Genomic DNA, 65,822 nt, shown 5'->3' with positions numbered 1-65,822 from the left:
GGGGGGACAGAGGCGCCCTGTCTGACACCCCTCTCACCGCTAATCAGATAAATAAAGATTAGTGCACTCCTTAATGCCCATGTGAGAAAAATAAGAATATTCCCAAGTATACTTCCCAAGTATACTTACAGGATACCAGTTATACATACTGACTGGTATCCTGTAAGTATACAAGTATACTAGCAGTTATGAAACAGTGCCGTCCACAAGAGGCCCAGAATGGTATTTCTTAATTGGGTTAACTGGCTAATTGACTCCCTGATAAAACGTGATATATTTTTTGTAAAAACATAATGAGTTTATTAGTTTTGTACGCAGTATTGGTATTGGACGATTTTGTTTTTCATCACCGTGTCATAGAGAAAACAGACTGCAAGGATCTGAAATTTTTTCCATTCATTCATTCATTCATTCATTCATTCATTCATTCGTTTGTTCATTCGTTCATTTGTATAATCATGTTTTCACTGGAGTTTGGAATGATCTTTAAAGGTTCTGCACAGCTACACGTGTAAGGGAATCGTTAGCAGATCACAGCCCTTCATGTAGACGCTTCCAGTGCATCTGAATGCCATCTTTCATCCTGTAATGCCTTCAATCTCATTCCAGGTGAGACCTGGCTCGGTTGGTTAAGCAGACAAACTTGTCTGCAAAAGTGCGCAGGTTTGAAATGTACAAGTGAACGAAGCATTTAAAAAAAAAAAAAAAAAAAAATTATAATGCAAGTCCAGTTCAGATGAGTGTCTGCCAAAGAAATTAAGAAGGCCCAAAACGATTAATTTTCATAAAGCCCAGGGTGTACAGCAGTTTAAAGGTAAGCGCATAAACCTTTATATCTTAATGACGCTCAGGGAGAAGTTATAGCCTAGTGTCTTCGCTTAGAAAATAAAATTTAAAAAAATTATGGAATTTTTTTTTCTTTCTCTGAGATCTTGCATGAGACCGTCGAGGGCGAGTGAGGGAGCAGGCGGTGGGGGGGGGGGGGGGGGGCGGTGGGCGGGGGAGGGAGGGGGGAGGGCGGGGGTGGAGGGGGCGTGGTGGGGGGGGGCGTAGGGGGGTGTCTGCGTTTCGGGCCGGGGCCCATCTGGAGCGCATGTGCTGGGCCTCACGTGCAGGAGGGGTGCTTCAGTTCGACTTTCGGCACCCCGCTCAACTGAGGGGCGCCCCGCTCCCCGAAACCTCCCCCGCTCCGGGGTCTCAGCACAACAGCCCGGCTCCTGCTGGGAGGACACCCCGCCATTTTTTATTTTAGTATTTTTGTTTTGAGTGATGACACACAGAGGCACAAACAGAGTGTTTTGTTCTTAAAGCTTGCATTGCATATTGTTTTTTATTTTCCTTTCGTTACATTCAACTGTAAAAACCTTTTTCTGTAAGACACAAGTCGGCTCAACTCAGATACGGGCCTGTGCTTCGTTTGTGGTCGAACGCCACTCAAACAGGGAACCCAGTTCCATCCGGAAACCCAGCGGCATTCCCAGCGGCATTCCCACAACATTCCCACAACATTCCCAGAGTGTGTCCCTGTGCAGAAGTGAGAAAATGGAGAGATTAGCGTCTCCAGCGACTTTCTCGGGGCGGACCTCTAGATGGGAAATTTTGGGATTTGGGAGGCTTTTGGTAACACTCACCCCTAATAGAAACCAGCAGACTGCCCCTGATCCCGGCTCGTCCCGCCCCAGACTCGGGCTGCAGGGGGGGGGCCCTGTTATTACTCCCGATTGGATTATTCCACCTGAGCTCGTACGGGTCAGGAACAATCCGGCCTAAACTCTGCTCTGACTGCTGCACTGTGTGGATGATCCACAGAACACACACGAGCCTATCAGAGCCCTCCTTCTCTCTCTCTCTCTCTCTCTCTCTCTCTCTCCTCTCTCTCTCTCTCTATCTCTCTCACTGTGTCTGCCCTTTTCTGCATTTTCATGGTGGTTCTTAATGCGACATTTGGTTTCTTTTGTTGTTTTTGCGTTTATTATTAATTCATGTTGCTTTGTTGATATGTTTCGGTTCAGCAAATTATCTATGCTCTTTGACGGCAATTTTCTCTCATTCTCTATGTTTCCCTCTCTTTCTCTCTCTCTCTCCTGCTCTCTTTCTGTCTCTCCCCCCCCCCCCCTCTCTTTCATAGTCTATTTCCCAGCCACTTTGCAGAGGTCACGTTGTAATATTGTAATGTGTGAATATAGCGGATTTTATCGTGCGAAGTTTCGGTGTCACTGGGTTTACTAATCAGGATTGTGGTGATAGGAGTTTTATAAGGGTTTAAAGGATTTTAAAGGATTTTAAAGGGTTTAAAAGGGGTTTTAAAGGGTTTTTCTATATTTATCTGAGTTGATTTCTGACCTGCTCCAAACCGCTGGGTTCAGAGATGAGTATCAGTGACCAGAGGGGAACTGACAGTGTTCAGCGTGGCCGAGTCAGGGGGATGGGGTGGGGTGGAGGTGCAGGGTGGGGGGGAGGTGCAGGGGGTGGGGGTGGAGGTGCAGGGGGGTGGGGGGAGGTGCAGGGGGTGGGGGGGAGATGCAGGGTGGGGGTGGAGGTGCAGGGGTGGGGGTGGAGGTGCAGGGTGGAGGTGGGAGGTGCAGGGGGATGGTGGGCGGAGCGCAGGGGGTGGGGGTGGAGGTGCAGGGGGATGGGGGTGGAGGTGCAGGGGATGGGGGGGCTGCAGGGTGGGGTGGAGGTGCAGGGGATGGTGGGGCGGAGGCGCATGGGGGGTGGAGGTGAGGGTGGGGTGGAGGTGCAGGGGGATGGGGGTGGAGTCAGGGGGATGGGGGGCGGAGCTGCAGGGGGATGGGGGGTGGGGGATTTTGAGAGGAGCGCACGCAGTGACTTTGCGGTACGCGTGTGAGGCGTAGAGACGGGCTGGGGCGGGTGTGTCACCAGCTCGGTCCCCTTTATGAGCGCAGTTAGGGTTTTATTAACCTCGTAAAGAGCCCCACTCTGAAGGCCTGTCTTTGGGCTTTAAAACAAACGGCAGGAGCGACGGCTCATTAATCAGACCGTCTGCAGGAGTATCGATCAGCCCTCTCTCCCCGGATCCTGAACCCGGATCCTTATCCCTCTCTCCCCGGATCCTGAACCCGGATCCTTATCCCTCTCTCCCTCTCCCCCTGGATCCTTTATCCCTCTCTCCCTCTCTCCCTCTCTCCCTCTCTCCCCGGATCCTGAACCCAGATCCTTTATCCCTCTCTCCCTCTCTCCCCGGATCCTGAACCCGGGTCTTTATCTCTCTCTTCCTCTCTCCCCGGATCCTTTACCCCTCTCTCCCGCTCTCCCCGGATCCTGAACCCGGGTCTTTACCCCTCTCTGTGCTGTACCGGCAAACTCCTAAAACTGGGTTTGGTAAAACCAGGGTTTGCAGTACAGTACATCGATCGCCACACCACTGCACATACCGTACGTTAATTAAATCATTACCCCCCCGCCCCCGCAGTGAGAAAGAGCAGCAAATACAGACCTGCCGTAGCCCGGTCAGGTAGCCACGAGCATGCTGGGATAGTCTCCGTCCCCGCGGGAGGACCCGTCAGCGCGCGCGGTGTGACGGCGTCCGCGCGTCCGGCTGCGGAGAGCTAGCTAGCCTCCGTTAGCGACGAAGGGGCGCTGTGCAGTTAAAGCTCCGCCTCCCCGGGCCTCAGAGCCACTGCGGGGATTTGTAAAGAAGCCACTGTGTGTGTTTTCGCTCTTTTTCCTTTTTTTTCCCTCCCCCACTGAAAGAGCCCAAGCCCGTTAATTGCCGCCCTTCTGCCAATCAGCCGGTAATTACCGCCATCCTGCCTGCCGCTCTTCAATTGGATAATCGGCTAATTTTAGCGCCGCCGCGGCTGAAACAGCTGGAGAGCCCTGCCCTGTGTCAAACCCGGAGAAGAGTGTGTGTGTGTGTGAGTGTGTGTGTGTAGGGGGGGGCTGTTTGTGTGTGTGTGTGTGTGAGTGTGAGTGTGTGTGTGGGGGTGTGCCCGTGTGTGTGTGTGGAGGGGTGGGCATGTGTGTGTGTGGGATGTGGTGTGTGTTATGTGGACTGTCTGTGTACGGGTTTGTGTGTGTGTGTGTGTATGTGTGTTTGACACTCCGTGCGTGTGTGTGTGTGTAGGCATATGTGTGTGCAGGTGAAGATGAAAGCATCCTCCAGCTTTTGTTTTTCTCATTGGAGCAGAACATCTCTTATAAAGCTCTGCACAGGTCCCCTGTGATACCCTTTCCTGGCAGAGAGCGAGCTCCGCCCCCTAACCCTAACCCCGCCCACTGTGCCCGGCTCCCTCTGATTGATTAACGTTGATTAAAGTTCTGAGGCGCCAGGCCCCCAACGCCGCTGCCGTCGCCTTCCCCGGGCGCAGATTGGTTTGAAAAAGGTTACCCGCGACATGATTGCTTTAAAATTACATTCAGCGCAAGCACATTTCAATTTTATGATCATCAGTGTCGTAATTATCATCATCATAACCGCCATCATCGTCATGGCCACCACCACAAACATATAATTGCTTCTTATTATTTAAAACCATGTGGGAAATGTGACATAAGGAAACTTCATGTGTCATAATCCTGCTAAAAGGTGTACAGAGAGTTGACACACCGACAAACGCGTGGTGTGATGTGTACTGTACTATATAGTTTGTTATTATAATTTTATAATGATTTTTAAGGGCAGATTGGTCCTGGGTTAAAATCCGGCCTGGGTCTTTCTGTGTGGAGTTTGCATGTCCTCCCTGTGTCCGCGTGGGTTTCCTCCCACAGTCCAAAGACATGCAGGTTAGGCTAACTGGAGTCTCTAAATTGCCCATAGGTATGAGTGTGTGAGTGAATGGTGTGTGTGCCCTGCGATAGACTGACGGCCTGTCCAGGGTATATTCCTGCATCTCGCCCCAATGCATGCTGGGATAGGCTCCATACACCCCCCGTTACCCTGACCAGGATAAGACCCTTATTTTTCTGTTTTGAAAAGCGCACACACCTGCACACATGTACACACACACACACACATACACGCTCGCTCACTCACTCACTCACTCACACACACACACGCACGCGCACGCATGAATGAAGCACCCTAGCGTGACACGGTGTGCTCAGAGGGCGGGGCTGAGGGGGACGGTTCGGGCAGAAGTCTCCGTGTCTAACCCCTGACAGCCACTTAAGGAATTAGCCGTCGGTACACAAATCACCGCTGACTAATTAAGTAAATTGTTGTTAATGGCGAGCGCGCGCGGATGTGGCCCCTGCCTAATTGCCGGCGGTTTGAGAGCGCGTATAAATCGCTCTGCTCGGCTGGTGGTGGTGGCCACAATTAATTAAACCTGGGAAAGGGGGGGGGAGAGGGGGTGCTATTAATGAAAGGGATAACTTATTTCTCCAACATTATTCATTTGCGTCTTCATCAATGCCGCTACACCCCCCCCTCCCCCAACCCCAACCCCAACACCTATTACTTACTGGTTTCTGGCTTAACCACCCAGAGCACTAACACCCCCCAACCCCCCACCCCCCCACTCTGCAACCCTCAGAGCAACACTCCAGCACCCAGCAGCCTGGTTCCTAACTGGTATAATTGCTGATTGCTTTTTTTTGCCTGGGTGGTGGGGGTGGGGGTGGGGGTGGGGGGGGGGGGGTGGAGGTGGCACGTGATTCGCCAGCTGCCGCCGCGGAGGAGGCGGTAATGAAAAGGCTGATAGGATCTTCACACGTCAATACCGACAACAACGAGGAATCGGAACGGCGTTCAATTAAACCCTAATTACCCGCGGCTGAGCACGGGGAGGAAACCGAGCACTAACAGGCCTGCTCTGCTCGGTGTGCGGTTTGGACAGCCAGACTCCAAGGCGGGTGTACGGAACTGAAGAGACACCCGGCTGTCCTCGTACCTGCTCCTGGAGGACCGCACCTTCTCACCTTTAAACCAGCGACCAACTCAGAACAAAGACACCAGGTGGGGTGAGTTGACCATTTCACCATTTACTTTAGGGTTGATTGATGGACGGACTGACTGCCTGGTATCAATGAAAGCCAGCCGACTCTACAGCTTTCCTGAACCAGAGCTGGGAATTAACCTACAGAACCAGGCCCCAGGTAAATCACACCTGTCCACGTACGGAGGACACAATTTCAATTTCAAACCAGCTTTGCTTTTTTGTTGGCACAGCATCACTGCTTATGGCAGCCACAGTGGCCAAGGCGTCAAAGCTTTCAACAACCTCACATTTGTCTGTTTTTATGTGCTGTCACACATGCATACAGGGGTGTGGAGGATCATGGGAGATGTAGTGCCCTTTGGGCATGAGGCATACTCAGAAACTAATTTGCGTGGAATGCAGTTCACAGAAACAAACTCTTTTTGATTGAACGCAGAAATTTGTTTCCACTTGTGCTGAGTGTTTAAGTTTCCTGTGGTTAAAAAAAAGGGGGGGGGGGGGAATACTTGTTTTTGTTTCTGTCAGAAGGGGGATGGTTTAAGAACTCACAGTCGGCTTGACTGCAGTGAGAAATGAGCCGCAGCATGGGGTGGGCTCGGATTCTCCAAATAACAAAACGATTCCCAGCATGGTTAAAATCAGCAGAGAGAAGGTATCCGATGGCCACCTGAAAACCTGACTGAGCCGCACTTCCTGTTCTTTACTCTCGGCGGGCGTGTCCTACCCCACACGGAAACAGGGGACTATGTCACAAGGCCCCCATTATGACATCACAGAGCGGAACCCATAAAATACACCATTCTATAGGAGACCATAGATATGATTCACTCGATGCTCCTCCTCGTAAGACGGTCCTTGAAGTTTTTAGGGTACACAATGATGGCTCGCCGGAGATCTGTGAAAAGTGATTTATGTCTCTCGTGGTGCGGCTGAATATGCCAGCGTTTCAGTATCTTAATATCGCGGCGCTGTGAAAACCTTAGCGTTCCGATAGACAAAGCCATTCAATTGTCCTTTTTTTACGAATATCCTTCCATGACTACCGGCAAGAACCTTTTAAACTTGCAGAAACAGAGAGAGAGAGAGGAGAGAGGGAGAGAGAGAGAGAGAGAGAGAGAGATTTCTGTTGGTGTGGCGTGTGGTCAGAAATCCTCAGATTCTTCGCTGATGCAGTCTGTTTTGGGCGGGAGATGAAAAGCAGAGCTGAGCGGTGGAGAGACGCTGAGCTGGAACAGCGTGAGAGTGAGAGGCCGAGCGGTCTGAACTCCGCATGTTCTCGGCCCTTAAAAAGGAATAAAGATCGCTCCACAAAGCCACTCTGATACCTGCCTGTATGTTCCTAGAGGCCTCATGACTCTTAGTTCAGATCAGAGGCACTCGCGATGCTAAGAGGCACTTCCATCAGACCACGGCACGCAGGTTAGGCTCCCACAGACATGAGTCACAGGAAGACTCTTCATGTGCAGCTTAACATGCGAACTCGCAGGTGTCGGATCGACCAACAGGGGTCACTAGAGAGTGACCAGGCTTAACATACAATCTTGCAGGTATCTGATTGACCAGCAGGGGTTGCTAGAGAGTGACAAGATATGGGGACCACTATGACTAAACCCTCCGTATCCCTGGGCAACCCCACCACTGATTATACATCGCCTTGTAGTGCTACCTCACTTGGCAGTGGCACATTCGAGATGCACTAGAACTATAATGGTGCATTAATCGGATTACCCACCCAGCAGCTACTGAAAAAGTGCCCTGAAGAAATATTTATGACTCCAAAATACAGGGAAGGCGAAAGCCAAACACATTCCACAAAAAAAAAAAAAAAAAACTTTCCCAAAGTTACTTCTTTCGCAGTTGGAAACATTTCATGGAGAAATAATCTTGGAAGCTCAGATTCAGTTTGACCTTCAAGGCTAAAGATACGGGTTCCTTTCTTTTTTATTGTTGCAGTTTTATTTATTTACCAAGGCGGTATTGCTTCTTGACAGCAGATGTTAAAAAAAACTCTGAAGTTTCCTGGACATTCAGAATGTGATTTTCATTGTTATTTATTTGTGGGGTGCCCTCTAATCTCAGTCAGTCAAACGTGGCACTGCATTTCCTCCCCAGAAAACATACTGCAGCGTTCTTCCACGAATTACAAAAATACCCTGCTAAGATATTGATGTTAATGAGTAGATTTTCCAGTTTCAAATGTATATCGCCAATGCATTTATATGCTGTTACAGAATAGTTGTTTACAATCATCAGTATTTATTAAGGTTAAATAAAGAAATCATACAACTGGAGAGCAGATCTTGGATTCATTGATTAACTGAGGTAACCTTCAAGAATATCATGACATTGGTTTACCCACACACTGGTCCATTTCTTGTTTTTCTAAGATCATACCAGCAACATTTAACAGTTACAAATCATATCTACTAACTCTAAATAACTGTTAGGCTTACCGTAGGAACTCTAAGGAGTTGACTAGCCTGAAAACTTTTTAATTGTGTATACCACTACATAGCATATGCCACACAACAAAACCTTGAAAAAGGTGATTGTACTGCTTTGCTACTTGCTAACAGTAACACCCCCTCCCCCCCCCCCCACAACCCCCCCTCCACCCTTGTCCCTGAACATCCATAGACAAGCAAACGTCTGTCAGAGGTGCATGTCAATTCTGGAGCAAGGACATTTCTTTTAATTAATTTGATGCTGTAGTAAGTTTGATGTGGGTGTGATGACGAGCTCATATGAACGCTTTTGTGCTGTTGAGTTCAGTCTTGACCATTTCATCCAATTGCCGGTGAACTCATTTTCTAAAGGCTTAGCTTTTAACTAAATTGATGGGCTTTTAGGGCAAGTTGGAACTATCTACTTCTTTTCTTTTTTTGTCTGTGTATAAATAATAGGCCTGATTACTCAGTTTGTGCTGCTCATTTGCTGAGAAAAGAGTCCATCTGTGAGAAAAGCTCTTTTATCTTTTAATAGGTGATATAATCCCCTGATCCTGCTACAGTGGCACTTGGCTCTGGTTAAAGATTTAATAACAGATGTGGGAGATTGGCAGATTTCTCACCTCTTCCCGGTGTTAGTGCGTTCTGTCAGTCTCTTATTTTAAATTAGCAGGAAAAATATGTATCAAAACCCACACCTGGGTCAACATTTATTTAAAATACCTTAACTCTTCAGATGCTGGTGAAATGTGAAAACCCTGCGGCATAATCCTTTAGAAAGGTAGAAATATAATTTTACTAGCCGAAAACATGTAATTGTATGAAGGAAAATTTTTTAAAATACTAAGTCTGTAATCTGCAGGCTGGCTGGCTGAGCTGCTGCTTCGTGAGGACTTTTCTCCTGAACACTGGTTGAACTGGTTTTGTGAGGACTTTTCTCCTGATTGCTTGTTGAACTGGTTTTGTGAGGACTTTTCTCCTGAACACTGGTTGAACTGGTTTTGTGAGGACTTTTCTCCTGATTGCTTGTTGAACTGGTTTTGTGAGGCCTTTCCTCCTGAACACTGGTTGAACTGGTTTTGTGAGGCCTTTCCTCCTGAACACTGGTTGAACTGGTTTTGTGAGGCCTTTCCTCCTGAACACTGGTTGAACTGGTTTTGTGAGGACTTTTCTCCTGAACACTGGTTGAACTGGTTTTGTGAGGACTTTTCTCCTGATTGCTTGTTGAACTGGTTTTGTGAGGCCTTTTCTCCTGAACACTGGTTGAACTGGTTTTGTGAGGACTTTTCTCCTGATTGCTTGTTGAACTTGTTTTGTGAGGCCTTTCCTCCTGAACACTGGTTGAACTGGTTTTGTGAGGACTTTTCTCCTGATTGCTTGTTGAACTGGTTTTGTGAGGCCTTTCCTCCTGAACACTGGTTGAACTGGTTTTGTGAGGCCTTTCCTCCTGAACACTGGTTGAACTGGTTTTGTGAGGCCTTTCCTCCTGAACACTGGTTGAACTGGTTTTGTGAGGACTTTTCTCCTGAACACTGGTTGAACTGGTTTTGTGAGGACTTTTCTCCTGAACACTGGTTGAACTGGTTTTGTGAGGCCTTTTCTCCTGAACACTGGTTGAACTGGTTTTGTGAGGCCTTTTCTCCTGAACACTGGTTGAACTGGTTTTGTGAGGCCTTTTCTCCTGAACACTGGTTGAACTGGTTTTGTGAGGCCTTTTCTCCTGAACACTGGTTGAACTGGTTTTGTGAGGCCTTTCCTCCTGAACACTGGTTGAACTGGTTTTGTGAGGACTTTTCTCCTGATTGCTTGTTGAACTGGTTTTGTGAGGCCTTTTCTCCTGAACACTGGTTGAACTGGTTTTGTGAGGACTTTTCTCCTGATTGCTTGTTGAACTGGTTTTGTGAGGCCTTTCCTCCTGAACACTGGTTGAACTGGTTTTGTGAGGACTTTTCTCCTGATTGCTTGTTGAACTGGTTTTGTGAGGCCTTTCCTCCTGAACACTGGTTGAACTGGTTTTGTGAGGCCTTTCCTCCTGAACACTGGTTGAACTGGTTTTGTGAGGACTTTCTCCTGAACACTGGTTGAACTGGTTTTGGAGGACTTTTCTCCTGAACACTGGTTGAACTGGTTTTGTGAGGCCTTTTCTCCTGAACACTGGTTGAACTGGTTTTGTGAGGCCTTTTCTCCTGAACACTGGTTGAACTGGTTTTGTGAGGCCTTTTCTCCTGAACACTGGTTGAACTGGTTTTGTGAGGCCTTTTCTCCTGAACACTGGTTGAACTGGTTTTGTGAGGCCTTTTCTCCTGAACACTGGTTGAACTGGTTTTGTGAGGCCTTTTCTCCTGATTGCTTGTTGAACTGGTTTTGTGAGGCCTTTTCTCCTGAACACTGGTTGAACTGGTTTTGTGAGGCCTTTCCTCCTGAACACTGGTTGAACTGGTTTTGTGAGGACTTTTCTCCTGATTGCTAGTTGAACTGGTTTTGTGAGGCCTTTTCTCCTGAACACTGGTTGAACTGGTTTTGTGAGGACTTTTCTCCTGATTGCTTGTTGAACTGGTTTTGTGAGGCCTTTCCTCCTGAACACTGGTTGAACTGGTTTTGTGAGGACTTTTCTCCTGATTGCTTGTTGAACTGGTTTTGTGAGGCCTTTCCTCCTGAACACTGGTTGAACTGGTTTTGTGAGGCCTTTCCTCCTGAACACTGGTTGAACTGGTTTTGTGAGGACTTTTCTCCTGAACACTGGTTGAACTGGTTTTGTGAGGACTTTTCTCCTGAACACTGGTTGAACTGGTTTTGTGAGGCCTTTTCTCCTGAACACTGGTTGAACTGGTTTTGTGAGGCCTTTTCTCCTGAACACTGGTTGAACTGGTTTTGTGAGGCCTTTTCTCCTGAACACTGGTTGAACTGGTTTTGTGAGGCCTTTTCTCCTGAACACTGGTTGAACTGGTTTTGTGAGGCCTTTCCTCCTGAACACTGGTTGAACTGGTTTTGTGAGGACTTTTCTCCTGATTGCTTGTTGAACTGGTTTTGTGAGGCCTTTTCTCCTGAACACTGGTTGAACTGGTTTTGTGAGGACTTTTCTCCTGATTGCTTGTTGAACTGGTTTTGTGAGGCCTTTCCTCCTGAACACTGGTTGAACTGGTTTTGTGAGGACTTTTCTCCTGATTGCTTGTTGAACTGGTTTTGTGAGGCCTTTCCTCCTGAACACTGGTTGAACTGGTTTTGTGAGGCCTTTCCTCCTGAACACTGGTTGAACTGGTTTTGTGAGGACTTTCCTCCTGAACACTGGTTGTTGTCAGTGTCAAAAAGGGCGAGCTTATTTTGACCCAGGTGTGATCACTACGTGCGGAAAAGAGCAAAGACTAGCGGAGGTGACAGTGTGAGAGAGCTGCAGTGGCGGGGGGGGGGGGGGGGGAGGGGTGTGTGAACCGAAAACAGCCCCCCTGCAGTGTTCCTGGAACAGGACACGGTGCGCCTGCCAAAGTCAGCGGCGGTACTGCTGGAGCTGTGATCGCCGGACGGAACACGGTCAGTGGTGCGCACGTCGCCGAGGCAACAACAGGAAGGCGCGGCCAATTCTTCCTTTCTTCCTCTTTTTTTTCACCCTTTATTATTTTTCGGTATCCACGGCAACATTGGCTGCAAAAAATAAAAAATTGAAAATAAAATACAAAAAAATGTAAAAAAAAGAAGAAAAAAAAACGAAGCACAATGACTTCCCCCTGGAGGTTGGATACTACACCAGAGAAAAGTAGCCAAACAATCACCGGCTCTGACAGGTCTTCCAGACTTCAACAATCCCGTCATTTTGTTAATTGGCGCTGAGCAATCTCATAATCAAAACAGGCCTGGGTTAGCCCCTGGGAAGTGGGGGGGGGGGGAGGGGTGAAGTGGGAGGGGGAGTTTAACTTTCCCACTGAAATCCGATTGGGTAATTGTTTGTTTTTCTTCCCTTGCGCCTGTCTTTTATATCTTCTCATCACTGCCGTGTTTCTTACTCTACTGCACCCACAGGATGAGCCGGATGAACAGGCACAAGAAGTTTGAGAAGGTTGGATAAGGCCGGCTGTCCAGGAACAAAACGGGAATCAGATCAGTGCACAGAGAGCAGTCTTCACATTCCCATAATTATCCCATTCCATATCCATCACATTCCCATAAGTATCCCATTCCATATCCATCACATTCCCATATGTATCCCATTCCATATCCATCACATTCCCATAATTATCCCATTCCATATCCATCACATTCCCATATTTATTCCCATTCCCAAATTTATCCCATTCCTGTATTTATTCCCATTCCCAAATTTATCCCATTCCCATATTTACCCCATTCCCTTATTTACCGCCATTCGTTGGCACCATTGGTCGCTGGTTCTGTGAGAGGCTAGCAGGGTCACACGGCTCCTGCTGACTTTGGAGCCGCGAAGTCTTCCTGTACTGAGAACAGAGATGCATGCTAGTGTGGAATGCAGCACATGTGGTGGCCATTGTGAAGCATGTACTGTAACAGGAAGCAGTAACAGGAAGCAGGAATTCATTTTTTTTTTTGGGGGGGGGGGGGCTGAGCACAATGTTCCCCCCCCAAAAACACACATACACAATGTCCCGACTCTCATCTATTACGATACTGCAATTGATCAAAATGACTAAAAACTAATATTACCACACAGTTACAATGAGAATAAAAAACCTGCTGAAGCCAAGCCTAACCTTTCAAGCCTTAGTACAGTCAGATGTCACCCCAACACCCTTGTGCTCCAACATCAATGGGTTCCCTTACATCTGCACAGAACTGATCAGTGTCAAAAAAAAAAAAACTTCTCTCAACAAGAGCCGTACTACAATAATGCAACGTTTTAGGACATTTAGAAGGAAAGTAATTCTTCATCGCGGGGATTTCGTGCGTCGTTTGGAAGTTCTGCGAGATGTTCGCTGTAACCGCCAAACCATGAAGGGCAAGAGAGGCTCCTGTCAGTTACTGCTCAAATATACTGCGCCACGATTTATTAGAAAGCCATTGACTCTTGCACACTCTTCATTGCCTTTTTTCAGAGAGCCAAAGACATGATTTGCATTCGCCGGGAAGACGTTGATAATGTGGATTTAATGAGAGCCTCCTACAGTTCTTAATCTCGCACCAGGCACTTAACGCAGCTTTTTTCCCCCGCTCTTTGTTTTAGCAGTTTAACTGTTCGCTGCCCCCTGCGGAATCGCCAGGGAGACCCTGTTCTGCACGGAGGCGGAGCCTGTTCTGTCCCGCTGGGCTGGTGGAGTTTTAGAAGTTCCTTCCATTGGCCGAAGGGAATGTAAACCAGATTTCATTTTCAAACTGGGGGGGGAGTGGGGGGAGTGGGGGGGGGGGGGTGAGAAGTGGGGGTGTAGGTTGGGGGGTTTAAGGGGGGGGCATATTTGTCCTGGTGAAGGGTCAGCAAAGATCTGTGTGCAGGCCAAAAAGTAACTGCAAACCTGCTAAAAGAAAAGAAATAAAACCAATCAATACCAAAATTGAAAGAAAGTAAAAATGGGCGGGTGCTAGGCCACTGTCTGTGTGCATGTGTGCGTCTTCTTTTCTTTCTGTGTGTGTGTGTGTGAGTTTGTGTGTCTGTGCATGTGTGTGTGCACGTGTGTGTGTGTGTGTGTGTGTGTGTGTCCCACCAGACTCTGTCATCAAAACTTAATTGTTTGCACATGTGGAGAATTTTGAAGCGTTTAGAATCAAGTCTTGTTTTAAGACCAAGAAGAAGAACACAAAAAAAATCTTTACAGATGGGAGTTTCAGACAGACAGCCCCCCTCCCCTCCCCAACCCAAAAAAATGAACCCCGTTCCTCTTTTCCTCCCGACTTCTGGAGGGGGTCAGAGGTCACGGCGAGAAGCCCGTTGCGATTGGACACAGGCTTATTGTTTTAAGCGAAGGGAAGAACACTGAAGCCTGCCTGCAACCTGAGCTTCGGGGATCAAAGACCTCGATAAGTTAGCCGAAATTCCTGGGGCCTCTCACTCAGCCTCTTAACTTCCAGAGAACGCCCCCCCTCACCCCCCCCCCCCCCCCCCCCCCCACTCCATCCAGTGCCAACCGTTTGCCCTTCATCGATCTACACCCCCTCCCACACCCCCTCTGTTTTTTTGGAACAGACAGACAGAAAAATTTTCCTAACTGAGGGAACCATGCACAATTTCAGTAATGTATTAGCAAAGTGGGGGGGGGGGGGGGGGAGTGCTTTTAATCTTGGGTAACCCTATACAGGCCAAATGGAGAGCACTTGCAGACTGACAAATTTAAAGGGAACATTTAAACTTCACGAACTTAAACAGAATGTTGCTAACAAGTAATTAGGAGGCCCAACGGTTTAAATGCACTGGTCTGGATGGCTCTCTGCTGTTTGGTAAATGAAAGGAATCACACGGTAAATCTGTGAGCCGATGTCTCCGCACTGGCTCTTGATTTTTCTGCGTAGCCCCAGAGTAGAGGCAATTACACACAGCACAAGTCACTATCAGTACATTCCGGATAAAATGGTTCATCGGTTATATTAAGAAGGAAAGCCTGACGTTATTTGACTGGTTATATCTGGCTTCATCTGTAAAGGGGCGTTGGCGTGACGACAGGCCTGTTTATAAACGCTCAGCTCAGCTGAAAGCGTCTGAATCGTCCTCCCCAGCGTCTGACTGGCCCCGTGTCTTCTTCCTGTTGTGCTGTTAAGCTGCAAGGTTACTACAACCTCTGTGTACTCCCTGTTCAACAAGACAGCCGCCCCCCCCCCCCCATCCCATCCCCGCCCGCCCCCAAAGTGTCTGTGAATGACAACATGAAGCTGAAAGCCTCCAGTGAATTTCACCTGCAGAACAAGAGCTGCTGCTGCATTGTTCAAGTTTATTTCCACCTACAAGTGTATATATATATATATATTTAACTGTTTATTTATTTTACTTATTTTTAAAAACCTGCAGAAGGCATGGGTTATTTCCTGAGAGGCAGTGGGCCATTTTCAGCTCTGTAATCTGTGGCGGTTTCTGTTCCTCCACCCCTCCGAAGCGCTGTTAAAACTCACATCGCTTTTTTATTTGTTAGATTTTTCAGGATCTGAAGGACGGCGGAAGCTGGGGCATTTTGGGAGCCCCCAGCCACGTGTCCCGGCCAATCAGCGGTGAGAAAATGTGGGCATGGAAGACTGGAAAGGCCCGTCGCTGTGTGTACCTGTGCAGCTGGGAAAAGGTGGCAGATCACACACACACACACACACACACACACGCACGTGCACACACACACACATGCACACACATACATACACACATACATGCACACTCACACACGCACACCCTCTCTATCTCTCTCTCACACACTCTCTCAGTCTCACACACTCTCTCTCTCTGTCCCTAACACGCACAGAGTCTCTCTTTCTCTCTCTCTCTGTCTCTCTCCTCCCTCTTTCTTACTCCGATTCCTCCCAGTATCTGCTGTGCACATAACCAGCCTGCCTCCTACTGAACGACGCTCTCAGATCCTCAAGCTATTGGAATTTGAGTGGATAAAAAAAACCAAGTGAGTCATAAGAAAGCACAGTGAAAAAAGGACAGAAAAGAGAAAAAAATCTGTATGTGTGTATATATGTATGTCTGTGTGTGTGTGTGTGCAGATGCATGCGTGTATCTAACTCTGTGTGTGTGTGTGTGCGTGTGTCTAAGTGTGTGTGTGTGTGTGCGTGTGCGTACGTGTGTGTGTGTGTGTATGTGTGTGTGCGTACGTGTGTGTGTGTGCATGTGTCTAAGTGTGTGTGTGTGTGTGTGTGTGTGAAACAGGGGATTGCAGCCATGTTGTTCTTCCCTGATATGGATCAGCTGAGGACAGATTCAATTAGGAGATAGGCTCTGTTTTCGCCTAACGAGGGCTTTCCTGGGTCCCACACTGACCCCCTGTCAGCGGGCTCCCCCCTGTAGCAGAACCGCTGCTTATAAAAATAAACCCGGGGAAGGTTCATGGTAGGCCGTACCTTTTAGCCTGAGGGCTTTTGCAGTATTTAGGATGTGCTCGGTACATCCTGCTAGCGCCTGTTAGCAAACGAGCATCGCTTTTTCCCAGGAAATGTTCTCTCTCTCTTTTTTTTTTTTTTTTTTTTTGCAATAACAGCCTTTGCTCCTCTTTGTAAAACTTTTCTTGGCTTCGAGAAAGACATTCGCTAATCTAGTTAGAGCCCTATAAAATTGTTTTAAGGCAGAGTTACAAACAAAGTTACAAATCTCTGCCGGGGCACTAAGACAAAAATGGAATCAGGCTCTTTTTTTGGGGTGAGAGCAGAGCCCACCCCCCCACCCCCCCCACCCCCCACCCCCCTCCCGGTAAAACCTGTTCGCACCCACTGTCCTTCTTCTCAGGCCCTGATTCGCTGGCAGGAAGCAACTCTGAGACGTGTTTTTATTTCTTTTGCTCTCCATAAGGAAGAGGCTAATGGTGCTTTGCCCTTTCAGGTGGGCCTGAAGGTGAACAGATTACCCAAAGCAATTAAAGAGCGAGGTCCTGGCAGCCGTCCCGAACTCTGCAGCGAGCCGAGGGGGGGGGGGGGGGAGTAAATCAGCGTTGAGGTGCTGGTCCTGCCTCTTCCTGTTTCAGGTGAGGAGTAAATCAGCATGGAGGCACTGGTCCCGCCTCTTCCTGTTTCAGGTGAGGAGTAAATCAGCGTGGAGGCACTGGTCCCGCCTCTTCCTGTTTCAGGAGCACACCTGTGTACCTTCAGCACAGAGAATGTCATGCCTCCACAGGAGCACTGTCTCACATTTACAAGTGCACTCTTTAAAAAAAAAAAAAAAAAAAAAAACACATCTCAAAATTATGGTAATGTTTAATTGGCCAGGATGGTGGCGGGGTGTGTGTGTGTCTGTGTCTGTGTCTGTGTGTGTTACTGGAGATTGGAGTATTTGGAGATTGAGTCTGTGCTTTGCTTCTGTCAAAATGAGTCACTGCAGAAGTCTGACTCGTCTGTCTTGCTGTGACAAGCCCCTTGTGAGTCTCACATGGCACATTCAAATGTGATTTGAGCGCATCAAGGCAGTACATTAAAGAAAACTTTTTAAAAATGAATTCTTAAAATTCTGGAGACTCAACACTGGTGATATGAAGCTATAAAGGCATCAGACAATGTTGCACTGAAGACTTGAGTTCCGGAGTTCTGAAGCAGTGGAATACAATGTTGCACTGAAGACTTGAGTTCCGGAGTTCTGAAGCAGTGAAATGCATTGTTGTTAATGCCAATCAGAGTAGACTGGGGAGACGGAGGGGAATTCTTTGAGCTCAGCTCATTTAGTGGCTGTAATGTGTTCTATTATGTGGAAGCAAAACAAAGTAAATTTGATTTGTTAAAGGGAAGAAGAGGCTTCCTGTGTATAACCGCAGGCCTGTGTCTCTCACTTTTCACAGATGCCTTGGTTTGCATGTCTTTTATAATAATAATAATAATAATAATAATAATAATAAACATTCTTACATTCTGTTACAGTTCTGCAGTGTAATACAGCACTGGAACCTGTAGTTGAGAAGCAGTGAGGACAGAAGGAACGCAGGAGTTGAGTATCTGGTGAGTCTACAGAATCTCTGTTTCCAGCCAGCTCCCTCACAGAGCACTTTCCACCTCAATTTAATCCAACAGCAGGCCCTTTAACCTGAGCGGGTTCCCCACAGACCCCTGCCCAGGTAGCTTTACCTGCCCAGGTAGTGCAGCTCACAGGGAGGAGGAGCAGACGTAGCATCTGCGGTCATACCTGCACTTTACGCTCTCTACCTGCTCCAGGTGAGGGGCGTCGCCTGGCCTCTGAGTGACAGGCTGAGGGCCAGTCATTCTGCAGGAACCCCTCCCCCTCCAGTCTTCCTCTCCTCCTCCTCCTCCTCCTCCATCTCTCCCTCTCCCCTCCATCCTCTCCTCCCTCTCCTGTTGGTTTCTCCCTCTTCTCTTCTGTCAGGAAGGCTCTTGTTTTTTTCACACTGAGGCCACAGGATCAGGGGATTATCTGTCATTATTAAGAAATGCCCGAACCTGCAGCTCCCCGTCCGGGGCTGTGGAAAGGAGAGCGCCAGGTTTCTGCCCCCACCCCGCCCCCTCCCCCCCTCACCCTGCCCCCCCCCCCAAACGTGTGAGAGAGTAAATTACGGGAAACTAATGCAACGTCTCTGCTCTCCAATTTTACACTTCAGATGATGGGATGAGGTGCGATTCAGAGAGAGAGGGGGTGCTGTGTGTGAGAGAGAGAAAGAGAGAGAGAGAGAGAGAGAGTGAGAGAGAGGGTGCTGTGTGTGAGAGAGAGAGAGAGAGAGAGTGAGAGAGGGGGGGTGCTGTGTGTTGCAGGAGGCAGTGGGTGAAATAGTTCATTGTAATGTGAATATAGTTTATGAAATAGTAGTCTGTGTGCACTCACATCAGGTTCAAACACCTGAGAAAATGAACATACAAAATATTTTTTTGTAAATAGTCCACCTGTGCTCAGGTGTTCCCACCTGCCCAGGTATTCTATGGTTTTATTTTGGGGGGACCCTCCTCTTTCCTCTCCGCCCTCCGGAATTACAGCGGGAGGTGCGGCCTCGAAACCCCCGAAACGCAGCGCCCCAATTTCCTAACGAGAGGAACACGCTCGGGAACCGTGCCCTCAATTCATCGCGAAATTGGTCCAAGTTTTTCCCGCCTGTATAAACAAGGCCAGGTTTTGGGTAGTGAGTGAGGGAACAGGGAGGAGGGGCGTGGTCCCGCATCAAAGCCTTCGAACCCTGGAGAGTGTTTCAGTTGAGCGTGTGGAAAAGATTACTTATTTATTTGAATACTGCTTTTTTTTCATTCGTCATGAACAATTGTAGCTCCAACAAACCTGCTGTTTTTTTTTATTTTTTATTTTTTATTCTCTTTGCTCTTCAAAGGGAGCTTTGTGTTTTTGTACTTTTGCTGTGGTTACTTTTTGATTTCAATGTGTTTTTAAATATAGACATTCGATGTAAAATCTGAAAGCTGAGTTTTAACATTCAATGGATGGAAGCAACACACGACAAAACATTGAAACACAGGGTTGCGCAACACACACAACACACACACACTACGACAATGCACACAACAACAACCGGATGTGACACACACACACCACCGGCATGAAACACACACACAATGCATATGTACACACACACACACACCACCACACGAACCATATGCACAACAAACGTGGACACACACGCACACACACACACCAGGCATATGTACACACACACACACACACACACACATTCTTCCCTGCCTCCTCTGACACACCTTCATTTCCACGTGTTCTGCTGTCCTAAATTCTCTGCTGAAGTGCCCTGTGCTTTAAAGCAGGACACAGCACATTGCCACTGAGTCCTGGGAAAGCCTGCTTGTGTCTGAATGCGTGGCCCCCACCTGGAGAGGCCCCCACCGGGGTGAAACACGCTCGTGAAACTCTGCGAGTCTTCTGTTAAAATCTGAAAACACTCCTGCAGATCCCTGAGAATTCTCAACCAAACTTCTCGACCAATCAAAACTCACGAAAGCATTTTGCCCTCCATTTTGATTCTACTTCCTTTAGACAGCGATCTGTAGGGTTATATATATTTGTTTGTTTTTACGGCTGTGGAAAGTGGGTTAAAGTACGTCAGACAAATGTGTGAGCCAGGTCTGTTACGGAGGCAGATAAATATGTCTGGACGTCACTCCCAAATAGAGATGGCGTGGTGCTGTTGGCACGGGAGAGGGGGCGGGCGGTGTCGGGGGGCTGTTGTACGGGGTGAGGGTGCGGGGGTGGGGGGGGGGGCGGGTGGTGGGTGACTTGTGGGGAGTGGGGCTGTCGACCCAGGCCTGGTTGTGGGGCTGTTGTACGGGAGGTGGGGGGCAGGTAGGGGTGTGGGGACTGTGGGACGGCTGTCCCAGGCCTGGTTGTGGGACAGGACGGGATTGGGGGTGGGGGGGGGGGTTGAGTAGGGCTGTTGTACAGGGGGGTTGGGGGTGTTGGGGTGGACGGTGGGGATGTGACTGGTCCCAGGCCAACGGTTGGGGGTGGGGTGAGGGGCTGTTGTACAGGGGGGGGGGGTGGGGATGGGGGTGTCCAGCGGTGGGGTGTGGGGGGGGACGGTGGGTGTGGCTGACGTGTGGGCTGTACGCGTCCAGGCCTGGTTATTTTTACACAGGCCATAAATCAGAGGGAGCTGAAGGGTGCGGCGGGCCTGCCGGTGACCTTGCTCACGCGCTGGCTGGGGCGAGCCGTCCGTCCTCGCCGACGCTCTAAAAGAGAGAGAGGGACTGGTGCTGTAACACGGGCACGGGCTGGGGGTCCCCAAAATCCAGCCCCTGGACCGACCCCCAGAACGCTAATGCGGGGGTTGATTATGAGACGATGGTTGTGGGCTGACACCCGTGGTAGAGCCTCTGAGCATCTTAAAGCCTCGTCCTGTCCTCACTGTGAGCTTAGTGCCCACGCATCAGCGACAACAACCAAACACAGAGTTAGCACGCAGGAGCACGCTGTGTCACCCTCTAAGCTGTGAGGTCACAGATACGTGATTAGAACGTTTGTGAATGCTGATGTCACAGTCACTACTGGTCACTGGCAAGCAGTGCAGTTCTAGAACACTGGCTCGGAATTAAAAAAAAAAAAAAAAAAAACATTCCAAAAAAAAAGAACCTTACGTTTCAAAGGGTTAAAGGTGAAGGAGGAGGTGATGTGATTCTATCCTATGCCTGGCCAGTGAAACACCTGCCTGTAGTGCCAAGCTTTGTTCCATCCTTGATCATGCTGGTAAATCCTTCTTCTTGGGCCAGTAAAATCACACTTATTTAATATGAATACGTGATTTAGATTTGCTAAGGATTTATCACTAGCTTAGGTTCTGAGACTGGAAGATGGACTGGCATATACACCTCCTCGGTCATCTTTGGAACGGCTCTGGTCAATATCAGGCTCCCTCTGCGTCTTTGTGCTCTCCTCAGTCCTTAATTAAAGTGTGTCAGACATGGCTGGACATCATTTTTCGGCTGTTAAATGGTGCTCAGGTTACCTGTGACAGACCACACCGGCCAGTGCTGCTCACTGGGACAGATTTAATGCAGTAAGAAAAGGACGGGACACAGGGGTGTAAAAAAAGAAAGACAAAAGCACCCCCCGTGTACCCCTTTTTTCACCCCCCCGTCCTCCTCCTCATGTCCACCACCTGCTCCCCCCCCACCCCCCCTCCATGCCCCACACACACCCCTGCGGCCCCCCCTGGATGAGTGACTCTACAGACCCTGTGAGTTGCTTTCCCAGACGACGATTTAAAATAACAATCGCATGCGTATCAGGTTTCTGTCCACTGGAATTCATGCAGTATGAGGTAATGGGATTGCCACTGGTGTGTTCCAGACCAAGTGTGTGTGTGTGTGTGTGTGAGTGTGTGTGTGTGTGTGTGTGTGTGTGTGTGTGTGCGTGTGTGTGTGTCTGTGCATGCATGTGTGAATGTGTGTGTGTGTGCGTGTGTGTATATGTGTGTGTGTGTGCGTGTGTGTGTGTGTAGGTGTGTGTGTCTGTGTGTGTGTCTGTGCATGCGTGTGTGTATGTGTGTGTGTGTGTATGAGTGTGTGTGTGTGTGTGTGTGTTTGTGTGTGTGTGTGTGCGTGTGTGTATGGGTGTGTGTGTGTGTGTGTGTGTGTGTGTCTGTGCATGCGTGTGTGTATGTGTGTGTGTGTGTGTGTGTGAATGTGTGTGTGTGTGTGTGTGTGTGTGTGTGTAGTGGGCAGACAGGTAGCCTCTGGGCTGGTATTCCAGGCTCAGACAGCTCCTTACCTGTCTCCTCTCTCTCGGTGTGTGGGGGCGGACAGACAGTTATTATTAAAAATCATTTTCAGAGGAGTTCTTTCCTTTTTTTCTGACAAGAAATGTGCAAAAAAAACTGCTCAGTGGAACAGAACCTCTCACAAGTTCAAACTAATTATTTATGAGGTCATTCCGCAGGCATTTCTCTCCCTTTAAACACGCGTAAGTATACTGAGCCAAACGTCTTTTTAAAGGTACAATGAAACTCTGTCCCAGTTTCCATCTCCGACACGGTAAATCACCACACTTACTCCCCATGACAAACTTCAAATGCACATAAACGACAAAAAATTATATTAGTGAACAGAGTGACAGCATAAAACACACACACACACACGCACACTCGTACATGGCCACACACACACACACACACACATAAATTTCCCAGCTCATAAACACTAATAATAGGATGCATAAAGTTTCACACTGTCGCCCAGGCAGATCCCAGGGTGGTGGAGGGGGGGGGGGCAGGGTCCTTTATAACAAGTTCTTGGGGGGGAGGGGGCAGTTCTTACCAGGGGGACTGTGTGGGGTGTCATTGCAGTGCCTAATTTTGACCCACCACACAAATAATCCAGGAGGGAGAACTAGAAACACCCCCCCCCTCCCCTGTCAGCTGAGTAGAAGTTGTCTGGAGGAAGGTGGCCCCTCCCCCAATGCCTGGGCATGAGCACAAACCACGACCAAAATTATTTTTCTTAAAAGACCAAAGAATAACAACCGTTCCCCCTCACAATAGAGTGAAGAGCTGGCTGGGCACCCCCAATTCATTCATCTACTGCTGTACCCCCCCTTATCCATTTCTCCCATTTCTCCATCCTCCCCCTCATCCCTCAAATTCCCCCACACCCCTTCCTCGCCTCCCTCCCCCCCCCCCCGCCCCCCACCATCCTCCCTCCTCAACCCACCAACCGCTCCACTAAACGCACGCTCAGCCGGGCTGTAATCTCACAGAAACACGTTCGCCTCTGCACTGACAGCCCCCCCCCCCCACCCCATCCCAAAAAAAATCAACCGCTTGCTGGCGCCCCTCTCCCCCCTCCCTCCTCCCTCTCCCCTCCCCTCCACACTTTTGTCAGGTCCCATCCATCCGGTGACAGCTACCTTTCAATCGGGTAATGGGGGGGGGGGGGGAGGCATTGAGCAGACCCCATTCACGGCAGGCCTAATGAAAAGCTGAACTTGTAGGCTGGGCTCTAATGGGCTGATAGACAAGGCCTCCCCATTCTATTATGGAGAGAAGCTCTTATCAGCCCGACACAGAGTGCTACTTCTGCTCCATTCTTCAACAGACTCTCTCTCTCTCTCTCCCTCTCTATCACACCCTCTCTCTATCACACTCTCAAAACTCATCCTCTCTCTCTCTTCTCTCTCTCTCCTCTCTCTATCACACCCTCCAAACTCATCCTCTCTCTCTCTCTTCTCTCTATCCCACTCTCAAAACACATACCCTCTCTCTCTCTCCCTCCCTCTCCTCTCTGTCACACCCTCTCTCTATCCCACTCTCAAAACACATACCCTCTCTCTCACCCTCTCTCTCTCTATTTCTCTCTCTTCCTCTTTTCTCTTCACCCATATCTCTACTCCTGTATTTCATTCATCACATTTATTTTCTCTTTTCGGGGGGGCACTACAAAGACTTCAATGGCGGTTTGGGTGCGTGGCGGGACGGGTGCGTGTCACGCAGTTTTACTGGCCCCTCCCCTTTATAAGGTATTTAAGGAGAGCTCTCCTCACGCTGCTGAACCTCTCCACACAGCAGGCGTGTAAGAAAGCTCCGTGCAGGCCCTTAATCCCCATGCGACGGCTCGCTGGCCAATCTCACGCAGCCGCGGCCGCGCGGTATAATTGGGAGCTGGGCTCTGTAAGCAGGGGGTTTGCGGGTTCAATTCCCAGGCTGAGTGCCGCGGCTGTACCCCCGAGCAGAATGCGCTTAACTTGAATTCCTTCCATGAAATATCCAGCTGCTTGTAATAAAGCATCTCGGGCCATGAGTATCTGCCAAATCCCTAAATGCGCCTAATATCTTTCTAAGGATGCTGATAAGGGTTTTTCTTAAAAAGCTTTTATTGAAACGGAGAAATGAATGCCCAGGTGTTTTCCCCTCGTTTTTTTCTCTTTGGCAGACTGAAGACATGGACCTTTTTTTCTCTCTCTCTCTTTTACACAGTGAATTATTTACAGTGTTAAGCCGCCTGAACACCATCCGCTCAGGACACTTCCACACGTCGCAGAGTGACGGATGGTCATGATTAATGCTCCCTCTGGACCTTAACGCTTAACTTCCCCACTTAGGCTGTTGAGAGAGGCTGTTCTCTCTCTCAGATCCACTGTTCTCTCTCTCTCTCAGACTGTTCTCTCTCTCAGATCTGACGTTCTCTCTCTCTCAGATAGACTGTTCTCTCTCTCAGATAGGCTGTTCTCTCTCTCAGATCCACTGTTCTCTCTCTCTCTCAGACTGTTCTCTCTCTCAGATCCACTGTTCTCTCTCTCTCTCAGACTGTTCTCTCTCTCAGATCCACTGTTCTCTCTCTCTCTCAGACTGTTCTCTCTCTCAGATCTGACGTTCTCTCTCTCTCAGATAGACTGTTCTCTCTCTCTCTCAGACTGTTCTCTCTCTCAGATCTGACGTTCTCTCTCTCTCTCAGACTGTTCTCTCTCAGATCCACTGTTCTCTCTCTCTCAGATAGACTGTTCTCTCTCTCAGATCTGCTGTTCTCTCTCTCAGATAGACTGTTCTCTCTCTCAGATAGTTTGTTCTCTCTCTCAGATCCACTGTTCTCTCTCTCTCTCTCAGATAGACTGTTCTCTCTCTCAGATCTGCTGTTCTCTCTTTCCCTGAAAGGCCTCTAAAGTTTTTTTTCTGCTCCATTTTTTTTTTTTTTTCCTGCAAATTAGAAAGAATCCTGAAAGAGAATCCCTCTCTCCGCGTTCCTCCAGGGCGACCCAACGCTGCGTTTGTCTACATCTGGTCACCATGGCAACATGGAAATACGGTGGTCGGTTCAACTTTGCTTAAATCCACCCCCCACCCCCCCCCACCACCACCAACCCCCCACCCCCCTCCCACTCTTTTTCTCCTGACTTCACCGCCAGTGATTCCATGTGCGCAGATGAATTCATATAAACAGAAATGTATTCCATATTCAGAAAGGCATTCATTCCTCTTCGCTCTCTGCTCTCCTCGACTTCTCCTCGCTGATCCTTCTCTCCCGGACTTTATTTTATTGTTTTTTGGGAGTTGGAAAAAGTTTGTGAGCCACTTCTTTGCTACGCCCATCAGAGCTTGAGTTCAAGCTGCAGGCCCCTCTAAGGGTGAGAGGATTTACATCCAGAACCAGACTTGATTTCAGCCCTCGTGTCGTCATAGCAACGTGTGGTACACACACAGAGGGGTGTATGAGAAGGCATCAAAAAAGCACAAGTGCAATCAAAGACCAAAATGATCTCAGATTGCATATCCATAAAAAAGAAAATCCTTAATCAAAAAAAAAAAACCTAATCAATCATCACAGAAGAAATGTTTCAATTATGTTCATGGTGTTTAAAAAAAAAAAAACTTTATTAGTCACTGATCCATGAAACACTGACAGTACGTGACTAATGGTGCTAGCTTTCTATCCACGTCAAATTCAGAAACAACAAAAATGGAGATACAAGGGGTGTTTTTTTTTTGACACCAATGATATGCGCGCGTTAATCTAGAAATCCCATCCAGCCGCGCGCTACTGGAACAAAACGCTCCGGATTAATTGACTTCCCCCCTCTTAATACGACAGCGTTCCCGTAATGAGATGCCCCTCTCCCCCCTCCCCCGCCGACGTTCCGACGGGTGAGTACCCCTTAATTACCCAGGGTTCCATCTTCAGCGCTCAAATAGGCGCTTAACACCAGCCTAAAAAACCCTGGTCCCCCCCCCCCAGTCCCAGAGAGCAGCCATTCATGTGCGAAGAGTTCATTACTTCCTAATACTTCGGCTAATGGTGGATCCCCACTGGCAGGGGAGGGGGAGGGGGGGGGATTTCAGCTACACTTTCTTTAACGGCCACTTCATTATTTCAACCTTTTTCATGGAAAAGTGAAGTTAGCGGGACGAGATAAGTCCTTGTTTCCGGGACGAATGGGGATGCAGAGTCTAGCACCCCCAGTATTTTTTTGTGTGTGTGTGGAGTTGTCGGGGGGGCGGGGATAGGAGGGGGGCAGAAGCTGGTGGGTCACCCCAAACGCTCCTTCCCCAGTGGGGCCGAATGCTGATTTTGTGGCTCTCTGAGTGACCGCCTGTTTTGGAAGTAGATGCCTTGGCATTCTCAGCCGTGGGATTAGCTACGGATGACTCCATCCCGCGGTCCCCCACACACCCGTCCCACACATCCCGCGCGCCCCCCCAACTCCCCACGCCCCCCCCCCCCACGTATCACGTCTCAATCCCTCACTCCCAGCTGTCATGTGGGAGAGGGGGAGAGGGCCAGAGTGACTGAGCAAGTAAAGATCTCCTAATGCAGTGCACATACACACACGCATGTACACACTCACACACACCATACACCATACACACACACACACACACACACACCATACACCATACACACACACACACACACACACATACACCATACACACACACACACACACACACACACACTCTGACCCACGCATGGGGTGCTGCAGGTGGGGGTGAGGGGGGAGTTGAGGTGGTGCAGGCGAGGATGTGGGGGGGGGGTGATGTTGACAGGGGGGTGGGGGGGCAGGGGGGGCGCAGACCCAGACTGATACTGGCTATCGCAGTCTGTCAGCACCAGAGCCGTTACTGGTTGAGTGACAACCTGTGGTGTTATCAGACTGGACTGCTGAAGGTGGGGGAGGGGGAGGTAACCCCTTAAAATAGCCTGGTTGTAGCCAAAATGACCCTAATTCCATCTAATTCCATTTTAATGCTGGAGTGTTCTCTCTCTCTCCCTCCCTCCTTCTCTCCCTCCCTCTTTAAATGCTGGTAAATTTGGTTGTTTTTTTAAAAAATTTATTCTGGAGAATTTTCAGAAAAACATGTTACTTACCAAGAAATGTAATTATATTGAATAAGAATAAGAATTGGTCTTCAATATTTGTGAAAATTGATGTTTCTTTCAAAATTACGAGTACTCTGTGTCTACGGGGCTGTGAATATTTTTGAATAATTATTTGATGCAGGTCTTGTTAAAATGAGACGCTCCATTTTACCCTCAGGAGCTCTGCGTCTTTGCGTTCGTCGATGGCGGGTTTTCGTCCTTGTTTGTGGAAGACGGTCGTTAAAGAGAAAAGACGTTCACGTGCCAATTAAATGACACAGTTGGATACGAACAAACCCAATTATGTTTAGATTATGTATAAGTAATGCTTCAGAAGACTGGCATCCAGGACGTGAGTGACGGGGGCGAACGTTGACATTTCTGCGACAGTTCATCGCTGTGCATGTCCTGTTTTTATTGGTGGAGGTAGACACAGTTTATCAGCCTCTGGTTACTCACCAGTAGTCTTTCCATCGAGGCTTACGCCCCTCTCATTAGCTAAAATTTAATATTCTACCCGATGATTTCACGGATATTCCATGAAATGTCAGATTTTCGTGTAAGGCCTCAATTCAGTATCCAGCGCTCCTGAGCATGAGTGTGTGTGTGTGTGTGTGTGTGTGTGAGAGTGAGTGTGTGTGTGTGTGTGTGAGAGTGAATGTGTGCCTGTATGTGTGTATATGTGTGTGTGAGTGCGTGTGTGCGTGTGTGTGTGTGTGTGTGAGAGTGAGAGAGTGAGTGTGTGCCTGTATGTGTGTATGTGTGTGTGTGGTGGTGTGTGTTGTTGTTGTGAGTGTGTGTGTGTGTGAGAGGGAGTGTGAGTGTGTGTGTGAGTGCTGTGTGTGAATGTGGTGTGGTGGTGTGTGGTGTGTTTGTGTGTGTGTGTGTGAGAGGGAGTGTGTGTGTGTGTGTGTGTGCGTGTGTGTGTGTGAGAGTGAGTGTGTGTGTGTGTGTGCGGGGGATCTCGGTCATTAGTAGCGATCCCTAATTGTTTATTTACACAGCAGTGTTCAGCCCCCATGGTCCGTCTGTCATCCTGCGGTCAGCTCTGTGTGTTCAGTACTCCGTCGTCGCTGCTCGTGGCTCCTGATCCGCTGAACCCGGCCGCGATTCAGCCGCCATCTTGATTGCAGCTCCGCCCCCCGCCAGATCACCATCACGATTATTACTGAAATATGCGCTCGATCGGAAGGTAAATAAGTCCAGTCGAGATGCTAATGCCTCCACCTGCTGAACACACAGGACTCAGTCGAACCCTGGGGATGAGTGCGCAGTTTGGGGTTAACAGAGAAAGGAGATTTGTTTCCCTTACCCCCCGCCCCCTCCCCCAAAACTAACCGCCACCCAGCCACTCGTCTCCAGTTGCAGTTCTATGGGACGGTGCCCAGATAATTCCCAAAACAGTGAGTGAGGGATCAACAGTGGGATTTAGAGTAAAGTATCCAGCATGCACTGCAACTCTTCTACGTTTGAACACGGCTCTCAGTTTACGGAGTTAAAACCGTGACGGGCAGGGAGTGGAACCATTCGCCGCGAGGCCTGGCGGGTAACAGAGGCTCGATTCGCACCTCTTTTAAGATAAAAAGGCGTTTAATGTGCCTGGTTATACGGGACCCAGACTGCGACAGGAAGCACAGCGGAGCACAGGGGAGCACAGGGGAGCACAGGGGAGCACAGGGGAGCACAGGGAAGCACATGGGAGCACAGGGGAGCACAAGGGAGCACAGGGGAGCACATGGGAGCACAGGGGAGCACATGGGAGCACAGGGGAGCACATGGGAGCACAGGGGAGCACAGGGGAGCACAGGGAAGCACATGGGAGCACAGGGGAGCACAGGGAGCACAGGGGAGCACATGGGAGCACAGGGGGGCACAGGGGAGCACAGGGAAGCACATGGGAGCACAGGGGAGCACAGGACAGCATGGAGCACAGGGAGCACATGGGAGCACAGGGGAGCACATGGGAGCACATCGGAGCACAGGGGAGCACAGGGAAGCACATGGGAGCACATCGGAGCACAGGGGAGCACAGCGGACGCTCGCGGTGTTATTCGCTGTGCGAGGCGCTCACTGCGAGGGAAACCTCTGAAATCCGGTGTGTTTACTCGTGATCTACTAAAGGGATCCGTGCGGAGGATCACGCGATGAACTCCTCAGAGGCGGCGCCGGGTGCTGAGGAGGGGAACGTGCCGAAACCAAGCTGGTCGGGCTGTAAACACCGAGCGATTAATCGTTAAAAACCCAGACGAGAGAGAGAGAGAGCGGGCGAATAATCAGACGCATTAAAAACCAGCTGCTGGGTATTTTGCCGAGCATGGTGCCCACGTTGTTCTAGTCCTCATAAATCGCTCTTCTGTTTTCCCCGTCCAGTTGTTCCAGTACTCCCAGACCAGGTCTCCATACGTACCTGGACGGGGGGTCTCAGTAACTCCAGTCCTGGAGGGGCGCGTGTCTGCAGGTTTAACTCCAGTCCTGGAGGGCCGCAGCGTCTGCAGGTTTAACTCCAGTCCTGGAGGGCCGCAGCGTCTGCAGGTTTAACTCCAGTCCAGGAGGGCTGCAGTTTGAGATCCCTGGCCTAGAGTGTTGCCTCCAGCCTCCAGATACCTCTGGGACAAAATACTGCATCATTCCTGGCCTGTCACCTTACTCAAATGTGTGTCTTAGCCAGAGATCAGGGCCAATGATTGTCTTCGCAAGACCCACCGAACACTTTACTCAAATGGGCCATTCCCCAGTCAATACCGCACAGTAATAAAACTATTAAAATAATGGATCAATTACTCTGTGACAGAACTAATCAATTGAATGCATTATTAAGGAATGCTATTGACTGGTGGCGTAAGCAGAGAGACTGAAATGATGGATAAAAGTGGTCCTGGATAATTGAATAGATCCCGGAGTGGATCGATTTCTCCACTCAGTGCAGGGGCTTGTGTACCCCTTATTGTAACTGGACGAGAAGGGGGGCTGGGTGTCTACTGCTGCAGCAGTCATCTGATTGGCTGTTGTCCTGGATACAGACTGGCCCAACAGGAAGTTCCAGGATTTTACGGGGGAAACAAGAAGTGTCCGCAAGGCCCAGCCACCGATCCCTTGCACAGCACACGCTAGCATGCTAGCACGCTAGCACGTCAGCGCCAATCAACAGTGAGAGGCAAGGAGAGAGAGAAAGAGAGGGGGAGAGAGAGAGAGAGAGAACGGGAGAGATACAGACATGGGGTTACGGCGAGAACTGATGAAGCCTCAGAAAAAGTTAGCGCACACCGCAACCATAGTTCAAGAAGTTTTTTCATATGGCAAAAAAAATTAAGACTGCGAATTTTTATTTGAAGTAAAATAAAAGTAGATATGAGCATCCTCACCTGCCTCCCGCCCCCCTCTGTCCCACCACTCTGCCCCCCCCCCCTACTCTGGGTTCTTCATCTTGTTAAAGAAAAGAACAAAAAGGCTGGGAGTCTCACCGGGGGGAATTAGGCACAGAATAGACTTCACCTCTTCTTCACATCGCTCCTGCCCTGCCTCAGAGGACAACTGACCTTTGGAGAGAGAGAGAGAGAGGGAGAGACGAGGAGAGAGAGAGAGAGGGAGAGACAGAGAGGAGGGAGGGAGAGGGAGAGAGAGAGGGAAGGGAGAGATGGAGAGGGAAAGGGAGAGAGAGAGGGTGAGAGATAGAGGGAGAGAGAGGGTGAGAGGGAAAGGGAGAGAGGGGGAAAGGGAAGAGGGTGAGAGGTAGAGAGGGAGAGAGAGAGAGAAGGTGAGAGGGAGAGAGAGAGAGAAGGAGAGAGGGAGAGAGAGAATAATCATAATAAAAGAAGTGATTCCTCAAGAGAAAATAATGTGACCGGGGGCCAGTAATGAGATCGGCCCCTACTCCCGGTCGCCATGGTAACCGCCGTCAGTGGCAACCGCGCGATATATATATGAATGAGGGAAATACCATCCATTGTGACCCATGTGAGGGGGGGGGGAGGGGGGGGCAGGGGAGAGACAGAGCCAGAGAGAGAGAGAGAGAACTCTCCCATTTTTAACCAGATAGATGAATAAGTGCCATCATGGCTGTCAATATCAGCGCAGCTATGGGAAAGCTGAAAAAAAAGGGGGGAGGCAGAGAGAACGTGTGAGAGAGAGAGAGAGAATGCATTACCATTCTCTACATGCGGGAGAAGACAGGCGATTCATCTGTTTGTTTTTACCATTAAGTGCCACTAAAAAGCAGGAGGTAGGACAGGGAAGAGAGAGACTGTCAGGGTTTACATAGGGTGGTCCAGGAATCAGGGAGTCTCTCAGTGTTTTAATTGGACGGTCAGGAAAGCAGGGAGTCTCTCAGTGTTTTAATTGGACGGTCAGGAAAGCAGGGAGTCTCTCAGTGTTTTAATTGGACGGTCAGGAAAGCAGGGAGTCTCTCAGTGTTTTAATTGGACGGTCAGGAAAGCAGGGAGTCTCTCAGTGTTTTAATTGGACGTCAGGAAAGCAGGGAGCCTCTCAGTGTTTTAATTGGACGGTCAGGAAAGCAGGGAGCCTCTCAGTGTTTTAATTGGACGGTCAGGAAAGCAGGGAGCCTCTCAGTGTTTTAATTGGACAGTCAGGAAAGCAGGGAGCCTCTCAGTGTTTTAATTGGACGGTCAGGAAAGCAGGGAGTCTCTCAGTGTTTTAATTGGACGGTCAGGAAAGCAGGGAGTCTCTCAGTGTTTTAATTGGACGTCGGAAAGCAAGGAGCTCTCAGTGTTTTAATTGGACGGTCAGGAAAGCAGGGAGTCTCTCAGTGTTTTAATTGGACGGTCAGGAAAGCAGGGAGTCTCTCAGTGTTTTAATTGGACGGTCAGGAAAGCAGGGAGTCTCTCAGTGTTTTAATTGGACGATCAGGAAAGCAGGGAGTCTCTCAGTGTTTTAATGGCGCAGAAGCAGGAGTCATCTCACGTGTTTTAATTCAGCACAGAAGCCACTCGTTTTGACGGAAACGAGTCCTCTCAGGTGTTTTAATTAGTCAGGAAATACGATCTCTCATGTTTTAATGACGGTGGAAGCAGGGAGTCTCTCAGTGTTTTAATTGGACGGTCAGGAAAGCAGGGAGTCTCTCAGTGTTTTAATTGGACGGTCAGGAAAGCAGGGAGTCTCTCAGTGTTTTAATTGGACGGAGCAGCGGAGGAGGGATGCTGACCTCCACAGCGGGCTCTCTTCCCCCCAGGTGCAGCAGCAGGTATCTGATCTCAGTCGAGCTCTTTAAAAGCCATTCAGCCACTCAAAGCCCAACTCTTTCACACACTCAAACGATCAGGTGCTCAGACTGAAGTTTAGTTCAGACTGACAAATTATCAACATCTCTATACTGGTTTAGGGAGTGAGTGTGTGTGTCTATGTGTGTGTGCGTGCATTTGTGTGTGTGTGTGTGTTGTGTGGTGCGCGCATTTAGGTGTATGTGTGAGCATGGCATTTGGGTGTGTGTGTGGGTGTGATATGCGTGTGTGTGTGGTATGTCTGTGTGTGTGTGTATGTGTGGTGTGTTGTATGTGCGGTGTATTGTGTGTGTGGTGTGTGTGTATGTGTGCGTTTGCGTGTTGGTGTGTGTGTGTGTGTGTGTGTGTGTGTGTGTGCGTATATGCGTGCGTGTGTGTGTGTGTGTGTGTGTGTATGTGTGTGATATGTTTCCTCTCGTTTCCCTCAGTTCCTTCCTCACAGGAAGTGCTGGTGGCCTGGTCTCCGGCTGGCCCCGTAGGTCCTGTGACAGAGCGATAGCGGGTCTGAGTGGACAATGCAGGAGAGCGCGCGCTCCGCCTCACAGTAGCGCCAGGCATGCTGGGAAACCTTCTCAACCCGGCCCAGCTGTTTCACCACCGCCGGACGACCTCTGACCCCCCATCTCCCCGCGTCTGCGCCGTCCAGCAAAACATCCCCCCGCCCCCCCCCCCCCGAGGAGAGGGGCTGACGGGCCGATTCCTGACTTCCGGAACGCCGCGGAGGCTGGGATAACAGTCCCGGAGCGTTCCTCCCGGAGCGTTCCTCCCGGAGCGTTGCCATGGCGAATGTCAGCACATATGCAGCTGTTGGGGGAAAAAACATAAATAAATAAATAAATAAATAAATGAACAAGATGTTTGAAATTTTAAAAAATCGATTTATTACCAAACAGCCTACTGTATGTTTTGAATGCTGGAGCTGTAGGAACACTGGCCAGGCAAAAAGATCCTCAGTCTACTGGCCTGCGGGCCTGGATGTGATATTTAATCCACTGGGCTGGTCATGCCCTCCGGTTCCTGGCTGTGTGTTGTACACGGCACGTATTAAACAAAGACAGATCTACCCCCGGGGGGGTGGGGGGAGATAAGGGGAGGGGGGGGGGGGGGTGGTAATTTGCATGAGCTCGCAACATCGCCTATGCGCAATTACTGTACTTACGTTAATGCCACCAGATTCACTTTTAATTAATCTCGCTTCCTTGAGAGGATTGAGATTTTAATTTTCCATGAAGCATCATGACATGGTTTTCACCTCCCCCCCCCCTCGCCCCACCCACCCTAATCCTGACCCCCCCCCCCCCCCCATCGCCACCAAAAGGGGAACCTCTAATACACCACATACACCACTTACAGGTGCGCTGAAAAAAAAAACATAATTAGCAAATACAGAAAAAAATGTATGTATGGATTAATCGGTCTTTTGTGATGGATATTGCGATGAAAACTGCGAAGAGTTAAGGAGCCTTGCGATCATTTACCCCAGCGAGCCCGAGACTGAGGCTGGACCAGCCGAAAGCTTACTGTCGCATCCCGGCATCCCTCTCCTGGGGAGTCCACCGGGCACGTCGGCCATATTCACCTCAGGGAACCCCCTCGCTCTCCGTGCGTTTAAAAAAAACGTCCTGAGGAAAAATACGTCCTGAGGGAACGCACAGATTGGTGTAGGAGCAAACTCGGCTGAGTCAATGATCCGTAATTAATTGTGATTGTTTGTGCGTTTCCCTGGGCCTGATGCTCTCACGGACCCACAGAGACCTTTTAAACAGCGCCATTAGGCCCGGATCAGTCTGCTAGGCCCGGATCCGTCTGCTAGGCCCGGATCCGTCTGCTAGGCCCGGATCAGTCTGCTAGGCCCGGATCAGTCTGCTAGGCCTGGATCCGTCTGCTAGGCCCGGATCCGTCTGCTAGGCAAACGTGTGACGCTGCTGTCCTTCCTCACCCGGCCTCCCCATCGTCCGGAGGATATCACCGACTCAGTGAGTAAACGCACGTGCAGTGACCGGCGCCTTACTACAGCGTAGCCTGATATACTGTCTGACATGAAAGTCTGAAGTTGTAACTTATCTGTGAAACCACATGTATGTGGTAACTAACGTGCTACAGGTAACAGGTGCAGGTTTTTATTTATTTGTTCTTTTGATTTGTCTGAATGTCAGTGGAAAAAATGCTCCATGCTGTAAGTTTTTTTTTTTCTGTGTGACCTCCTGACCGGCCTCAACCCTCCCATGAGCCACAGTTTGGGGACCGCCCATCTCTCTGACCTCTGACCTCCCCATGAGATCCAGCACAGGTACCCCAACACTGAGGTAATGGAGAGAGAGAGAGAGAGAGAGAGAGTGAAAGGGTGGGAGAGGGAGAGAGAGAAAGAAAGAGAGATGGAGGGAGAGAGAGACAAAGAGAGAGCAGGACGTAGGGAGGGAGAGGAGGGAAAATGAGGCTGAGGGAGAGGGGGGAGAGAGAGACAGAGAGAAAGGGGGGAGAAAGAGAGAGTGGGAAATGAGAGAGAGGGATAAAGAGGGAGAGAGACGGCGGTGTGAGACTGCTGTTATCAGCTCGGCCCCTCTGCTCGCCATGGTAACCGTGATACAGGGCCCCCACCCCATTGTGCTTCTCCCGCAGGAAGCAGGGCCGCCCCACACTCCCAGCATTCACTGGGTTTCCTGTGTCATGTTGCCTATTTCCTGTGTTTATTTTCTTTTCTTTTTTTTCCACAAACTTTGCCGTTTTACCTCAAAACCAGCAGATTCCAGCATCTCTCTCTTTAAAAAAAAAAAGAAATGAGGTACCCAATGGAACAGAAGACTTTGGCATCTCAAGGGTGACAACAAGACTTTTCTTTTTGTTAAAAGGAAGAATTAAATTTAAGAAAGAAATCCCCTCTTGGCAATTAGCTTTTATTTATTATTATTTTTTTAAATCTCCAAAACTAGCAGCTCTGGGAAACAGGCTATGGGAGATTGATAGTGAACATGAATGATGCATGAAGTCTATTTTGTTCTAATCAATACTGAATCCCATTACCGTCTGTTAAAGTTACATCCACATACACACACACATACACACGTATACACATGCACACGTACACACAAGCACACACACACACACACACACACACACAACCTGTATATGGCTGTATGCTGCAATGGGCACAACATCTCGAAACTTTGTCACAGAAAAAAAAAAACCTGCACACAGAATTGTCCTGGAGTCAGCTCAGGACAGGAGCTGCCTTTACTGATGCATCAGGGGATTTATTTCATGAAGAGCAAAGAGAAACACATCAAACACACCTCACTCTGCGACCTTTGACCCCCTCGCTCCACCATGTGATCCCGCAAATCACCTTGCCGACGGCCGCAGGGCGGGGGGGGGTTCCAGGACCGGCGAGGTTTTCGGTCCAGCCGCGTCCTCACCGGGACGGAGGTGGCAGTGCGGCGGACAGACGACCTTCTGCAAGCTAAACGACCTTTAGCAACCGACCGCATGAAGGTCTTTATCTGTCTCACCGAGCTCCCTGGGGATGCTGTGCCTTCTGTCCTCTCTTCCCCTTCTCTCTCTCTCCTTCTCTCCCTCCCTCTCGTTCTCTCTCTCTCCCCCTCACCCCCCGCTCTCTCTCCTCTCTCTCTCGCAAATTCAAATCCCCCTGGCTCGTTTTGGCGGGAAATACGACTGCAAAAACGAATGCGTTGATGCCGCTGCTCTAGATCTCCAGGGATGACCTGTGGCTGGGAGAAACACGTCAGACACTCACCTCGGCGTTCTGGAACTGAAAGCTTCCCCACTGTAATTAATCACCCCCACCCCCTGCCCCCCCACCGCCCTTGTGACTGTAACCGCGGCGGGGCTGTGAAGCCACTTTTACGAGGGGGGGGGGTTCACTTAGCCATGCTCGGAGATCAAAGCCCGCCGCCAAGCTGCAGAAGGCCCTAAACCAGCAGAAGGCGAAGCAGCCGCCTGACACGGGGGGGGTGAGGGGGTGAGAGGGGAGCGGGGGTGAGGGGTGAGAGGTGGGGAGGTGGGGGGTGGGGGGTGAGAGGATGATTTAGAGAGCGGGTCTGGACGCTGTTTCCGACACTCTGTTTACACACCGCGACGCGGTGGTCGTGCCACCACCCCCCCAAACCCCCACCCTCCGCCACCACCCCTAGGGTAGCTGGACTCAGGGGGGCGAGGCCGGGGGGGGGGGGTCTGGGCGAACATGTCGGAGCAGAGAACAGTTTCCTCGGCAGTGTTCAGGTTCTCCAGGAAGGCAGGCCGGACCTGTAATGAGACGGTTTAAACTCTTTTACGGCACTGGGGGAGGGGGGGGGGATGGGGGAAGGGGGTGGGCGGGAGGTGGGGGGCGGGGGAGGGAGGGGGGGGGATGGGGGATGGGGGGGGAGCAGGTAGGGGTGTGGCGGTGAGGGGGGGGATGGGGGGGGTTGGCGGAGAGAGGGGCGACGGGGGACAGGTGGGGGTGTGGCGGTGAGGGAGGGGCGAGTTCTGGCGATGAGTAATGGCCGCTCCGCGCGGCTCGCCGTGGCGACACTCAAAAGAAAATGATGTCCCCGACGCGCCATAAATCCCCCGGGTCCTTGTGTTCCGTGACGTCTGACAGTTTTATTCTCCCCAACTTCGAGGGACATTAAGCCCTGGGATGAGATGAGTCGAGCGGAGGAACGAACAGGACCCCCGTCCCGACGACGAGGACACCGTCAGTCTCGCCCCCTCCCACCCCCATCCTCTTTTTTTAACCCCTCCGTCCAATCACAGACGGAGGTGTTCCGAGCACCAAAATAAATGTTTGAGTGGATCAAAACAGACAAAGAGAAAAGAGGAGCGAGAGTACTTCCTGTTTTTTTTGCGCTAGACAGGAAACATAATCCATACTGATGACTGGGCCGCTCAGCCCATCAAGCCTGAGAGCATGCAGCAGAACTCAAACACCAGCAGGGTCTCCCTCTTCTGGAGTGGGTTTTTTTTTAACTAAAATATGCTGCACGTGACTTGACTGAAAGCTTCGGTAACCTTGACCTTTTATGTATTGTAATTTGCTAAAGATGTTGTTTGAGCCACAGAAATACACACGTCTCTAAACAAACAGAATTCTCTGTCAACTTCCTGTTTTCCCCCCCAGACCCCTCCCCCTGAGGCAGAGCTGCCCAATCCTGTTCCTGGAGCTCTTACCATCCTGCAGGTTTTCACTCCAACCCTAATGTGGCACACCTGACTCTACTAATTAGCAGCTCAGTGAGACCTCTAGCTGTTGAGTGAGGTGTGCTTTGACATGGATGGACTGGAAACCTGCAGGATGATGGACCTCCAGGAGCAGGGTCGGGCAGCCCTGCCACACGACCTTCAGGAGCCCAGGCCTGCAGGCAGCACACCTGAGGGAGACAGGTAATCAGCCCAGGTGTTTTCACTTGCCTTCGTTAAGCTATTTGCAAACACACAGGCTGCCACGACTATGGCCTAAAGAGACTTCTGCAGGGCTGCAGAGGTGTGGGAGAAAGCAACTGCCAAAATAAAATAAAAAAACAAAGAAGGAGAAGGAGAAGGAGAAGCAGAAGGAGAGGGAGAGGGAGAGGGAGAGGGAGAAGGGGAAGGGGAAGGAGAAGGAGAAGGAGAAGGAGAAGGAGAAGGAGAAGGAGAAGTGTGTGAGTTTAATACTGGTGCCAGTTTATTTTGGAGTGGAGGATGTTTCTCTTTTTCTTGGTGGTTGATTTTGGATTCTCACCTTGGGAAAGGGGAGATTAGCACAGCTCTTGATTAATTCTTGTTTTATTTTATTGTTTTTTCTTTTCTTTTCTTTTCTTTAATACTGACTGCCTGTCTGTCAGTGGCCACATGCCCCCATTGACTCTGGCAATGCTAGAACAACGCGGTTAGAAGTTAGCGGAGGAATGGATGTGTTTCAAGGCTAGCTCCCTTTTGTAATTTCCCGCTTAAGATGCAATAACCTCGGGCCAAACAAAGCTCGTTGTAGCACTGCGAACGGCCGAGTATGGATCTGCGTGGCTGGGAAGGCTGTGGGTTTTGTGTGGCTATTCATATTTCCTTTCTGAATCTAATGAAAAACATGCAGCTTTCTTTGAAAGCCATAGAAATATTCGCTTCGCTTTTAAATGTCACTCAAGTTTGTAATTAATATGCTAAAAGGGGAAAAACCAGCAATAATGAGCTTTTATTTATGACTTATTTGCTCAGGGCATGTTCCAGTTTTGTGCGTCTCTTCAGGGGTCAGGTTAGGATTTCCATGGGGTTCGCTGGTCTTTCAGCAAATTTAATCAATGACAGTTGGACACTAGAGTTGCTGCTTGTATTATTACCTGCCCATTTATTTTCCTTATTTCTTTTTGTAGAGTGGTTTTAAAAATCGGGGGGGGGGGATAAAAGAGAAGGTTTAATGATCAGCTGCGGAAAAACCTGGCTTTGGAACCTTTCTCCAACGCGCATAAAGACGTGACCGATGCAATGTTTTCCTGTTCTGAAGCTGCTCACTGACACGTGTGACTCTCGAGCCGTAATGGCCGCTTTGGGTAATTGACAGTAACGGAATGCTGACTTCATTTCTAACGCTGAAGGTTCGTACATCCTTCCTCGCCCCCTTGGGTCCGTTTGACCCGGACGGCGCTAAGTGGCCGTCGTGACAGGGGCACGTCCGAATCGCTCAGTAAACCCAGGATGGGAACATGACCCCGTGCTCGTCCATTCTTTTGGTTAATGACAGAAGGATGTGTCCGCTGTGGGAGAGATGTGGGGCTGTGTGTGTGCAATGCAAACCATGCATCAAATTAAGGAAAACGTTTGTGTGATGATGGCACGGGAATCGTTGGGTCATAATTACTACCCACTGCACAGCCTGCACAGCTGCCTGTGAACATGCAGAAACGCAAATGTAAAAGAGAAGCCTTGTGTTAATTCTAAAGTCATTCAATTTAAATTTGTATTAGGACATTTTATGCTTTATATTGGAATGGAAGTGCACATTGTCTAAAAGTGTTACCCGAGTGATGCAGACTCGGTGGACGCCTACTATGAACGGTGAGTGAGCGTGCGCACGTGTGTGTGTGCGCGTGTGTGAAATAGGGTAACTGATCCACCCCATCAGGGAAAACCAGCTTGATTGATAGCTCGCTCAAACATTCTGTGGTTTCTTGCTTCTAATCATTTACCCGCGGACCAGCCTGAGCGATCTGGTGCTGCCTTTTTCGCACGGACGATAAATACCAGCGTGTTTGAAATAAAACCAGCGGGACGCCGCTCGTGGGCCCGATGCGTTCCCTCAATCTTCTCTCGCGAGCGCGCCTCTGGGGTCATTCCTCTAATTATCCCAAATAAATTATTAGCGAGGTCTATTTTAACATGATGAATAACTCCCTACTTTTCCCCCCGAAAGACTTAAATACGCGCAATACGGCCCGCCTCGTACGCCTTTCCTCATTCCTCTCTCTCTCTCTCTCTCTCATTTGTTTTGTTTGGATCGCATGATGCATTACGCGTATTTATCATGTATGAATGCTGCGGTGTCATCCAGGAGGTGTTTAAGGACCCGATTAGCTGTTCCTCGGGATGCCGGTGACGGTCTAAATGTGCAGGTCGGTCTCGGATCAGGACAGTAAGGCTGTTAAATATGGATCGTATGCTAATGAGCTGTGGAAATCCACACATTATGAGCCAGGTCCCAAGCACTGTGTTTCATCCTCCTTGACTGCAAGCAGCACCACATTCTGTTGCGTAACTGCACTGAGGTCCAAAGCATCGCATTACAGCATTACAGCATTACAGCACGATACGTCTCTTTGCACCGGAGTTCAATATTACTCTCAATGAGCACATTTTCTGCGACAGACGTCTTGCAGAATGTAGTTAACTGCTCTAAAACTACATGCGCACTAACTAGTGCACTGCAGGTAACGGGTACATTACACCTGGTCTGAATGTCAGTGGAAAGCAAGGTATTTTATTTGTTTTTTTACCGTGTGACATCTTGCATTCCAACTGGACCCCTCTCCTGACACAGTTTGGGAATCTCTACCTTATTAGAGCTGCTACACGCTAGCAGAAACATTTTCACACCTGAGACCCTGTGTGTGTGGTAAAACCCAAAACAAACCCTAGCACCCTGGTGTTAGCCTATTGTACTGGACTTACACCTCTGATATAAGCCTGAGAGAGCAGAGTTGTGTGTAGCGATAAACCCGCCCAGTTTTTTGGGACCTAGCCAATCAGATAAGCTCTGTGAAGGTGGTCCTAAAGCGAAGGCATCGATTTGAGCGTGCGCAGGGAAGTGGTTGATAAGCGAGAGGATGTGTGTGTAAAACATGCCTTCCTCTTCTCGCGGCCCTCTGAGACTCAGATCGATGTCTACACTGGCAGGTACCTGCAGTAGCCCATCACCTGCACATTATCTGCTGTCTCCCAGGTGGTGAGGTGTGTGTGGTGGTATCTCTCGATCCAATCGTCTGTTTTCCCAGAACACCCCTGGTGCAAAACCAAGGGGCTGGATCTACGACTAGTTCCAATATCGCCTCTCTCTCGATCCTTAAGGTCAAAGAGCTCTGTGCTGCAAACTCATCGACTCCACTTACTGATTAAATGTGGGCCTCCGTGGCCTCTTTGTGATGTCACAGATATGTGTTGCCGGGTTACACTGGTGTTCTGCTGTACTGTACGTCGCTCTGGGTAAGAGCGTCTACTAAGTGACTGTAATGTAATATGTAATGATTCTCGTACAATTCACTTTTCTGGAGAGTGGGTGGCAGGGGGATGTGGGGGGCGGGGGTTAGAGGGGTAAAAGGGAGAATGGGGAGGTTGGAGCTGTTTGAATGGTTTGGGCTGGGGGGTGGGGGGGTTAGAGGGGTAAAGGGAGGAAGGGAGGGTTTGAGCTATTGGAGTGGTTGGGGGAGGGGAGGTTAGAGGGGTAAATGGGGGAGGGGGGTTGGAACAGTTACAGAAGTTGGGTGGGGGGGAGAACATTCCAGACCAAGACTCCTTTTGGGCCCCCAAGAAAGAAAGGCCCTGTTGCCATGACAACAGACAACAGGTGCAAAGAAACAGCCAGTAGCCAGACAGTACACTCAGGATAGCCAATAGTACAGGTGCAAAATTATATATCCCCCCCCCCCCCCAAAGAATAATAAATGTAAAGTGTTGAAGGTCAAAGGTCGCAGAAGTGAAACCTTCTCAACAATCCCATTAACTCTTCATGTAACCACACTGCAATTTTTTAGAGTATTTCTTTTTTTTATTGAAGTGATAATATGATCGTCTTTAAAAAAAAACTGATTCGATCCCATCATCCATTGCGTCTATATTCTATGCACCATTTGTAGTAAAATGCTGTGTGCCAAACCTTGTCAAGACCTCCTTATGTCGGAGGGATTAAACTTACCATAGACGGATACTTAATTGGCAGCCATTTTCTTTAGTGTTCAATGATTGCGTTTTTTTTTTTTTCCTGAAGCGGAGAGCGCTTGTCTCATTTAATGCCGAGCCAATCCAGGTCTGATTGCAGTTATTTATGCGATCCTTTATTCTTATCCTCCTCAGACTGACAAGTGTCGGGGAGGGGGGTGAGGGGGGGGGGGGGACGCAGGAGCTAGCGAGTTTCTGAGGGCTTTGCGGCTGCTTGCGTTCGCTGCGAAGTCCTGTAATTGGAGGAGAGAATCCCTACAGTGATCTCCTAGTGGCCAAGTCCCCCCGCAGAGCTATAATTTATGGATTCAAAGTAATAAAAAGATTTCAGTTAATACAACTAAACAGCCCGCTGCTGGCATACCGGCAATCCTAATCATAAGAGAGGATGTGCAGTATTTACAGGAAACACCACGTTTCTGTACTTTGCTCAGATACTTTGAGTTGAAATAGTTTTTCACTAATGTGAGGTATTAACCAGCGCACTGTGTTTTTTGCTACTGCCTCGTTCTTCATTTATGGAACATAAACGACCTGTTTACCACCTACCCCGCAACCTGTTTACAAGCTCGCAATCTGTTCATAAGCAGGCCTGAAAGCCTGTTTATAGTGCTCCGCTGGTGGTCAGTGATTAGTTTTACTGCGTGTTTTTATAATGGGGTTAACGGGCCCCTGAAGCAGAGCCTGTACGAGCGGGAAAGGTGTGCTGAGGACCGTAACGAGGAAGAGGAAGGGGCGGGATGATGGTCCTTTGCTGTGGCTGGTTACCCAGAGGGCCGAGCGTGGCCCGGCACGGCGTCCGACGGTTCGGCAGTGCGCCGCGTTCGGCGGTTGTAGCGGGCGGAGAAGCGAGCGGCGTCTCGCGGACGTGCTAACGCCGCTAAGCTGCGGTCCGGTTCCCGTGAAACGCTGGATCGGGGCCGATTTTAGAGGCTGAGCTCGTGAGGCGCACACACGGCTGCAGGTGGCCCGATGCCGCGCTCTCAGCCGAATGAAGCCGATTGGCTCCCATGACGAACACGGCCGGGGTCCTCCAAAGCCCCAGAACACGCCTTTATTTCTCCGTATGGTACCGCTCGGGGAAGCAGGAAGTCACCGCTCCTCTGTTTCCTGTGGCCCGAATGGGGTTTGGGTAGCCGTAAAACTGTTTAACAGACCTCGTTGTGCGATCACGTTCTCTGGCGTTTGAGTGCCCCCAGAGGTCAGGGGTCGTAGCGGGGGGGTCTGTGGTCCAGACAGCCAATCACAAGCTTCTACCTCATTTAACCCCTCATTATTCCAGAATAAAAATTTCATCAAAAAATGATAATTTTGAGTTTTTTGTGGAAAGTGCCAAGTACATTATTTACTTGTTAGAACACTCACTCATGAAGGGGAACTGTGGTAATAACTATGTGCATTAATAGAGCTCAATATTTTTCTTAAGAAATATCAGCCAAGTATAACACCTCCTGTTATTGCAGCTCAGGGGTATGACTGGAACGGACCGTCTGGGATGCAAATCTGCACGAGTCCGTTTCCCTAACCGCTGCACCCCAGTCCCCCGCTGTGATTCCCCGTAAAGCATGTTTGGGTTGGGTGGGGGGACCCCCGGACCCCAGCACTGGGGAACACTCGGGCAGCTCTCTCAGGTCACACAGGTGAGTTCCCTCACCTGCAGTGCCCAGGTGAGCTCTCTCTCTCTCTCTCCTCTGCAGACAGCCCAGGTGAGCTCTCTCTCTCTCTCTCTCCTGCAGGCCCCAGGTGAGCTCTCTCTCTCTCTCTCCTCTGCAGACAGCCCAGGTGAGCTCTCTCTCTCTCTCTCTCCCTCTCCCTCTCTCCTGCGGACGGTCGGGTCGCACACGCGTGTGTGTGTGAGTGGCGGGGAGCTTCGTGGTGAGACAGTGTGGGTCTCTCAGCACTACCGTACGCGCAAATCCCGCTGTTTGGGTCCGGCGGCTGCCAGGGCTTAATCTGTTACACATTGCCGCAGAGCCGTCCACGCATGTTTATTTGAGTAAAGCTTTCCAAGTATTGAGGGGGAGGGGGGGGGGGCAGGGGGATGGGGGGGGACACTTCTGGGTTGCTACAACAGGCATAATCCGCTTCATAAACAAAGCGCTGGACGGGTTTTCAGATGGAAACATGGCTGAAAAGAGCGTTTTATAAGCGATGGAAGTTTGGAAATGCTGGAAGGATTTAGACCCGCCAACTTTCCCTCCCTCTGAGGCTCGTGGAATTTTCCAAAAGTAGAAGTGTGTGAGTGTTTCAGTGTGTGTGTGTGTGTGTGTCCGTGTCAGTGCATGCGTCCATGTTTGTGACTAAAATGTTGAAGTTTTGATTATGAATTTTGAATTAAAGTCAGTTATAGCGACAGCAATGCAAGCACCTGCTGCTGCATATTGAAAATCTTGCATTTTGGCGCTGTTGTGTCAGGGATGGATCTGCAGCACGGAGATAAAATGGCCTCCGGTGTGAACGCACCTACAGCTTCCCTTTTTACCCAGGACTGAAATCTTCCCACTAAACTTCACTTTCCACTCCTTACAGAAACACTCACACTTTCCCCCCCAGTAATGCTCAGGTTAAGACAAACACCTCCTCCATACTGTAGACCAGCATTTGTGTGTGTGTGTGTGTGTGTGTGTGTGTAGGTGGCGGTGGGGAGGGGGGGAGGGATTAAATGTAAGTACATTTTAACGGAGGGGGTGGGACCTGTACATTCATTTTAATAGCATGTGACCTTGAAATGCAGAGGTTTTGTACTTTAATCCTGTTGACGAAAGCTGCGCTCTGGCATTAGATATGCTGCAGGGAGTTGTGTTGACTGTAGCGTTTGCTTTTTCTCCTCCGTGATTCGAGGCAGAAATGCCCGCCCTGTTAAATATTTTCCTCTGAAAATGTGACCCCTCCGTATGGAGTCCTTGGCTCTCGAACACGCTCACCACATCTGCATAGTTACTGTATATTAGTTTGGGAATAAATGACCCTTAAACTACATTCATGCTGGTTTGTTGAATTAGCTTTCGAGGGGCATGCTGTGTCTCTGTCCTTTTGGACTGGTGCTGGCAACCTCTCTTCCCGAAGCCCTGTGTGCCAGGAACATCCAGCCACACTAGAGTGCGTTTGTGTCTCGCCTGGATTAAATTCATATTTATTTTTGATATTTAACTCTTTAGATGCTGGTAAATTTTGAAAGCAGTCCTGGGGGTCCCTGGGAATTTTCAAAGTTCATATGTAATAAAAGTATATGACACAAATGCACTGTACAATCACAGCAAGGGGAATTTATTTTTGAATGATCACAATGGATGTCATAATAGATGGCCCTTTTTAAGCCTTGTCAGTAACATGCAGGAAGTTTACTGGTGTATTTAGATCTAGGTCCGATAACTCTGTGTAGTGTTGTGTGTGGTGGGCGCTTTCGCCCTCCCCTGTAGATCCACCCCCTCACCGTTCACCCCTCTTCTGCATGTGCTCGATCGTCGCCTGCTCCAACTCTGTGCAGCCTCTTTCCCTGGCTGTGTGCGATCGGGCCGCTCTACTCGCCCCTCTGTGCCCTGGCTGTGTGAGATGGAGCCGCTCTACTCTGCGTTTCAGCCCCTCTGTCCCCTGGCTGTGTGAGATGGGGCCGCTCTACTCTGCGGTTCTGTTCCCTGGCTGTGTGAGATCGGGCCGCTCTACTCTGCGGTTCTGTTCCCTGGCTGTGTGAGATCAGGCCGCTCTGCTCTGCCGCTCTGTCCCCTGGCCGTGTGAGATGGGGCCGCTCTCTGGGATCGTGTTGCCCATTGTTTTGTTCTTTCAACCATCAGATTTTCCGTTGAGTTTGGTTTTCTGTTCTCTCCGTCCAACGCCTGAATACGCCAAGCGCAGAAAAAAGCATTAAATATAATATTTTAATCTGATGTAATTCACTCCTCGCTGTGTTCATGGAGACCTCTCTCTCTCTCTCTCTCTCTCTCTCTCTCTCTCTCTCTCTCTCTCTCTCTCTCTCTCTCTCTCTCTTTTTTAGCGCAATGAAAACTTCTCGGTTCGTCTCCGACGCCGCTGAGTAAATCCCCAAAGGCTGGAATCCGCTCCAAATTTGGCTTCGCCCGTCCTCCCGTAAACTCTCAGTAAACGGTACAGGCAGACTTCAGCGCCGACGCACGTACACGCGTGCACACACACACACACACACGCCTGCGCGTTTTGCGTCAGAGTGGAAGTACGCGGCCGGCCGATGTCTCGTCTTCGCCTGTCGCTTCGCGTCCGTCTGTCCGTCCCACATCGGTTCTGCCGTTCCCAGGCGAGAGTGAGTGAGCGAGCTTGTTGACCCCGGGACGATGGAGGGGGAGAGAGAGGAATGGGTGGAAGATGGAATGGAATGACTTTGCTTCGATCTGGAGTTCCAGAATCCTGGACTTTGCTTTGTTCTGGAATCTTACATCTCTCTCTCTCTCTCTCTCTCTCTTTCTCTCTCTCTCTCTCTCTCTCTCTCTCTCTCTCTCTCTCTCTCTCTCTCTCTCTCTCTCTCTCTCTTCCTCTTTCCTTTGGCTCTCACCCCCCCCCCCCCCAGGTGAGCAACACGACCCATTACTGCAGTAGAATAACAGAGACTGCCGTGAAGTACGTGAACAATTCTCTCCAATATCCATCAGGAGCCTGACAGCAGCATCTTCTGCAGGGCAGAGGGGAGAGGCTGGGGTGGATGAGGGGGGGTGAGGGGGGGTGGGGGGGTTCAGGAGTGGACTGGCACAAGAGGGTCTCTCTTCAGAAGGGTCTCTCCACTCTTACTCTCTACCCCACCCCCCCATAGAGTCCCCACATAGGCCACCATCGAAGGACAAACAAGGACTGGGAAATGCCTCTCACGTGTGTGTGGGTGGGTGTGTGTGTGTGTGTGTGAGATGGCGAGAGAGAGAGAAAGAGAGGGGCTCCCTTCAGAAATGATGATTTGATAAGCTGTGTGATGACAAGTCGTGTTTCTGCACAAATGAGCATCACTGTACATGTGGTGTCATGTCAGCCTAGACCCTCCTCTTCCTCCTCCTCCTGTTGTGATGCAATACTGACTTATTTACAGCCAGTGACATTTTCTCATTAGACTGAGAGGTTTATATAAACCTGTCTGCAGCGGCTGGGTTTTCCTCACGTGGTTCTCAAAGGCGTTTCTCAGTGTAATCCCGCCTCTTGCCCAATGCATGCTGGGATAGGCTCCAGCACCCCCCGCGACCCTGCCCAGAATAAGCGGGTACAGATAATGGATGACTGGATAATGGATGGATCTTCTCAGGGTGAGAAGTCGGATTGCTCTTTCAGGACAAGTCACCCTGCGCTATCAGACATTATCAGAATGTCAAGAATCCCCTCTAGACAAAAGCCAAATTACCTACTTTAAATTTTAAAGTGAAGTTTAATTTTGAACACCCTGCTTCCCTTAATTTCTAAGTATTAAATTGGTATCATGATATACACCCACATTCACAAGACGTGTGCCTACAGAACATGATTTGGAATCCCTGTGAACTCTGTGTCGCCACTAGCAAAAAAAAAAGTGGTCATTATTCTCGGCAAAGAGAGCAAATATAACACTGCTGTAAAGGCTTTTAATGCCCTCAACTTCACGAAGTTTCATCTAATGGAATGAAAACTTTTTTTGTTCTTCAGTTCCTAATGGGGGCTGCGGGTGGCAAAGCGGTCACAGGCTGTTTTCGGAAATATCAGGACTCCACTTAATGGGTGTAATTTGAAATTCTTGAATTTCTTTTTTAGATTAAAAAAAAAAAAAAAAAAAATCTGATGATGGTTTTTGCTGAGCGTGAAGTGGCGGGGATCTGTGCACACTATTCCGAATGCCTGATCTTGTACGTGAACACTCGATGGATATCGTGTTTTATTTTGTGACCGGAGTTCTGCTTTAACATACAGAGAGTACATGTTGGTGCGATTTAGGATAAACTCGGGAGAGATTAAGACATTCAGAGAGCTTCTGGAAACCCGGGGCTCCCATGAAGATTGAAATTAACGGTCAGAGATATCGGGGAACCGAAGGCCTCTCTCTCCGCTGAAGAATATCTCAGATTTCTATCACATTTCTAGAAGTGGATATTTCCTATATTAGCGCTGTAGTTTTTACTATGAGAGGGACACTTGCGTAATGGGCTGCAGGCCTCAGTCTGGTCCTGCTGAGTCACGTCCCCACACTGGCTGTGCCAAACAGAGAAAATGGAGGTGCCTTCCCCCCCCAAAATAACGTTGCTGACGTGGAGCCGAACAAAGTTATGGATGAGCTCAGAACGATCGTGTCTGTCTGTCTCTGTTTCTCTCTGTCTGTCTGTCTCTGTCTGTCTGTCTGTCTCTCCACCTGTCTTTTTATCTCTGTCTGTATGACGTGAAACTGCCCTGCTGCACAAGCACCTCTAGCACAGAGACGACCTCAGCACCACAAGAGAACTGAGATTAGTTTCCTGCACTCTGATTGGGTTAATTCAGCTTAATGCTCAGTTAAGCTTGAATTGCAGACCCGCACCCCCCCACCCCCCCCTCCTCCCTCCCAGTCGTACTTTTAATTGCACACTGTGATCGGTCAGAAGGAACTGGCTGTTCTCACCTCAGGCGTCCTAAGAACGTGAGCCAGGTGTTCACGGCTTGGACCACAACCACTATTTTTCGCTTGAGCAGACATCAACAAAGAGCTGATGAATAAGCTTAGCCAGGCTAGCGTGCGTGAAACAGCGGGATGATGACGTGTGATGTCGTGTGAAAGTGCCGTTTCAGTGTGAGACTCGCGCTTAAGCAACACGGCGCTGGAGAGGCCGTGCTGTATCCTGAATACAGCCACGGCTGCTGGGGTGTGGCGAGGCACAGCACGAAGTGTAGAGCCGGCAACCCCCCTGTAACCGCGACTGCATTCACGATATATAGCACCACCTCGAGTGCTGTACTGCTTTTATAATACCAGTACAACATATAGATAAAAATTAATTAATGAGGCTGTATCATTCGGTTTGTAATATTCGTAAATATCTGTTGGACCACGCCCCCCCCATGGCTGCCCATCCAGCGAGAGCTGGATGGGCAGCACTTCACTTCACTCCACTCACTTCCCCCTCCTCCCCTGACCCCCCCCCCCCCCAGTGTTAAAAATCAAATTCAACACCGTCCTTTCACTCCTGTGGGTAACTAGGAAACTAGGCAGCTGAAAATGGGGGAGGAGCTCTGCACTTGAGTGACAGGAGATCACTGCAGGCCTCCGTCATGCACTTGTTAAACCTTGAAGATCACATAATGGTCCCGCCCACCTGTCAATCATACAGGGGTGCTTAACATGCCAAAGGGTGGCGGTCAGTAGCAAAACAATCCGCAGAATGTGGCCTCCAAGAATGAGGTTATCATAATAATTTTTAAAATCTTTTTTAAATGTCTTTTTTCCCCATTCTTACATGCGTGCGCACACACACACACACACACACACGCCAGCATATATCCACAGACACTCACACACACAGTTATACACCCATACGCACCACTGCAAACATAAGAGCTCTTAGCCTGGATTGGGTTGTTTCCATCACCAGTGAAGGGCTGGCAGTGGAGTGGATGTTACACTGCTGTTGCTTTAGCAGAAGTGGATCTATCACCCACTACACCTGAAGAGTGTGTGTGTGTGTGTGTGTGTGTGTGTGTCCGTATGTGTGTGTGAGTGTGTGAGTGTAAAAATTATGGCGATCATTTTCATGCACAATTGAGTATTATGGGCGGAATCATGTACGCCCAGACCCCCTCTTCCTCCCCCTCCTCCTCCTCTAATTAGTGTGTTGGGGGGGGGTAATTTACACAGACTCTGTGGTGTGTGTATGCCTTTGCATCAGTAGTAAGTAGAGCTGAGATTGTTTTTGTAAATGTGAACAGTTTATGAGGGTTAGGGGTAAGTATATCCCTCCCAACACTCCAAGGTGGAATTTGCTGGCCTAATATGCGTTTTGCCTGTGATGTCTTCATACTGGACACTGAGCCGCTGTGTCAGTAACACAAATCACTGTGACAACAGAGAGGGAGGTGTGTGTGTGTGTGTGCTCGTTAGTGTGTGTGTCCGTATGTGTGTGCATGCGCGTGTGTGTGTGTTCGCATATGTGTGTGCGTGTGCCTGTGTGTGTGTGTGTGTGTGTGTGTGTGTCTGTGTGTGTGCATGTGCGTGTGCATGTGTGTGCGCATGTGAGTGTGTGTGTGTGTGTGTGTGTGCATGTGAGTGTGTGTGCATGCGTGTGTGTGTGTGTGTTCACATATGTGTGCGTGTGCGTGTGTGTGCGTGTGCGTGTGCCTGTGTGTGTGTGCATGTGCCTGTGTGTGTGTGTGTGCATGTGCCTGTGTGTGTGTGTGTGTGTGTGTGTTCGCATGTGTGTGTGTGTGTGTGTGTGTGCATGTGCCTGTGTGTGTTCGCATGTGTGTGTGTTTGTGTGTGTGCATGTGCTGTGTGTGTGTGTGTGTGTGTGTGTGCATGTGCCTGTGTGTGTGTGTGTGTGTGTGTGTGTGTGGCAGGGGTCTGTTTGATATACAGCTCCTGGAAAGCTGAGTCTCTCCTGCTCTTCCTGTCTGTAAATCATGTGAGATGTCTGGAGCGAATGCGTGGGGGAAACGCGACTCAAACACACACGCGCACACACACACACACACGCACACACACACGCACACACACACGCACACACACACACACACACACACGCACACGCGCACACACACACGCACACGCGCACACACACCGCTCGCCCACCTGCCCGTTCGTTTACGTGTCTTTTTGATTTAATTTGTGTTTTATTTTTATTAACTGTTGAGCTGTTGAGTTTGGTAAATGCACAGTGACTGGGACGTTTCTTCTCTGTTTTTCCCCTGTTTGTGTCTTGGCTCCGCGTGATGTGTCACCTAACCCGCTCCCCTCCTGATCTTTATCCCTCTCTGATGTGTGTGTTTGTCATCTGAGTGACGCGTCCTGCGTTCGGGCCTGAGTTAGAGCTCTCATTCTGCAGTGACTGGCCCCCTCCTTCAGAATCTGCCAATCAGGACAGAGTGGCACGTAACTGCAGTGGCACCAAAAGAAATGACCAGAATGCCCAATATATTAACTTGTATTTAATGTACTAATGCACTAATGGTTTAAAGGGTGTTGCCTTTCATATTTGTTCATTTGTTCATTCCCCCCCACCCCCCCATTTGTTCATTTCGCTCCCCCCCCCCCCCCCATTTCATTTCTGACATCTTAATAACTGTGTACTTTCACAGCGAGTACTGCGATGGCATCCAGTTGCTATTATTCTCTCTGTAATCGAGCGTGAGAGCAGGTATAATCGCTTTGTTCAGCTGCATTGGTGGTTTTCGGAAAACTTGTTTTCCGGAGGTTTCTTTCGCCGCCGGGAATGTTGGCGGTGAGCTGGACGTTCCGCCCGGGAGCCGTGGTGGATCGCACCGGTGCCAACCTGGGAACACACGTCCCCGCCGGCCTCCTTACGCCTCCGGGGGACACCGCCGCGCACCTCCAAAAGCCACAGCCGAGCCTGGGGACCCCAGCAGACCCTGCGGCTCTCCGGGACCAGGGCAGGGGACCCCAGCAGACCCTACGTCTCTCCACACCAGGGCTGGGGACCCCAGCAGACCCTGTGCCTCTCCAGGACCAGGACCAGGGCCGGGGACCCCAGCAGACCCTGTGGCTCTCCGGGACCAGGGCTGGGGACCCCAGCAGACCCTGTGCCTCTCCAGGACCAGGACCAGGGCCGGGGACCCCAGCAGACCCTGTGGCTCTCCGGGACCAGGGCTGGGGACTCCAGCAGACCCTGTGGCTCTCCGGGACCAGGACCAGGGCTGGGGACCCCAGCAGACCCTGTGGCTCTCCGGGACCAGGGCTGGGGACCCCAGCAGACCCTGTGGCTCTCCGGGACCAGGGCTGGGAACCCCAGCAGACCCTGTGGCTCTCCGGGACCAGGGCCGGGGACCCCAGCAGACCCTGTGGCTCTCCGGGACCAGGGCCTGGGACCCCAGCAGACCCTGCGGCTCTCCAGGACCAGGGCCGGGGACCCCAGCAGACCCTGTGGCTCTCCAGGACCAGGGCCGGGGACCCCAGCAGACGCTGTGTCTCTCCAGGGCCTACAGCGTACTGCTCATATAACACACGGTGAGCCAGTTCATCCAGCTTTGACAGGTGATGTTTATCAAACAAAACCACTGAGCAGAGTAACAAGTGAAAACACTGTGCTGATCCTTATCAGGATTCCACAGGGTTTCTCTGATTATTTGCGTTTTGGCTAAGAGCACATGTTTCCAGATCCTGTACAGTGTCGGAAAGTGTAAAGATAAAGAGAACAGTGTGAAGGGAGAAAAAAAAGGAGCAAAGTCAGGCCTGTGGTTATGAATCATCCACCTGACTCAGGCAGCAGGCCCCGCCCACTCGCAGGTGTGCTTCGCCCCAGTCACGGGTGACTCATCTCCGCTCCCAGGATCCCCTGGGGCCTGCCCGGCGAAACGGAAAGGTGTGTGGTGAGGAAATTGGCTGCGTAATGGAGATGGAAGGGGAGAAGAACACCGGTGCTGAGCTGAGGATTATCTGAATGGGTGGTGCGGGGGGCGGGGCGGGGGGGGGGGGGGGGCGGGGGCAGAGCTAACCTATGGAAAGGCTGCCTCAGCGCTAAGGGGCCATCGTATGGCGTGCCGGCTCACTCCAGGGTGTGAAAGGTCTTTGCTCTCTCACACACCCTGTGTCGGTGGGACCTTGGGCTGGCTATTGTTGTGTTGTGTTGTGTTGGAGTGTAGCACAGTGGGTAAGGAACTGGGCTTGTAACCGAAAGGTCGCAGGTTCGATTCCCGGGTAAGGACACTGCCGTTGTACCCTTGAGCAAGGTACTTAACCGAAATTGCTTCAGTATATATCCAGCTGTGTAAATGGATACAATGTAAAATGCTATGTAAAAGTTGTGGATAAGAGCGTCTGCTAAATGCCTATAATGTAATGTAATGTAACGTAACGTAACGTAATGTAATGTAATGTAATGTTGTTTGACGTGTGTCGGAGTGTTCGGGTTACCTGGAGATGAGTGACATTCGTGTCGCGGTTTCTCATGAAGTGAAATCGCGCTGCCGTTAGTCTCCAGGAAGGCGGGCGACCGTATCCGCGGTCCTGAGCTTGTAAACTAGCCCTGTTGTCATGGCAGTTTGGTCTCCCGGTGACAGAGTGCAACACACACCTGCTGTTGATGCCTAAATAACTGCAGGTAGCTGGTTTTTCGAGTTATCCGTGCAGTCTGGGTGAAAAGGCACCCTGCGCAGAGTGCAGAGCACCGTCCCACCCCGGTACCTGCCGCGCAGGTGACCTGCGTACCCTGTCATTTTCACCCACAGTGCTTTTCTCTCTTTCGGCTGCTGTGGCAGTCTCTGGATGGACCCTTTTAAGAGCGAAGAGCTGGCCATCCTTTTCTGGGCAGTTGTCAGAAAGACCCCTTCTGTACAATTTCAAAATTTCAGCCTGGATTGAAAGTGAAATGAAATGTGCCCTTAAGAGGCTGAGCTTCTGTGATTACTGGTCTGCCCCCCCCCCCTCCCCCAGCACACCCTGCCCCCCTCCCGTCTCTCTGCAATGGATGTTTGGCATTTCTCAAACACTGAACATGTCCCCTTTTAGCTGCATATGCCATGGCTGAGCCTGGCACCTGTTCTGTTAATCTTTAGGAGTGTGTGTGTGTGTGTGTGCATGCGCGTCTGCGTTTGTGTGTGTGCGTGTGTAGTGTATAGTGTGTGTGTGTGCGTGTGTGTAGTGCATAGTGTGTGTGCGTGTGCGTGTGTGTGTGTGTGTATCAGTGAGTGTGCGTGTGTGTGTGTGTGTGTGTGTGTAGTGTACAGTGTGTGAGTGTGAGTGTGTGTGTGTGTAGTGTACAGTGTGTGTGTGTGTGTGTGTGTGTGTAGTGTCGTGTGTCGTGTGAGTGTGTGTGTGTGTGTGTAGTGTACAGTGTGTGTGTGCGTGTGTGTGTGTAAGCAGATGAGTGGTAGATGCTTTAATTTACAGTGGGTAAACCCCCTTCCCTGCACCTCCTCACCCACCCATGGAGACCCAGCAATCAGGCATCGCCACGGGAACCAGTATTGATGAACTGAGCAGAGTTCACTAATTAACACTGAACACACCTCATAAACGGGGGCCTCCTGCACCGACCAATCAGCTGCACAGATGTGTCCGTCAATGAGCCCAGCCTGTGGAATGGGGGGGGGGGATGTGGGGGGGGGTCAGCGCCGGTAGCACCTGCACATGACGTCTCTCTTGCCTGCTTGACTGATTTCTCTTCAGCTTCTGCTGCCGACTGCAGCCAAGACAAAGCCTGATGAATATGACGGTGTGTCACTGCGATTTTAATCCCAGGGAATTTATCAAGGTGGACCCCTATTTCGCCCCCCCCCCCCCCAATTTTTCTCTTCCCTAGTTGGAACAGCCAATCAGACACACCGTAGGCCTGTCCTGTGCGTGTGTGTTGTTGTTCCCCCCCCCAAAGTTGTAATGAGATGTATGCCTTGCCTGTAGAGACTTGAGTCTCTGGCCTTAATCTCAGGAACCAGATATTCTACTATGTTGAAACTTGCCGCTGAAGATTTGTGGACATGCCCAGTAGACTTGGTGCAGGTCTATGTGCTACTCTGGTTTCTGGAGAGACTAAAGTCCCAAGAGAGCTCATGAACTGCACACTCAATTGACGACTTGTCAACCACCCTATAGAACATTAAACTGATTTATTCTGCTCAGAAGAGCTAAATTATGCTAATGAGCATTAAACTGTGTTACACGGAAACAGGCAAAGAACCGCAGACTCTGATGAGCGTTACTCCTGACCGGGTGCGGAGCGGGTAAAAGTGCCGGAGAGGGGTGGGCTGGTAGACCCAACGTGCGGTTGGGAATATGTCTCCTCAGTCCTGCAGAAGCCCTGTGGTTCGTCGGCAAAGCCGGGCCCAATGGAGATATAGGCCTGTAAAAGCCATGCTGAGCTCTGTGAACGGACAATTTAACACAGATCCACAGTGTCTCCAACACACACACACACACACACACACCACTGCACAATACCCACACACGCACCACCCCGCACACGCACACTCACCCACACACTCACGCACACGCCGCACAGACACACACACACACACTAAGTGCAGATGAACACACTGGAACTGTGCAGCACTGACAGCACCATTCTGTTGGTGGTGCTGAAGCAGCTGCGGGGGCAGACTCAGTTTGTGTAACCTGCGTTATGGACGCTGCGCGACCCCTCGTGAACGTGGGGGCGGCTTTAAGCACAGGGCTCTTGCGCAGTTACAGCCGAACCCCCCCCCCTCTCCCCCCCGCCCCCCCCGGTCCTGACACAGAGCCATTGTCCCAGGGCCTCTCCTCCCCCAGCACAGGCCCTTTGTTGTAGTAAACAGCATGAATTTTTAATCTGGCCCCAGATCCTCTCCTGGTAATGAATGTGTCTGAGCGGTCAGGATCTCCGGGGGGGTGGGGGGGGTGGAGGGGGGGCGAGTCCCCATGACGCCCGTTGCTAAGTTTCAGCCATGCACTTCTCATGGAATCAAATGGTTCCACCCCATCGATTTGCCACACACGCACACTCTCTCACACACACACACACACACACACGTACACACGTGCACACACACACTGACATGCACACACATGCTCACAAACACGCACACTCACAGCTCAGCGATGTCCCCATGGGTATGCATATACACCCACACACACACAAGGGACTTTTCACATTAATACAAATGAGGATTTCAGTTTGTAAGGAAACAAACAAAAACAGGAAGTTTCTCGGTTTGTGTGTTACTCCCTTTCCCTGTCACTTATTCGCTCCGCTTCAAATGAGTTCCTTTCCTCTGATCCTGCGGGCCTCATTTCTGTGCCTGTAGTATTTGTGTAATCTCTTCCTCTTCTTCTTTACACAGTTGCTTATTTATTTATTTGTATTTATTTATTTATTTGCTTATCTATTTATTTGTCTCAGGGAGGATCCATAGTTTCGATTCCGTGGCCTCTGGCTGTCTGTCATTTTATTAGCGGATAGCTGCCGGGTCGATATTGTCGATCTGGAGCCGGGGCCATTGACCCCGATGAGCTCCGTGGAACGCCCGGCCCTGGATCCTCCATTTCCTCCCCCTTTCATTCTCGTTCTGTCGCTCCGACCAGCCCTCCCTTCCCAGCAACCTCTGACCCCGGCCGCTCCACGGAGACCAATCCCGGCCTCTAAAAATTTGCTTTGACCAGGCCAAGTGGGGATGCTCTTTCCCTCCATACAGGCACGCGCGCACACACACACACACACACACACACACACACACACACACACACACACACACATGCACATGCACACGCACACACACACACACACACGCACACACACACACATACACACACACAGGCGCTCCCTCAGTGAGCGAGGCGTGCGCTCGATCCGGTGGGCCCTGATCGCTGAATAATCAGCGCTTCAGCGGGAAGGCTTCTCTGAGAGGAGGATCAAACCGGACGGAGGAGGGGGAATAGCGTGGGGCGTGGAAGGGTTAATTCGGGGAAGGGTTTCGGAAAGCGATGGAATTCTCTCTCTCTCTCTCTCTCTCTCTCTCCCTGGGGCAATTAAGTTCCTGATTGATTTTTTGGATCTCTGCTCAATTCACCAGCTCTCTCTCTCTCCCCCTCCCTCCCTCCCTCTCTTTCTCTGTCTCTCTCTCCCCCTTTCTTTCTCTCTCCATTGATTATTTCAAGCATGCTGACTATGAAGGTAGCAGAGCCAGACTTGTAGAAATGAACTTCAATGGCTTGTACTATTTACTGCATTTCTGTGTGTGTGTGTGTGTGTGTGCATGTTTGTGCATATGTGTGTATGCATGTGTGCAAGCGTGCGTGTGTGTATGCGTGTGTGCAAGTGTGTGTGTGTGTGTGTGTATATGTGTGTGTGCATACATGCATGTGTGTGTGAGTATGCACCAGTTAATATCCACAGTACACACTCTCTGGGTTTTTTTTTAGTCCAAAGAGAAGTTATGAACTTCTTTTTCCCCCCACATAAAAATGAAGTGCAAGAGTTTTAAAAAGTAAGTTTTCATTTTATGTGAACGGTCGACAAAAAACTGCCAGCTTGTTTTTGACCACGGCGGCCATTGCTGTCAATACAAAGCGTTACGGTTCTGTAGGAGACGCTGGTCCACCGGCTCCCATCCTTTCTGATACACAAACCGCTGCAGTCAGCAGCTCCTGCATTCTCTTCGGTTTGTCAGCAGCTCCTGTATTCTCTTCTTTTTGTCTTCCCCCCCTTTTTTCTCTTTTTTTTTTCTCCCTCTCTCTTTCTCTTCGGAAATGTAATTCAGCGCTCGGGCGTGTCTCCGCCCCCACCAACCACTCTCTCCAAAAAAAAAAAAAAAGACAAAAAACAACATGGCATCCGACTCGGCTGACACATTGGCATTAGATTAATTGGTGCCGTTGTTTTCCTCTTATAAATGCGCTTCTCGTTGTTAAAGAGGCTGAAAGGTCACGTGTGAGTTTTGATCTAAAGACCACGATGGTTTCTTATTCCTGTAGCATCATGGGAACCAAAACTCGGAAGGCCTGAACCTCAAAACCCAAAATCTTGGGCATGATGATAGCCCGTATCCTGTGATCATGAGGTGCCATTTGGGTGGTATCAAGAAATCTGGTCACTGACTTATGCTGGTGCAGTATTGGGTATGAGTGGTGGACCTCACCTGTTCCACTTTGGGATGCCGACAGTTCGGTATTGGCCAGGAGGTCCTGTACTTCAGCAAAAGTTAAGAGATAATTAATTTAACTTACAGTAAATTAACTTCAGATTAAGTTAATGATCACACACACCGAAAAACAGGCAACTGAAAAAAAAAAGCCCTTCTTGTGAATAGCCAACCAAATTCAGGATGCTGATATATGATTGCCTAGGGCCTAATTTGATAAACAACCACAACTGGGAAGCTTGCAGTCCCGTCCCGTGTTCAGATTTTGGTGCCCTAACCCCGGTGTCCCCGCAAACCGCGATGGTGTCGGTCGGCCTGTGTGAGGCGGCCTGCGGCGGCCATCTTGGAGGCGGGTTTTAATGGCGTATCGATTTCTCTCCTTTTTTTCCCCGTTTTTTAAAAGCGCCCGTTTGGCCGTCTTTATTTACGCTCACCGTAAATCTTTACAGTGCCGTAAAAAAAGAGGGTTTTTTTTACACACAGCGGTTTTATACGACCTCTCGCTCCCGCCCGCCAGCCACAGGAGCGTTTCCCCTGACGTAGTGCCTTCCCACAAGGCCACGGGATACACTCTGACCGCGCTGTTAACAGGAGGTCCTTCGGGGGGGGCAGGGGGGGCGATTTAGCCGAACGCGCCACACCGTGAGGACTGTGGGGGGGTTTGGACCGGGCCCGGGCGGAACCGATGACTCACCACTCCAGAGACAGGGACAGTAACTACAAGGGCTGCTTAGCATCAGCGCCACTCTACCTGTCTACAGGTGACAGGCGGTGATCACAGGAGCCGGGGCTACTCGACCTTAAAAAGGGGCCCAGCGGGCTGTTCCCCTCCTGACCTGCCGCGCGGTCAGTGAGCCAGGAGAGGGCCTGACCTCCGCCATCCTTACCCAGAGGTCCAATGGGCCGCCGTGTCCTTGCAGGGTTCATCCCAAGACCCTGGACACCTGTGATTCAGCTGCTGTTCGGCTGCCTTCGCCCGGCAGGGCCGCTCCTCCAGAGCGAGTTACGCGGCTGTTTTATTCCACCCGCTGTCCAGTTACACCGCCGGATGCTTAGTGAAGAGATCCTGGGTTAAGAGCCTTTTATTTGACGGTTAGAGGTGCAGCGCCTCGATTGGGACTGTGCACTGAAACCCCTCTGTCAGCTCTGGTCCGGTCACCGCAGGTTACATTTGGTGTGTGGAGGGGGTGTTGGGGGGTGCTTGTTTCTCCTCCCGGGATGCTCGGCCGTCTATCGCACCCTGCCCCCCACCTGCCCCAACTTGAACTCGCACACCCCGGTCAACCCGATACAAAGCTGGCGTCTCGACAGAGAGAGGCTGCGCCGGCATTGCCCCGCGCCCATCGTCCGTTCGCTTGCAATGGGGTCGTTCAGCCCGCTCAAAGCACTTGTCAAAAAAATGGTGAATCAGAAGGTTTTTTTTCTTCCTGAAATAAAGGCGGTTTGGCGATGGCTGTGGCTGATAAACGCGGGCCTGCGTGCGGGGCAGAGATCAGAAACCAGCAGGTTAATGCCTCTGTATCTTCACCTCTTCTTCTCGGCGGTGGAAAGAAATGGCTTCAAACTAGAAGAGCGAAATGAAGTGTGTGTGTGTGTGAGTGTGTGGGTGTGTGTGTGTGTGTGTGAGTGTGTGTGTGTGTGAGTGAGTGCGTGCGTGCGTGCGCGCGTGCGTGTGTGTGTGTGTGTGCAGGTCAAGTCCTGCTGAGATGAGATTAAACATTAAGGCTGTGAAAGTGTACCGGACTGTTTGATCTGCTGTGGGTTCCCCTCGGGGAGAGCACCGCACCGACGCAGAGTTTTGGGGCTTCGCGGTACGGCTGAAAACCCCCTGCGTGTGCGCTCTGGAACCGGGTCAGCTGGGCCCAAGCGCCGCTCACGCCGGTCTCGCCACAGAACCTGACACAGAACCACAGCAAGGACCTGACACAGAACCAGGAAAAGAACCACAGCAAGAACCTGACACAGAACCACAGCAAGAACCTGACACAGAACCACAGCATGAACCTGGAACAGAACCACAGGAAGAACCTAGAACAGAACCAGGAACAGAACCACAGGAAGAACCTAGAACAGAACCAGGAACAGAACCACAAGAAGAACCTGGAACAGAACCAGGAACAGAACCACAGCAAGAGCCTGGAACAGGACCACAGCAGAAACGCAGATCCTGCGTTTCAGGTTCAGGGCAGAAGGGTTTTTCGGCAAGCTCACCCCCCCTCCTGTGTCTGGGGTAATGACCCCCCTCATGGGGAGTCCGGCTGGGGCAGTAATTGCTTAATTTAGTGGCGGGGAGGCCGGCTGGGCCTTCGGTTGTTAGTGTCGATGGCGAGTGGGCTTCAAAGGGTCGGGGGTTGGGTTTGGGGGGGGGGGGCTGTAATTTATCTGCCTCTCTTGGCGGCCCCCGCATGTTCTGGGCGGGGGCTGGGCGGGCGGGCGGGCGGGGGGTGGGCGGGGATCTGGGCGGGCGGGCAGGGGGGGGCGGGGGGGCGGGGGGCGGGCAGGGGTGGTGGGGGATCATGGCCCTCAGAGCTCGCCCTTTTGATGTCGGTAACGAGATCATTAAAGTCCCACCCCCCTCCCGCGCAGTCACACGTGCGGCTTCGGTACCCCGCCCGCCGCGTGGTGGGGGGGGGGGCGTAGGCGGGGGGGCGGGGGTTTAACCCCGTCTCGTGGATAACGATCATTATCGCCACTGTCCTCATCATTAATGTGGGTCACCCTGGTTAACTGTCTCTGTAACAGTCCCCCCCCCCCAAAAAAAAAGATCATTTGGAATAAACAATAAATAATTCAGCTGTACAGATAAATAAGTAATAGCGATATATCAGTGTAGCCGTTGGTGGCTTTATCACCCCGCTTTTTGCTTATTAATGGGTTGAGCAGATGCCCCCTCCTCGTGGCCCCCCCCCACCCCGTAATGGGGCGTTGGATGTGGTTGTGAGGACCAGAGCTGAGAGAGCAGGTGTGTGTGTTTCGCGTTTCGGAAGAGGCTGGATTTCTTGCTCCTCCCGTACGCCCGCTATCCCGCCACTGACCCAGACGGCTGTGAGGGGGCGGTACAGCTAGAGGTCTAGACATTTTATGGTGGAGGTCAAGGGTCAGGCTGTCGGGGTGGAGTTTTGGGGGAGGGATGTGTGGGAGGGGGGGGTAAGGCAGTGACTCGAATCAGCTAAGGAATGCCTTACCCTTTGCCTCACTCATTTTCAGTTATATTCTGTTTTTCTCTCTCTCTCTCCCTCTTTTTCTCTGTTCTCTCTCTCTCTCCCTCTTTGTCTGTCTCTCACACACTCTCTCCCTCTGTCTCTCTCGCTCTCTTTCCCTCCGCTGATGTGTGGTGAGCATTCTGCCACTGAATGGTGGGGTGTCCACACTGGTAGGGACTGAGAAGTCCCTCCCCCTCCCCATTACCGATAAAATGCTTTGAGATTTTGTTTAAAGACGTGTTTATAAATGCAATCCGTTATTAGGTGATCAGTTTAGGTGGCAGCAGCATGAAAGAATAACCGTAAATCTTATTGTGATCTGCTCAGTATTTCAGAATTCACACTCCACTACCCAGATACAGCCATTTTTATGCATTGCTGTGGGCGAATTTGATGCACAGACAATATTGCAAATTTCTTTTGTCACATTTATTTAGCCAATAATGGGCCCAGTGCTGAGGTATTTGGTCACATTAACGCCCCATTCATAGGCCCCGGGGCGCTGCAGCCCGTCGCATTACTGCACCAGGGGGCCCTGCAGCCCCGTCGCATTACTGCACCAGGGGGCCCTGCAGCCCCATCGCATTACTGCACCAGTGGGCCCTACAGCCCCGTCGCATTACTGCACCAGTGGGCCCTGCAGCCCCGTCGCATTACTGCACCAGTGGGCCCTACAGCCCCGTCGCATTACTGCACCAGTGGGCCCTGCAGCCCCGTCGCATTACTGCCCAGTGAGCCGCGCCCCTGCATACTGCCCAGGGGCCCTGCAGCCCGTCGCATTACTGCACCAGGGGCCCTGCAGCCCCGTCGCATTACTGCACCAGTGGGCCCTGCAGCCCCGTCGCATTACTGCACCAGTGGGCCCTGCAGCCCCGTCGCATTACTGCACCAGTGGGCCCTGCAGCCCCGTCGCATTACTGCACCAGTGGGCCCTACAGCCCCGTCGCATTACTGCACCAGTGGGCGCTGCAGCCCCGTCGCATTACTGCTGGGCCCCGGTCAGCCGGCCCGCAGCAGGACTCCGCAGACGCCTGCAGCCGGAGTGTTGACACGCTCTAATATGTTGACAAATGTACGCCCACCGCAAGCAGTCAGCAAGTGGCTAATATACGGCGGCGTCCTGCGCGGTGGGTGTGGAGTGGCGGGGGGGGGGGGCGGTGGGCGGTGGGGAGGGGCAGGGGGGCAGGGGGGGGCGGGGGGGCAATAGCGTGGGGGTGCGGTGCGTATGTGCGGTGCGAGTGTGGTTCTGCGCACTGCTGTAAATCTACCCCCACCTTTCAGCACCGACTCCAACCATGCGCCGTGAGACCGCTCCTGCAGACGTGTCTGAGACAAGACACACACTCTCACACATACCTTACACTGACACACACACACACACACACCTTACACTGACACACACACACACATACACACACACACACACACTCACACACACACCTCACACACACACACACACACACTCTCACACACGCACACACACACACTCTCACACACACACACACCTTACACACACTCTCACACACACACACACACACACACACACACGTGTGTTAGAGATGTTAGCTCCTGTGTGGTAGGCATGTTGGCGTGTTCTGGCGTGACAATATGACCAGAAATCGTGAGAAACGCTTAACCTGCAGCCGCGTTAGCTGAGCTTAGCCGAGCTCCGCGGCTGAGCCTGAGGTATTTAAACCGCTTTCGCGCTCACGGTGAACAGCCTCCAGCCCTCCTGTAGAGGCCGTCCACAGGAGCAGCAAACGCTCCCCTTCCTGGCCGCCGTCGAGAAGTTAGAAGCTCGTTGTCCAGAACAAGCGGTCCACAGGCCCATGTCCAAAATATCCTGCCAGACTCCGCTCTCAAAGGCAGAGGGGGGGGGCGTGGGGGGGGGGGGGGATGGGTGCAGGAGCATCTGGGAACCATCAAGCCAGCGAGTGCCTAAAGACCTGGGAATCCAGCCTCTTCACCCCCCCCACCCCCCACCCCCCCCCGGGAGAAGAAGACCACCTTTATCATGCCCCCCCCCCCCTTCTGCCCCTTTCTCTCTCCCTTCTGTCTGGTCTGCCCGTCAAATTTTGTGACAGTCCGACACCCCCCCCCCCCCAATCCAAACAGATTGTCTAACTGCTTTAAAAACAGCTCCCCCATCTCAGTTAGCAGTGAGGAACAGGCGCAATCTTTCATAGCGGTGCCCGGCCCATGTCTCACTTACCCCCCCCGCCCCCCCCCCCCCCCCCCCAGACCAGATGGGACAGGGTTTTATTCGGTTATTCGGGCTTCTTTGGAACGGTCACAGCTGGTCACCGTTTTCTGGGTGGTTCTGCTGATTGTCCTAATGCCACTGTGTGGAGCTCTCTTGGGGGGGGGGGGCAAGAATGCCTTGGGAGGTGACTGACCCCCCCCCCCCCCCCCCAGCACCACCTGCAGCATTCCCACTTTTAGCTTCTTTTGAAGAAAACCCAGCCCCCGTTTAACATAATTGAGAGAACAGGATTACCCAGAAGTCCATGTGCTTCCCCTCTCCCTGTGTGCTTTAGGGTTTTTTCTCCTTGTCCTCTAATGGGCGTCAGCTTCTCATTGGTCACTGTGCAGCTCAAAATGCCGCCATAGCAATCCATTCAGCCGAGGCCTGGCTGACTATAGTAAACCATACATTTAAAGTTAAGAACATTCTAATCACGTTTGCGGTCTTACACCTGTAAGGGTTGAAAGCATGCGCTCAGTACGCAGTTGGCTGGGTTAGAGAGGCATTCTGGAACCTTCTCCTCTGTGTCTATTGGGTTGCGTCACTGCTGAGCAAGTTTTAGTAGGAGCGGGAGGTCTGGTGTATCTGCGTTCAGTGAAGATTTTTTTAATGACAGAAAAGGTGCTGTGTTTTCTGTGTTCACAAGTGATTCTAATTAACACATTGTGGTGTGAATGTGTCGTGACAATGAGAAGTTAGTCCATGCTGCGTCTGGGGATCCTTTATCTCAGTCCCATGGGCTACAGGCGCATGGATTATATTCACAAGTTCACAGTCCCAATTCCACAATGGAGGCCACCAGCCATGCAGTTTTACAATACTGTTCAAGATTGTGTGTGCGTGTGTATGTACAGGAAGGTATGTGTGTGTGTGTGAGTCTGTGTGTGTGTGTGGCCTCGAGATCATAGTGTGGATTAATTGTTGACACACTCCCAGTGTAAACAGAGTACGCCACCCCCCATACCCCCCCCCCCAGACCACTGACACGTGCTGATTTATTAGTGCCCACTGACCAAAAAAAGCCCCAAAATCAATGGGCTATTAGCAGCACTGTGACACCTCCAGGGCGGGAGCAGCAGAGGGGCTCTGTGGAAATTCGGCTACAGTCTCCCTCACAGAGACCCGGCCCCCTCCTTCCACACACTGCCTAACGGGGGGGGGGGGGTCAGTGTGGGACGTCCCGTGGCCAGGGTGTGATCCTTAAGTCTCCAGTTCCACTCGGGGGGCAGAGTTGGGGCGAAGGTGTCTGAGAGCGTTTGGGCCTAAGATATATTCAGTAAAGACCTGAGTAAAATAATTATTAAATAAATATTTTATATGAAATAATGAGAAAATCAACTTACGTGGTTATTTCATCCGTGCCTGGCTGATTCATTCTTGTTTTTAAAACAGATTTTACATTAACGCTGCATGTGCGAATACATGTATGTTTCTCAGTCAAATTAAGCAGTCTGCTCACTTAGTACTGAGGATGGTGTGAAAAGAAATGTGAACATTTTTCTACTAACCTTAAAATATATATTTTGTGATGAAATGCTTAAACCGAACTCCAAATACAAGGAATGTCATGTAATGTGTTAGTGTTTGGGGAATTCTTGTAATTGCATAATTAACTTATTGTAATTGAGTAATTTGACTGTGTCTGTTATAACTGGGGATACTCAGGATGAACAGGATGGTTATTTATGACACGTGTGTCCAGGTGCAGGTAGGACAGCCACTCTGTAAGTGTGCTCTGTAAGTCCTGTTTCAAACCTGTTGCACCTGCATGCATTTCTACGTGTGTGAGTTTTTGTCTGTGTGTATGTGCATGTGTGTGTGTGTGTGTGGGCTTGTGTGTGTGTGTGTGTGTGTGTGCATGTGTGTGTGTTTGTGTCTGTGTGTGTGTGAGTGTATGTGCATGTGTGTGTGTGAGTAAGTGTGTGTGTGTGTGTGTGTGTGTGTGTGTGAGTAAGTGTGTGTGTCTCTTGTCAGGGCTCAGTAAGCAGATCAAACAGTAACAGCAGAGTGGAGTCTGCCAGGTTCTCAGCTCCAGGTCTCGGGGATCTGTTCAGTGTAAGCTCAGCGGGGTCAGAGCTGTTGACAGTCTGGGCACTGATACATCACCACGGCCACTTCCCTTTCTAAGTGTGTTTAGAGCGGCCCTCTCCGTCCGCTGCTCTCGGGTCGGGGGACCCGAGCGGAACAGGTTGTGTGGTTTGCTAGGCCGAGCTGGCAGTGCAGTAAAATGGGTAAGGAGTTGGTCTTGTAACCTGAAGGTCATAGGTTTCAGTTCAAAAAGTAAGTGTTCTGCTGCTGCGTTCATTTTAATTTTCTGTTCAATTATTTTTTGCCATTTCTATTTATCCAACAGTGAGCTTTGTTTTTAGAGAGCCCATAGCTGTAAAAATAATTTTTTCCATGTTTGTTTTATTTGTGAAAAGTGACCTCTGCTGGCTCTTTGTCCTCTGATTGGCTGTAAGGACCCTCTCCTCCGGTTCTTAAGCCCCGCCCTTCGCCTCCCCATGGTAGCCAAAGTTAGCGGTTAGCGCAGTCTGAAGGATCCGGCTGTATTTTTGGCTCATTATTCCCGCTGGAAGCGATCCCTGGCATGTACCAGGCCACTGCTGGGGGGTATTTTTGGTCCTGCTTGGAAATCGGGGGACTGGGGGGAGAGGGACGGGGGGGGGGGGGGGGTTGGGCCAGGGGGAAGAGAAGGTGTGGGAGTGAGGAAGTAGCTGGTTGAGACCTGGCCAATCAGAAGTGAGCAAATTAGACAGCGGTAGAGAGGGGGGAGAGAGGAGAGG

General features: G+C 50.5%; 2 long non-coding RNA genes across 2 annotated transcripts in view; both read left to right on the top strand.

The window, feature by feature from the left end:
- The first annotated feature begins 5,639 nt into the window (after positions 1–5,639).
- LOC135233810 (uncharacterized) lies at positions 5,640–33,231 on the top strand. Its single transcript, XR_010323945.1, has 4 exons — positions 5,640–5,925; positions 15,430–15,515; positions 17,849–17,926; positions 32,909–33,231. It is a non-coding gene; the product is annotated as an uncharacterized LOC135233810 (long non-coding RNA).
- A 4,472-nt stretch (positions 33,232–37,703) lies between these two features.
- LOC135233808 (uncharacterized) overlaps positions 37,704–65,822 on the top strand; it is a 35,933-nt gene continuing 7,814 nt past the window's right edge. The window contains exon 1 of the long non-coding RNA XR_010323944.1: positions 37,704–37,845. This is a non-coding gene — a long non-coding RNA (uncharacterized LOC135233808). The remainder of the gene's footprint in view (positions 37,846–65,822) is intronic.

The sequence above is a fragment of the Anguilla rostrata genome, chromosome 10, assembly GCF_018555375.3.
Source record: "Anguilla rostrata isolate EN2019 chromosome 10, ASM1855537v3, whole genome shotgun sequence".
Taxonomy (NCBI): Eukaryota; Metazoa; Chordata; class Actinopteri; order Anguilliformes; family Anguillidae; genus Anguilla; species Anguilla rostrata.
The sequence above is the reverse complement of the archived record's forward strand: the minus strand, read 5'-3'. Positions and strand labels throughout refer to the sequence as shown.